Source organism: Camellia sinensis, chromosome 10 (assembly GCF_055761805.1).
Source record: "Camellia sinensis isolate YWXY chromosome 10, ASM5576180v1, whole genome shotgun sequence".
NCBI classification, from domain to species: Eukaryota; Viridiplantae; Streptophyta; class Magnoliopsida; order Ericales; family Theaceae; genus Camellia; species Camellia sinensis.
Genome location: NC_138970.1, coordinates 107,547,759 through 107,619,847, shown reverse-complemented (window position 1 = coordinate 107,619,847; position 72,089 = coordinate 107,547,759). Strand labels below are relative to the sequence as shown.

Here is a 72,089-nt window from a genome sequence, read left to right as displayed (position 1 = left end):
GTTTTGAGATCTATATATACGTGAAAAATCAAATTTTTGCTCCATTTAAAAAAAGGAAATCAAATCTTCGTCTCCGTGATCTCGATTTCTCTTCGTTATGGCGATCTCATTGTGCTGTGTGGTCGATCTCATTGTGCTGTGAGGTGGATCTGGTTGTGCGATTTGAATCTCTGTGTACAGGCGATATCTGCGTACGTTCTCTCTCTCTTTCTCTCTCTCTCTGGTGATAGATATATGTATGTGTATGTATGTATCTGTCGATACATAGATATACATATATATGTATATATATATATATGTCTGTGTGTGTATGTGGTTTGTATTTGTCGATATATATGTATGTATATATAGATAAGCAAATTTGCGTGATATGTGGTTTGTGTTTGGCGAATTTTGTTTGTTTGATTTTGATTTTGTTGATTTTGTTTGTCGTATAGTGTAATGTGTTTTGAAGTTGTATTTTGAAATTGTGAATTCTGGTGTTTTGATACTGATATGTTGTAAGTGTATAATTTTGCAATTTGGAATTGTAAATTGTGCACTGTTGGTATTGATATGTTGTAACTGTATAATTTTGCAGTTTGGAATCTGTGAACAATTGTTTGTTGGTTTGTGATTTTGTAGTATGGAGCGGTGTTTCATGTTAATGTGCAAATACAGTAATTGTTGTGCTGCTATTAAGATTAGTGAGGGATGTAGTTGTGATGAAGTTGTTGAGAAAATATGTACGAAGTTCAAGGAGTTGAGTGTTGGTAACTTTTGTTTGTTTTTCTCTGTTCCTGGATATTCTAATTGTATTGTTGAATGTGATGATGATTTGGGGAATATGCTGTCAATGGTAGGTGGTGGTGGTTGTCATGTTGTTGATGTTATTGTGGGGGATAAGAGAGTTGTGGAGGTTGATGATGGTAATTCTTGTAGGATTGATTCTGTAACTTGTGAGAGTTCTTTTGTGAATGATTGTGATGATGTTGGTGGTTTGTTGCGTAGTTTATATCCAGAACCAGAGAGAGTTTTGTTGTCTGCTAGTTGGAAGGGGATTATACATAGTGTTGGTCAAGAATTTGAAGGTAGAGTGCCGGGGTTCCGCATTGCATTGGCTAAGTATGCAGTTGAGTGTGGTTTTGCAGTGAATTATTTGAAGAACGATGCAACAAGAGTAACCACTGAATGTATGATGAAGTCGTCTACGGGTTGTAAATGGTTTGTGTATGGAAGGGTGTTGATGGATTCTGGTGTTTTTTTTATAATGAAGTTGGATAATGTGCATACTTGTGGGGATGTTGCTCGTAGATCTTGTAGCAAAATGGTTGGTTCTAGACTTGTGTTTGATATTGTGCAAAATGATATTAGTGATAATCCGTTGACTCGTCCTATTGAAGTTAAAAAAAAGTTGAAGAAGCAATATGGTATAGATGTTTCTTATCGGGTTGCATGGTTAGGAGTTGATAAGGCAAGAGGTGGGTTGTTTGGTGATTTTGTAACTTCTTTTGACCAGCTTCAATGGTACCTTGAGACGGCTATGAGAACGAATCTGGGAAGTGTGTTTGAATTAGATGTGGATGAAAGTAGTGGGCGTTTTCGGAGGTTGTTTGTGGCATTTCATGGATGTTTGTATGGCTTTCAATTTTGTCGTCCGTTGTTGTTTGTTGATGGTACATTTTTGAAGGGGCGTTACAAGGGGCATTTGCTTGTAGCAACATCAAAGGATGGTAATCAAGGTATGTATTTATTTGCAGTTAGTATTGGTTTAGTTTGTCAGTGTGTTATTGTATTGTGAGTCTGCTAATTTTTGCAGTTTCATGTGGTTTTGTTTGCAGGTTTGTTTCCTTTGGCTTTTGCGATTGTTGACGCTGAAAATCAAGATAATTGGATGTGGCTCTTAAGTCAGTTGTTGAAGGCTGTTGGTTTAAGCCGAAGATTGACTTTTGTGTCGGACCGTCAACATGGATTGCTAGACGCTCTTTCAATGGTTTTCCCCAATGCACATCATGCTTATTGCTTGAATCATTTGAAGAGAAATTTGATTGACAAATTGGTGGGACTTCGTACTAACTATAAGCTGTGTTTGATGAAAATATTAGTTAAATGTGCTTATGCGCCAACGGTTGCTTCTTTCCAACATTATATGGAGAAATTGAGGCGTATTGCTAGGAATGGTAGAGTTGATAGTATGTTGGATGGTTTGCAAAATGATAAGTGGGCCAATGCATTTTTTAGAGGGAAACGATATGGTGAGATGTCATCTAATGCTGCCGAGTCTTACAATAATTGGATTGGTGGGGCCTGTGAGTTGCCTATTACTTGTATGGTTGATATGATTAGGGTTCAAATCATGACTCAATTGTCTGATAGAAGAGCTAAATCTAGGAGATGGACTACAAAATTGTGTCCAGTTATGGAAAAGAAGTTAGTGGACTCTTTGGAGCTAGCTAAGTCTTGGGATGTGATTGTTGCTAGTGATACTGTGCTTGAGGTTCATTCTTCTATTTCTTTTTATGTTGATATTGGTAGACAGACTTGTTCTTGCCATGAATGGCAATTGAATGGTTTTCCTTGTTGTCATGCTGTGCATGCTTTGCGTAGTAGTGGTAGAGATGTGTATGGTTTCATTGATCCTTTTTTTCATGTAGATTGTTTTAGAGAGTCATACAAGGAATCTGTTTATCCAGTGCCTTCAAGTGAGAGATTTGACTTTGATGGTGCCAGTAGTTCGGTTATCAAACCTCCTATAACGAAGAAGCAGCCTGGGTGGAACAAGAAGAAGAGGATACCTTCTAGGGGTGAGAATGTGAAGCAAATCAAGTGTGGGAGGTGCTTGAAATATGGGAATCACAATAAGAAGACGTGCAAGGCTGCTATTTGAGGCCACAATCTATTCTTTTGGATTTGTATTTGAATTTGAGGAATTATGATAATAAAAAATGTGATACTTGGTATTATGGAAGTAATGAATAAAGTTGGTTGAATTGTTTTTCGTTTGTTGATGTGTTCTTTACTTATTGAAGTTGTTTTGTAACAGTCTGGTTTTGTTTTTTATTTTTATGGAATGCAGAGAAGGTTGTTGAAAATTTCTTATTGAAATAGTATAATATGGAAATGCAGTTCATATTTCATAACGAGAAAACTGTTTAATTTTGCAGTTTTAAGAATTATTAGAAACAACCTGATGAAACCGCATAATTTTGCAGTTTTAAAAATTATTAGAAACAAGCTGATGAAACTGCAAAATTTTGCAGTTTGAAGAATTATTAGAAACAACATTTACTGTATGAAAATATATGCAACCACAAACAAGTAGACAAACAATCAGAAGAAGAACCACAATAATAATAACAAGAAGAAGAGCAACAACAATATCAATCATTTTCACCATAACCATAATAACCAGAAAAAGATCATTCCCAAAAGTATATAAAGTACTTGTCACATGTTAAAAAAGAAAAATAAAAAAAAAAGGTACAAAGATATGTTCCATTGAATATTTGTATTGTCAAGAAGTTTGTTCATTGTTTCTATGGTTTGGTATGTTTTGTCAACATTTGGTAGTGCTCGAGTTTCCAGGATCGGTTCTCATCATTGAGGAATTGATTGATGATTTGTGCTCGAAATTTGACCCACTCAGTTGGACGAAGTTTTTTCTGCACAGGTTGCCAGTTGAGATATTGGTTGATAACATTGCAGACGGCGATTGCACAATCATTCCTGCAGTGTTTGAGATGAAGTTAATTAGTTAGGTGAAACTGCAAAATTTAGCATATTGGAAGATTAGTTTATGGATTTTGTATCTTACGAGTGTGGGGTTTGTTGTGGGCATTCCTCAATTGATGCAATTTCTGTCTCGCACTCTTGAGATGATAACATGTTTCCCTGTTTGCTGAGTAATGATTTATTCCATCTCAGTTGATGTTGTTGCTACAAAATAGTTAGTGGGTGTTTTTGTTAGTTATAGTGATGAGTTGAGATGTTTGTAAAGGAATGGAACTAAGTATGAAATTTTATTTTAACTTACAATTTGCTTTGCAATTTCAAAGTGCTTGTTGTGGCAATCTTTTGCTGGTCTCAAAGAGTCATAGTGTCTCCATATTCCATCAGCATTGTCAAAGACCACAATTGTCCAATGGTTGTCGTGGTTGATTGGGAAATGGATATATCTATTTTTCATTGCTTCTGGAAAATGGCTGTCCATCAGTTTTTCTCTCAGTGCTTGATCTTGGTTTTGTAGTGAAGTCTGTAAGTTATATATATGTTTGAAATATGTTATAAAACTATGTAGTAATACATGTTGAGAAAGTAGAAAATTTTGCAGTTGTAAGGTATGTTAAGTTTTGCTTACATTGATGAGTGTTGAGAAAACGTAAGATCTTCCTGCATATGGATTGCTTGCAAAGACTAGATCGTTTTTCTCAAATTCTTCAATGGTTGGTTGGAGTGCCAATTACTTTTCTGAGAAGACATCAATGACCTGAAACATGTTATATATGTGAATGTGTTAGGTTTGTGGAATAGGCTATTGAATATGTACAGAAGCTGTAAAATTTTGCAGTTGGAGACCTATATTCCCATATAAGGGTTCCCTGTTGGTCAATCTGCATATATCTGAAAAGTATACGCAGTTTTCATCTTTGCTGCCAGACCAGACACAAGCACTTGATTGTGTGTTGTTGATGAGTTGAATTTGGTCTTGGTCTTTTTTGGATAGGTTATGCCAAACCTTGTTTGTTTTGCGGCATGAAATGGCGAGTGGCTTGTTTGGGATTGATTTTTCCTGGAAATCATCATCACTTTCCAATACTTGAAGTTTTGCCTTCTTTTGATTGGCATGCTCTTTTGGGTTTGTTTCAGCAGCAACTGCTTTCTCTTGGCCAATATGTTCTTGCATCTTTTCTTTCTGTTGTTGTTTTGCTTCATGAGCACCCTCTTTTTTGTTGTCATTCTTCTTCTCTTTTTCTTCATCGGTACCCTGTGTTGGTTTGGGTACATCAGCAGCAGTTTGTGTCTTGTTTCTTGCATTTTCTTTGGGTTTGGTCATTGGTTGGTATTCAAAATCTGGGTCATGTGCTTGTTTTCTTGATTTTTGTTTGATTCTCTTGACCATGGATTTTTGTTGGGGACTGCCAGTTTTTTTGGTGGACATTTCCTTCAATTGATCTTCTTTTTTACGGAATTCAGCCATGAATTTTTGTTCCATTTCTTGCATTTGTGCTCTCATGGCTAATATGAGCTTGTCCTTGTCGTCCTCTTTGGTTGATGTTTGTGGTTGGTCATGACCTATAAAAATGTTGGATTGTGTTTTGGTTAGTTTAATGAAATTTTGCAGTATGCTTTAGTATTAGACAATAGTTTACCTTGTGCATGAAATATGTCAGATTTCTCTTGTAGTTCTTCTTGTTGGTTTGTCAGTTCTTGTTCATTGACTTCTTCTTGTTGGTTTGTTTGTTGTTCTTCTTGTTCTTGTTGTTGGTCTTCTTCTTCATCAAGGTCTTCTTGTTGATCACCTTTTGTTTGTTGTCTTTCTTCTGCTTTGTCATTGTCTTGTTGTTCATCAGGTTCTTCTTCTTTTTCTTGTTGTTGTTGTTGTTGTTGTTGTTGTTGTTGTTGTTCTTCTTCTTCTTCTTCTTCTTCTTCTTCAGTTTCAGTTTCTTCTTCTTCTTCAGTTTCTTCTTCATCAGTTTTTTCTTCATCAGTCACTTGATTTTTTTCATCATCACTCTTTTCTTCTTGTTCATCACTTTCTGGTTCTTCTTGTGGTTTTTGCTTTCTTTTCTTTTTTTTTTTGTCGTTCTTCTTGTTCTGATTGTGATTCTGATTCTGAATGTTGTTCTTCTTCGAGAAAGTCATCCTCATCACTGTCTAGAAGTCTTTTTTTTTTTTTTTGTTGCTTTTGTTTTCTTTTTTTGCTTATTGTCCTTTTTGTGGTTTTGTTTCTTTGCTGAAGAGTCTGTTGATGTGCTTTGATTGATATGCAATAACTGTATTTCTTGTTCAGTTGGGGTTAAAGCACTTTGGTTAACCTGCATTGGAACAATGTGGCATATATCAGTAATACTGTAAATTTGGTCAGTTTCATAAGATGAGTTATACGGTGAGTAATGTGGCTTAAGTGTCGAAATATGTTTTTTGAAACTGAAAAATGTTACAGTTTCATAACATGAGTGTTGTTAAAGAAGTGTGTGCTTTGAAACTGAAAATTTTCACAGTTTCATAATATGATTTGTACTACAATGAATATGAAAGGAGTGTTGAATAGATTTGTGCTATGATAGTATAGAAGAGTTTGAATACCTTTTCAAAGTGAGCAAGGCTGATGTGTTTCCACTTGGAGTACATTTTGCCAAGGTTCCATTTCATAAACCTTGGGAAGCCTTCTTTGTTGGATGGTCGGAGGAGTTTACTGTGCTCACAGTACCAGTACTGTAAAAAAAAAAAAAAGTTGAAATATGTTAGATAGTTAGAAATAGGTGGATGTCTGATATTTTTGTGGGAAGTAGTTGAGTAATGTGTTTACCAAGAGTAACATGATGCATCCAGTGACATGCCTTGGGTTGTTGTTTGCATTTGCCATTGAATTCATCAGTGTGTCTTTTATTGCCTCAACCCAATTGTACTTCTTGATGTTGTTGAGATTGTCAACATAGTTGAGGAAACTCCAACTGAGTGTATGGCCTATTGTGGGCATGAGAAGTTTCAAGCACAAGTAAAGGATGATTACCCTTGCAAGATCTTGACGATCTTTGGTTGATTTTCCTTTTTTTGTTTGTTGAAACATTTTGGTCAAAGACTTTCCATCCAATCTCTTGACTGATTTGCATCTTCGTTTGTAAAATGGAAGCTCAAAATCCTTTGGTCTTGTATAGGATTTGGTGGTAATGCTGTCTTCTCCATAGTCGATACCAAAAATGAGCTTGACATCACTGCTTCTGAGTTTCATTTCCTTTTTGCCAAGTACAAATGATCTTTTTCTTTTGTTGTAGAGTGTTGTCATTTCTGCTACAATGGAATTGTAGCATCTGCACCAAGAGGCCTTCAGTTGTGTTGAGGAGAGAGCATTTATAAGGGGCCAAAAAGGGGTTTTTTGCAGCGCTGTCTGTTGGGCTTTTGTGAATTTGACCCCCTTCAACAGTTTGATTACCGTTCCGAGGTTGGAACGATAATTAAATTGTTGGACTCTCTTTGCAGGGACTGCTACTTTTTTTTCTTTTGATGCCTTGGTTTTTGTTTTGGGAGTTGATTGGCTTTCTTAGAGCTTTCTTTTTTTGGTTGGAGGAGCTTCTTGGTTTTTTGTTGGCTTTCTTTTGTTTGTTTTTGTTGTGGTTGGAGGTGTGGTTGGTGTTTGTTGGGTGGGTGGGGTCTGTGGTGTAGTTCTTGGGCTTTTTCTTGTAGGTGGTGTGGTTGTTTTGTGGGTTTTTTGGTGGGGTCTGTTGGGTTTGGTTGTTTTTGGGTGTGGTGGTTTGGTTTTTTGTGGATGGGGAGATGGTGGTGGCATTTTAGTGGATACAGGAGATGGACTTTCAAAAGGGGAGATGGTTAAATCCCTGATTGGATTTGTGGGCATATGGGTTTGTTTCTTCCAATATCTTCCAACAGCTATTTCTGAAAAAATGAAAGTGACAGCAGGGTATGAGTAATATAGTGACAAAACTGTATAATTTTGAAGTTTTATATGCAGTTTAATATGAAGTTATATGTATTTTGTGGGTAACAGTTACGAAACTGTATAATTTGACAGTTTGATTTGCACTTTATAATAAGTTATCTATTTGTTTTGAGTAGTGGTTAAACTGTGTAATTTTACAGTTTCATTTGCAGTTTGAATAAATTTAGATATGTTACTTGTATAGTGATGAAATGAAACACTATGATGTTGTAGTTTTTATAAGGAAACAGTATGAACAATAGGAACAGCCCATTGTATTTTGTAAAAAGCAACAATAACAACAAGAAGATTAAAAATTCAAAAATAAGAATAAGAGAAGCCAATATTGAACAACAAGAATAAGAATAAGGTGTTGAATGTGTAAAAACAGTGATTTATGTGTAAAAACAGTGTTTAGAATGTTGAAAAACAGGGGACTATATATAAAAGAGGGTTTATACATTTGGAAGTATGTAAAATGTGTATATACGAAATATGAAAGAACGATGTACAAATGTGAATGAAAAATAATGAATAGGTGAAGAGAGATGTTACTTTTTTTCACCATTTTTGTGAATCGGAAGTCAGGAACTATGAAATCTCTTCAGAGTGGTGATGGTTCTTCGTGTTGTTGAGAGTCGCCGATTGGAGAATATGAATGGCTTGGTGCTGTGTTGAAGATGAACTGTTTGGTTTTGTGGTTAGGGTAGGGTTTCAGAGGGAATGGAGTCGAACGGAGGAGAGATAGAGGATTGAGAATGCGATTTCGAGCGGCGGAGATGTAACAGTGTACTGATTAGACTGAGATGATTGTGGGTGATGAAGATGAACGGTTACGTTTTCTGGTTAGGGTTAGGGTTTCAAAGGGGATGGAGTTGAACGGAAGGGAGATGGAGGACTGAGGAGTCGATTTCGAGCGGCGGAGACGTGACAGTGTACTGATCGGACTGAGATGATGGGGACGTGGGAGATGGTTGCGCGCGTGTAAATTGGATGATATATTGTGGGTATTTTCGTCTTGTTGTTAATTTGAGGACTTAATGGAGTATTAAATTTGTTTTGGGTCTAAATGGGGTATGATATGTTGGGCTTGGACCTTTGGGTCAGACGCCCAAAAAAGGTCCAAGCCCAACATATCATACCCCATTTAGACCCAAAACAAATTTAATACTCCATTAAGTCCTCAAATTAACAACAAGACGAAAATACCCACAATATATCATCCAATTTACACGCGCGCAACCATCTCTCATGTCCCCATCATCTCAGTCCGATCAGTACACTGTCACGTCTCCGCCGCTCGAAATCGACTCCTTAGTCCTCCATCTCTCTTCCGTTCAACTCCATCCCCTCTGAAACCCTAACCCTAACCAGAAAACGTAACCGTTCATCTTCATCACCCACAATCATCTCAGTCTGATCAGTACACTGTTACATAACCACCGCTCGAAATCGCATTCTCAATCCTCCATCTCTCCTCCGTTCGACTTCATTCCCTCTGAAACCCTACCCTAACCACAAAACCAAACCGTTCATCTTCAACACAACACCAAGCCATTCATATTCTCCAATCGGCGACTCTCAACAACACGAAGAACCACACCACTCTGAAGAGATTTCATAGTTCCTGACTTCCGATTCACAAAAATGGGGAAAAAAAGTAACATCTCTCTTCACCTATTCATTATTTTTCATTCACATTTGTACATCATTCTTTCATATTTCGTGTATACACATTTTACATACTTCCAAATGTATAAACCCTCTTTTATATATAGTCCCCTGTTTTTCAACATTCTAAACACTGTTTTTACACATAAATCCCTATTTTTACACATTCAACACCTTATTCTTATTCTTGTTGTTCAATATTGGCTTCTCTTATTCTTATTTTTGAATTTTTAATCTTCTTGTTGTTATTGTTGCTTTTTACAAAATACAATGGGCTGTTCCTATTGTTCATACTGTTTCCTTATAAAAACTGCAACATCATAGTGTTTCATTTCATCACTATACAAGTAACATATCTAAATTTATTCAAACTGCAAATGAAACTGCAAAATTACACAGTTTAACCACTACTCAAAACAAATAGCTAACTTATTATAAAGTGCAAATCAAACTGTCAAATTATACAGTTTCGTAACTGTTACCCACAAAATACATATAACTTCATATTAAACTGCATATAAAACTTCAAAATTATACAGTTTTGTCACTATATTACTCATACCCTGCTGTCACTTTCATTTTTTCAGAAATAGCTGTTGGAAGATATTGGAAGAAACAAACCCATATGCCAACAAATCCAATCAGGGATTTAACCATCTCCCCTTTTGAAAGTCCATCTCCTGTATCCACTAAAATGCCACCACCATCTCCCCATCCACAAAAAACCAAACCACCACACCCAAAAACAACCAAACCCAATAGACCCCACCAAAAAACCCACAAAACAACCACACCACCTACAAGAAAAAGCCCAAGAACTACACCACAGACCCCACCTACCCAACAAACACCAACCACACCTCCAACCACAACAAAAACAAACAAAAGAAAGCCAACAAAAAACCAAGAAGCTCCTCCAACCAAAAAAAGAAAGCTCCAAGAAAGCCAATCAACTCCCAAAACAAAAACCAAGGCATCAAAAGAAAAAAAAGTAGCAGTCCCTGCAAAGAGAGTCCAATAATTTAATTATCGTTCCAACATCGGAACGGTAATCAAACTGTTGAAGGGGGTCAAATTCACAAAAGCCCAACAGACAGAGCTGCAAAAAACCCCTTTTTGGCCCCTTATAAATGCTCTCTCCTCAACACAACTGAAGGCCTCTTGGTGCAGATGCTACAATTCCATTGTAGCAGAAATGACAACACTCTACAACAAAAGAAAAAAATAATTTGTACTTGGCAAAAAGGAAATGAAACTCAGAAGCAGTGATGTCAAGCTCATTTTTGGTATCGACTGTGGAGAAGACAACATCACCACCAAATCATATGCAAGACCAAAGGACTTTGACATTCCATTTTACAAACGAAGATGCAAATCAGTCAAGAGATTGGATGGCAACTCTTTGACCAAAATGTTTCAACAAACAAAAAAAGAAAAACCAACCAATGATCGTCAAGATCTTGCAAGGGTAATCACCCTTTACTTGTGCTTGAAACTTCTCATGCCCACAACAAGGCATACACTCAGTTGGAGTTTCCTCAACTATGTTGACAATCTCAACAACATCAAGAAGTATAATTGGGTTGAGGCAATAAAAGACACACTGATGAATTCAATGGCAAATGCAAACAACAACCCAAGGCATGTCACTGGATGCGTCATGTTACTCTTGGTAAACACATTACTCAACTACTTCCCACAAAAATATCAGACATCCACCTATTTCTAACTATCTAACATATTTCAACTTTTTTTTTTTTTACAGTACTGGTACTGTGAGCACAGTAAACTCCTCCGACCATCCAACAAAGAAGGCTTCCCAAGGTTTATGAAATGGAACCTTGGCAAAATGTACTCCAAGTGGAAACACATCAGCCTTGCTCACTTTGAAAAGGTATTCAAACTCTTCTATACTATCATAGCACAAATCTATTCAACACTCCTTTCATATTCATTGTAGTACAAATCATATTATGAAACTGTGAAAATTTTCAGTTTCAAAGCACACACTTCTTTAACAACACTCATGTTATGAAACTGTAACATTTTTCAGTTTCAAAAAACATATTTCGACACTTAAGCCACATTACTCACAGTATAACTCATCTTATGAAACTAACCAAATTTACAGTATTACTGATATATGCCACATTGTTCCAATGCAGGTTAACCAAAGTGCTTTAACCCCAACTGAACAAGAAATACAGTTATTGCATATCAATCAAAGCACATCAACAGACTCTTCAGCAAAGAAACAAAACCACAAAAAGGACAATAAGCAAAAAAAGAAAACAAAAGCAAAAAAAAAAAAAAAAAAAGACTTCTAGACAGTGATGAGGATGACTTTCTCGAAGAAGAACAACATTCAGAATCACAATCACAATCAGAACAAGAAGAACGACAAAAAAAAAAAAAAAAAAGAAAGCAAAAACCACAAGAAGAACCAGAAAGTGATGAACAAGAAGAAAAGAGTGATGATGAAAAAAATCAAGTGACTGATGAAGAAAAAACTGATGAAGAAGAAACTGAAGAAGAAGAAGAAGAAGAAGAAGAAGAAGAAGAAGAAGAAGAAGAAGAACAACAACAACAACAACAACAACAACAACAACAACAAGAAAAAGAAGAAGAACCTGATGAACAACAAGACAATGACAAAGTAGAAGAAAGACAACAAACAAAAGGTAATCAACAAGAAGACCTTGATGAAGAAGAAGACCAACAACAAGAACAAGAAGAACAACAAACAAACCAACAAGAAGAAGTCAATGAACAAGAACTGACAAACCAACAAGAAGAACTACAAGAGAAATCTGACATATTTCATGCACAAGGTAAACTATTGTCTTATACTAAAGCATACTGCAAAATTTCATTAAACTAACCAAAACACAATCCAACATTTTTATAGGTCATGACCAACCACAAACACCAACCAAAGAGGACGACAAGGACAAGCTCATATCAGCCATGAGAGCACAAATGCAAGAAATGGAACAAAAATTCATGGCTGAATTGCGTAAAAAAGAAGATCAATTGAAGAAAATGTCCACCAAAAAAACTGGCAGTCCCCAACAAAAATCCATGGTTAAGAGAATCAAACAAAAATCAAGAAAACAAGCACATGACCCAGATTTTGAATACCAACCAATGACCAAACCCAAAGAAGATGCAAGAAACAAGACACAAACTGCTGCTGATGTACCCAAACCAACACAGGGTACCGATGAAGAAAAAGAGAAGAAGAATGACAACAAAAAAGAGGGTGCTCATGAAGCAAAACAACAACAGAAAGAAAAGATGCAAGAACATATTGGCCAAGAGAAAGCAGTTGCTGCTGAAACAAACCCAAAAGAGCATGCCAATCAAAAGAAGGCAAAACTTCAAGTATTGGAAAGTGATGATGATTTCCAGGAAGAATCAATCCCAAACAAGCCACTCGCCATTTCATGCCGCAAAACAAACAAGGTTTGGCATAGCCTATCCAAAAAAGACCAAAACCAAATTCAACTCATCAACAACACACAATCAAGTGCTTGTGTCTGGTCTGGCAGCAAAGATGAAAAGTGCGTATACTTTTCAGATATATGCAGATTGACCAACAGGGAACCCTTATATGGGAATGTAGGTCTCCAACTGCAAAATTTTACAGCTTCTGTACATATTCAATAACCTATTCCACAAACCTAACACATTCTCATATATAACATGTTTCAGGTCATTGATGTCTTCTCAGAAAAGCAATTGGCACTCCAACCAACCATTGAAGAATTTGAGAAAAACGATCTAGTCTTTGCAAGCAATCCATATGCAGGAAGATCTTACGTTTTCTCAACACTCATTAATGTAAGCAAAACTTAACATACCTTACAACTGTAAAATTTTCTACTTTCTCAACATGTATTACTACATAGTTTTATAACATATTTCAAACATATATATAACTTACAGACTCCACTACAAAACCAAGATCAAGCACTGAGAGAAAAACTGATGGACAGCCATTTTCCAGAAGCAATGAAAAACAGATATATCCATTTCCCAATCAACCACGACAACCATTGGACAATTGTGGTCTTTGACAATGCTGATGGAATATGGAGACACTATGACTCTTTGAGACCAGCAAAAGATTGCCACAACAAGCACTTTGAAATTGCAAAGCAAATTGTAAGTTAAAATAAAATTTCATACTTAGTTCCATTCCTTTACAAACATCTCAACTCATCACTATAACTAACAAAAACACCCACTAACTATTTTGTAGCAACAACATCAACTGAAATGGAATAAAGCATTACTCAGCAAACAGGGAAACATGTTATCATCTCAAGAGTGCGAGACAGAAATTGCATCAATTGAGGAATGCCCACAACAAGCCCCACACTCGTAAGATACAAAATCCATAAACTAATCTTCCAATATGCTAAATTTTGCAGTTTCACCTAACTAATTAACTTCATCTCAAACACTGCAGGAATGATTGTGCAATCGCCGTCTGCAATGTTATCAACTAATATCTCAACTGGCAACCTGTGCAGAAAAAACTTCGTCCAACTGAGTGGGTCAAATTTCGAGCACAAATCATCAATCAATTCCTCAATGATGAGAACCGATCCTGGAAACTCGAGCACTACCAAATGTTGACAAAACATACCAAACCATAGAAACAATGAACAAACTTCTTGACAATACAAATATTCAAGGGAACATATCTTTGTACCTTTTTTTTTATTTTTCTTTTTTAACATGTGACAAGTACTTTATTGGGAATGATCTTTTTCTGGTTATTATGGTTATGGTGAAAATGATTGATGTTGTTGTTGCTCTTCTTCTTGTTATTATTATTGTGGTTCTTCTTCTGATTGTTTGTCTACTTGTTTGTGGTTGCATATATTTTCATACAGTAAAGGTTGTTTCTAATAATTCTTCAAACTGCAAAATTTTGCAGTTTCATCAGCTTGTTTCTAATAATTTTTAAAACTGCAAAATTATGCGGTTTCATCAAGTTGTTTCTAATAATTCTTAAAACTGCAAAATTATACAGTTTTCTCGCTATGAAATATGAACTGCATTTCCATATTATACTGTTTCAATAAGAAATTTTCAACAACCTTCTCTGCATTCCATAAAAATAAAAAACAAAACCAGACTGTTACAAAACAACTTCAATAAGTAAAGAACACATCAACAAACAAAAACAATTCAACCAACTTTATTCATTACTTCCATAATACCAAGTATCACATTTTTTATTATCACAATTCCTCAAATTCAAATACAAATCCAAAAGAATAGATTGTGGCCTCAAATAGCAGCCTTGCACGTCTTCTTATTGTGATTCCCATATTTCAAGCACCTCTCACACTTGATTTGCTTCACATTCTCACCCCTAGAAGGTATCCTCTTCTTCTTGTTCCGCCCGGGCTGCTTCTTCGTTATAGGAGGTTTGATAACCGAACTACTGGCACCATCAAAGTCAAATCTCTCACTTGAAGGCACTGGATAAACAGATTCCTTGTATGACTCTCTAAAACAATCTACATGAAAAAAAGGATCAATGAAACCATACACATCTCTACCACTACTACGCAAAGCATGCACAGCATGACAACAAGGAAAACCATTCAATTGCCATTCATGGCAAGAACAAGTCTGTCTACCAATATCAACATAAAAAGAAATAGAAGAATGAACCTCAAGCACAGTATCACTAGCAACAATCACATCCCAAGACTTAGCTAGCTCCAAAGAGTCCACCAACTTCTTTTCCATAACTGGACACAATTTCGTAGTCCATCTTCTAGATTCAGCTCTTCTATCCGACAATTGAGTCATGATTTGAACCCTAATCATATCAACTATACAAGTAATAGGCAACTCACGGGCCCCACCATTCCAATTATTGTAAGACTCGGCAGCATTAGATGACATCTCACCATATCGTTTCCCTCTAAAAAATGCATTGGCCCACTTATCATTTTGCAAACCATCCAACATACTATCAACTCTACCATTCCCAGCAATACGCCTCAATTTCTCCATATAATGTTGGAAAGAAGCAACCGTTGGCGCATAAGCACATTTAACTAATATTTTCATCAAACACAGCTTATAGTTAGTACGAAGTCCCACCAATTTGTCAATCAAATTTCTCTTCAAATGATTCAAGCAATAAGCATGATGTGCATTGGGGAAAACCACTGAAAGAGCGTCTAGCAATCCATGTTGACGGTCCGACACAAAATTCAATCTCCGACCTGAACCAACAGCCTTCAACAACTGACTTAAGAACCACATCCAATTATCTTGATTTTCAGCGTCAACAATCACAAAAGCCAAAGGAAACAAACCTGCAAACAAAACCACATGAAACTGCAAAAATTAGCAGACTCACAATACAATAACACACTAACAAACTAAACCAATACTAACTGCAAATAAATACATACCTTGATTACCATCCTTTGATGTTGCTGCAAGCAAATGCCCCTTGTAACGCCCCTTAAAAAATGTACCATCAACAAACAACAACGAACGACAAAATTGAAAGCCATACAAACATCCATGAAATGCCACAAACAACCTCCGAAAACACCCACTACTTTCATCCACATCTAATTCAAACACACTTCCCGGATTCGTTCTCACAGCCGTCTCAAGGTACCATCGAAGCTGGTCAAAAGAAGTTGCAAAATCACCAAACAACCCCACCTCTTGCCTTATCAACTCCTAACCATCCAACCCGATAAGAAACAACTATCCCATATTGCTTCTTCAACTTTTTTTTAACTTCAATAGGACGAGTTATAGCGACCCCGGTCTTTTCCCTCTAGATTATTGTATCCGGACTTAGGTTCCGTGGATCCTGTCATTACATATTGGTTGTTGTTGTCGTCCTTTAATCTCTTTGTATTTGAGTTATAGGATGTGTTGGGCAGGTCTGTTACAGGTCGGTTGAGTTTAGATGCGAAAACTAGTTGCCCGGATTTTAACCTGTCCACTCGAGCGGGAGTTTGACGCTCGAGCGGGGATTCTTTTGTTGCTTGTCCGCTCGAGCAGGGGTTTTGGTGCTCGAGCGGGATTATCACTCATCCAGTATTTCCTGTGTAGTGTTGGACGCTCGAGCGTGGGATTGGACGCTCGAGCGGAAATGTGTGAGTGCTGCTCGAGCGGGGAGTTGGTCGCTCGAGCGGGGACCTGGTTCTGCAAAAGTACTAGGAGTGCGTATTCGACGCTCGAGCGGGAGTTTGGACGCTCGAGCGGGGAGCCGACTACATCAGTCCGAGATTTCACTTTTTGGATCACTTTTTGACCTACTTTTCTTTCTTAACTTTTAAAAACCGCCCCTTGAGAGTCTCTCTCTCTCTCTCTCTCTCTCTCTCTCTCTCTAAACCTGTCTTCTCTCTAAGAATTGATCTACCTAGGGTGAGTATCTAACCTTAGTCCTTTATTAAAAAGATAGAGTGAGTCAAGGGCTTCCATTTAATCTGAACGTTTGGTGGTTTGGAGCACTTTGGAATTTGGGTCTTCATCTTCGTCTTCTCCATTCAGGTTATTTTCTTCGAGGTAGGGATTTCCTACTCCATCTTATAAGTTTTGTTCTAAGTTTTGGTATTTTGATATGTTGGGAGTACTTTGGTAATTTTGGGAAAAACCCTAGTTGTATTAATAAATTAATTTGTATAATTAATTTAAGGAAATTGGGGAATTTTGTTAAATTCATGAAATTGAGGAATTCATTGATTAAATGGTGTAGTTGGATAATTTAAATCACTCGCCTATTGAATTGTTGATATATTTATTTCCAGTCTAGAAATAACTATTTTGGGCTATCGGTGGAGGATAGTCGTGTTTGTTGTAGACATTGCATGTGGATTAGGGAAAATTGAAACTAATCAATTTGTTTAAGTCATAAATTTAGACTATTGAATTAATACAGAAAATACATGTAATGATTGAGCATTGCATATGCATATTGTTTGGGAGGAGATAGGGGATGTACTCCACGGTTTAGGGGAAGATAGGGGATGGACCTCTAAACCGGATTTTGTTTGGGAGGAGATAGGGGATGGACTCCATTAGCATCACTATTATGTGTGCTTATTATATTGAAGTGTTTTTACATGTTATTGATACAACACTACAATGTGTATCAAACGGGAAGTATGAAGTGTTTTGATATGAGCCTGAGTCTCATCTGTGTTGTTGACATTGGAAGTAATGTGATATTGGAAGTAATGTGAATATGATATATAGGTCACTGTTGTAAGTTTGGCCAGGTTCTGAGCCATATTGATAATAATGGGAATTGAAACATGTCATAGACATTAATGTCATGAGACTGTATTAAGTTATAATTGATTATCTTGGTTAACCATCTATTGAATGCTATAGCTTTATTCAATGCTTATATTTGGTTTAGTTTTTTTCTACTGGGCTGTGGCTCACCCTTTACGGGAACATCATTTTCAGGTTCAGGTGATAAGTTACCTCCAAGGACTTAGCTTGGGAGGATTTGGCTTTTGGAGTTTGAAGACTATCTTTAGTTAATTGTTTTTATTTGTTAGTACATGTAAACATTCAAGCCTAGGGCTTTACTTGTATTTGAGTTAGAACTCATATTTTTGTGTCCAAGTGTTGGCTTGGAATGATGTTAGCCCGTAGGGCATTGAATTTGATGTTACATGGAATGCTTTTATTTATTAATACTCAGATGAATGAATTAATGAATTGTTTTCTTTAAATATTGCATGTCAATGATATTTATATAATGGGTTTATTTTGAGGGCGTGACAACTTGGTATCAGAGCGTACCGGGTTTGAATACTTTGGGTACGTGGGAAGTGATTAGTATCACAATGGGTTCGTCTTGTTTGATAGAGACTTAGTGAAATGTTATATGCTTATATGATAACATGTTTATGTGATTATGTGGGTATGGAACGTAGTTTCTAAGATGTTAATTGGACCCTTGAGTTTCTAGTAGTCTTGTTGGAAAGGCACTTGATCAATGCCGCTTCCAACCGGAACTATAGTAACGCTTCGGGACTATTATCATCCAGGAATGAAATTCGTTGGTGCTTATGTGATTATGTGCTTACGTGGAATGAATTATTGTTGTCCAATGCATTAGGACGCAAGTGTTTAGCTTCGGCACATTTATTAATGTGCTAACGTCTTTGTTTCCTTTATTAGGATGTCAGGACGAGGACGAGGACGCGATAGGCGTGGTAGGCCGGGTAGGCAAGAGGTGCCTGTGCCAGAGGAGATTCCGGCAGTTCAGGAGGGAATTGGCCAGGCCAATGTGGCCGAGCCAGTAGGCCAGCAGGCTATGGCCGCTCTAGCCCGAGAGATAGCAGGGGCATTCAGGGAGTCAGTAGGCATTCTTAGAGCTGAGAATCAAGCGCGGGTTGTTGTTGCGGATGCAGGACCATCCTTTCTGAAGAGGGAGTTCTTCCGGTCGAACCCGGATGAATTTGTGGGTGATCCTAAAGAGCCACTTAAGGCAGATGAATGGCTCGAACAGACAACGAAGACGTTTGAGATGCTTGGCATCGAAGACGAGGGGTTGAAAGTGACCTTGGCATCTTTCTAGCTGAAGGGAGATGCGGGTCAGTGGTGGAAGTTCACTAAGGGTCGTATAGGAGGTACATGGGAGGCTTTTGTGAATGCTTTCCAGGAGAGGTTCTTATCCCCAGCAGTTAGGGAGAAGCTGAGAGACCAGTTCTGCCAGCTTAAGCAGTCGAGTTCTTCAGTGGCCGAGTTTGAGGCTGCGTTTACTAGCTTGTCCAGGTTTGCACCTGAGTTGGTGGCGTCTGAGGAACGCTGTTGTATCGAGTTTGAGAAGAAGTTGAGGCGTGGCCTCAAGCTGCGAGTTGGGGGAACTATGATTTGGGATTATGGGCGTATGGTTGATGCTGCAGCCCACATGGAAATCATGATGCAGGAGGAGGAGGAAGGACAGAAAGGCTCCAAGAGGAGTCTGGATGGTCAGAGTGATGGTAGGAGACAGAAGGGTTTTAATTCTCAGCAGTCTCAGCGTAGCTTTTCTAGATCGACTTTTCCTGTGCCGAGTGCTAGTTTCGGGAAAGGCAGTCAGGGAGACATTACCTGTTTCAAGTGTGGCCAGCTGGGCCACAAGTCTCCAGTTTGTCCTCAGAGGGGAGGAGTGCAGAGAGCAGCATCATCTTCGGCTCGATCTCAGAGCCAGAGTCAGGGTAGAGGCCAACCACTCTCGTGTTATCAGTGTGGTCAGCCAGGGCATATGAAGAGGTATTGCCCACAGTTGGGTAGCACACCTGGTGCATTTGGTTTGAGGCAGATTCAGGGTCAGCAGCCAGCTCAGTCGGATCAGGCCTCGAGGGCCAATCAGGGGGCTTCATCGTCCCAGTCGGTGCAGCAGTCTTATGCTCCTAGGGGTGAGCAAGTTGATCAGAGGTCTTCTGGGCGCGTGTATGCTGTTACCGTGCAGGATCTTGTGCCGGTACCATCGGTTGTGAGAGGTACCTTCTTGTTTTGTAACTCGGTTGCTAGTGTTTTGATTGATACGGGTGCATCTCATTCCTTTGTGTCTGCTGCATTTGCATCTGTTTTGGAGTTGGAGTTAGCATAGTTAGCATCCCCTATTTGTGTAGTGTCACCTCGTGGGGGTGAATTAATCTTGAAACAAGGTGTCAGGGGTTGTGATATAGAGGTCGCCGATCATAGACTTCCGTTTCCTTTTGTAGTTATGCCCATGAAGGGCTATGATGTTATTTTGGGTATGGACTGGTTATCGTCATACCGGGCAGTAATTGATTGCTACCGCCAGAGGGTCACTTGTTGTACCGTGAACGGGGAGTGTTTTCATTTTCTGGGGGACCGGGTTGGTAGTGTTTTGCCACCAGGGTATGATCTACGAGGGTGGAGTGAGCTTAGTGGTCTACTTGCTAGCTTTGAAAGTGGTGAGTGTAATGAGACCCAGACTGTGTTGCCAAGAGTGGTTTGTGAGTACTCGGACGTCTTTCCTGAGGACCTTGTTGGTTTGCCACCTCACAGAGAGATTGAGTTCTCTATTGACTTAGTACCCGGCACGGTGCCGATTTCTATGGCACCTTATCGTTTTGCCCCAGCTGAGTTAGTTGAGTTGAAGATCCAACTCCAGGAGTTACTAGATAAGGGCTATATACGTCCTAGTGTTTTGCCATGGGGAGCACCGGCCCTCTTTGTTAAAAAGAAAGGTGGTGCTTTGAGACTTTGTATAGATTACCGGAAATTGAATCGAGCTACGGTTAAGAATAAGTACCCTATGCCTCGTATAGATGATCTGTTCGATCAGTTGAAGGGTTCCCGTTGTTTCTCAAAGATAGACTTGAGATCGAGTTATCATCAGTTGAGAGTCAGGGAGGAGGATATTCTGAAGACGGCATTCCGTACGCGGTATGGCCACTATGAGTTTTTGGTGATGCCATTTGGACTCACCAATGCACCGGCAGTATTTATGGATTTGATGAACCGGATATTCCGGGAATTTTTAGATCGTTTTGTAGTCGTCTTCGTGGGCGACATCCTTATCTATTCACCCTCTGAGGAGAAGCACAAGGAACACTTGAGAGTGGTGCTTGAGTTACTTAGAGCCCATAAGCTTTATGCTAAGTTTGGGAAGTGTGAATTCTGGCTAGAAGAGGTCAAGTTCTTAGGCCATGTAGTCTCTGGGGAAGGAGTGTCTGTTGATACATCCAAGACTGAGGCAGTGCAAGATTGGGCACAGCCTAAGAGTGTGTTTGAGATCCGCAGTTTTCTGGGGTTAGCTGGGTATTATCGCCGGTTTGTGAAGGATTTCTCTAGGTTAGCTTCACCTTTGACTAGTTTGACTCGGAAGGGAGTCAAGTTTGTATGGAGTGAGACTTGTGAAAAGTCGTTCCAGGAGTTGAAAGTTAGACTGACCACCGCTCCAGTCTTGATTATTCCGGAGAGGGGGTTGGGTTATGCAGTCTATTGTGACGCCTCACGAGAGGGTCTGGGTTGTGTGTTGATGCAAGAAGGGAAAGTAGTTGCCTATGGCTCACGTCAGTTGAAAATTCACGAGAAGAATTACCCTACGCATGATTTAGAATTAGCAGCTGTGATATTTGCCTTGAAGATTTGGAGGCATTATCTTTATGGTGAGAGGTTCGAGGTATTCTCGGATCATAAGAGTCTGAAATATCTGTTTACACAGAAAGACTTGAACTTGTGGCAGAGGAGGTGGATGGAGTTTATTGAGGATTATGACTTCGAGTTGCATTATCATCCAGGGAAGGCCAATGTGGTGGCCGATGCCCTTAGCATGAAATCTGTTGGTGACATAGCTAGTATAGCCATCCGGGAATGGGAGATGTTGGGTGCACTTGGGGAGTTTGATTTACTTCTGGGCGAATCCGTTGAGGCTGCGGCCTTGTTTTCTGTTGTTGCACAGCCTACACTTGTGACTCGAGTGTTAGAGGCTCAGAGGGGTGACCTAGAGGTAGAATCCCTCTGTGAGAAGATTTCCGATGGGAAGGTTGAGAAGGGTTTGACGGTGTATCCCGACCTGAGTGTGAGATACCGAGACCGTCTATTTGTGTCGGAGCCTTGTCGAGAGGAGGTACTCCGAGAGGTTCATTATTCACGCCTTGCGGTGCATCCGGGAGGCACTAAGATGTATCGGGATTTGGGTCGCCAGTTTTAGTGGCGGGGTATGAAGAGAGATGTGGCGGCTTTCGTGTCTAAGTGCCTTACTTGTCAGCAAGTGAAGGCCGAGCATCAGAGGCCTGCGGGTTTGTTACAACCCTTGCCTAGTGCCGAATGGAAGTGGGAGCATGTCACTATAGACTTCGTTGTAAGCCTTCCGAGGACTCAGCGGGGTAGTGACGCCATTTGGGTGGTTGTAGACCGGTTGACTAAGTCGGCGCACTTCGTTCCTATGCGCGTGAGAGATTCGGTAGACCATCTTGCCGACTTGTATATTCGGGACATAGTGAGATTGCACGGGGTCCCAGTGACGATCGTCTCAGATAGAGATCCTCGTTTTACTGCTAGGTTGTGGCAGAGTTTGCAGAGTGCTTTGGGCACTAAGTTAACTTTTAGTACGGCTTATCATCCGCAGACTGACGGGCAGTCCGAGTGTACTATTCAGATCCTTGAGGATATGCTTCGGGGTTGTGTCCTTGACTTTAGTGGGACGTGGGAGAGGCACTTACCATTGGTGGAGTTTGCCTACAACAACAGCTTTCAGTCTAGTATCGGTATGGCACCGTTTGAGGCCTTGTATGGCCGACCGTGTAGGTCTCCAGTTTGTTGGGCCGAGGTGGGTGATGCACCTTTGTTGGGTCCGGAGTTGGTTAGGGAGACGACGGAGAAGGTTGAGCTTATCCGTAGGAGGCTTGTTACAGCCCAGAGTCGCCAAAAGAGTTATGCCGACCGTAGGAGGAGGCCTTTGGCGTTTGAGGTAGGTGATCATGTCTTTTTGAAGATATCACCTAGGCGAGGCTTGATGAGGTTTGGGAAGAGTGGGAAGTTATCCCCTCGGTTTATTGGTCCTTTTGAGATCCTTGAGAGGATTGGCGAGGTTGCTTATCGGTTAGCTTTACCGCCGCAGTTGTCCGGAGTTCATGACGTGTTTCATGTGAGTATGCTTCGGAAGTATGAGCCAGATCCATCACATGTATTGGATTGGACCGATTTAGAGGTAGATGAGGATGCCTCGTATGAGGAGAGACCGGTCCGGGTCTTGGATAGGCGGGATCAGGTCCTGCGTGGTAAGACCATTCCTTTGGTGAAAGTCTTGTGGAAACATCACGGAGTGGTGGAAGCCACGTGGGAACGTGAGTTGGAAGTCCGTGAGAAATATCCGGACTTGTTTGTTGATGTGTAATCTTGTATTTAGATTTTGAACTATCGTTGAACTTTAGAGCTTTATATATGTCTTAAGCTGTAAAACATTGAGAATGTTTTGGTTAATGGAAATATTTTGGAACTTGTCTCGAAATGGAAGTTTAATGGAACATTGCATATGTTGAATATATTGAAAATTGTTGAAATTGAAAGAAAATTGCATAGTGTTAATGCAGGTGGAAATATATGTTATTTTACATATTGTGAAATGCCTCTTGATAAGAGATGAAATGGCCGGTGTTGGGTCAAGGAGGAAAACTTGTTTTCAAAACCTTATGCTTAATTTCGGGGACGAAATTCTTTTAAGGAGGGGAGGTTATAGTGACCCCGGTCTTTTCCCTCTAGATTATTGTATCCGGACTTAGGTTCCGTGGATCCTGTCATTATATATTGGTTGTTGTCGTCCTTTAATCTCTTTGTATTTGAGTTATAGGATGTGTTGGGCAGGTCTGTTACAGGTCGGTTGAGTTTAGATGCCAAAACTAGTTGCCCGGATTTTAACCTGTCCGCTCGAGCGAGAGTTTGACGCTCGAGCGGGGATTCTTTTGTTGCTTGTCCGCTCGAGCGGGGGTTTTGGTGCTCGAGCGGGATTATCACTCATCCAGTATTTCCTGTGCAGTGTTGGACGCTCGAGCGTGGGATTGGACGCTCGAGCGGAAATGTGTGAGTGCTGCTCGAGCGGGGAGTTGGTCGCTCGAGCGGGGACCTGGTTCAGCAAAAGTACTGGGAGTGCGTATTCGACGCTCGAGCGGGAGTTTGGACGCTCGAGCAGGGAGTCGACTACATCAGTCCGAGATTTCGCTTTTTGGATCACTTTTTGACCTACTTTTCTTTCTTAACTTTTAAAAACCGCCCCTTGAGAGTCTCTCTCTCTCTCTCTCTCTCTAAACCTGTCTTCTCTCTAAGAATTGATCTACCTAGGGTGAGTATCTAACCTTAGTCCTTTATTAAAAAGATAGAGTGAGTCAAGGGCTTCCATTTAATTTGAACGTTTGGTGGTTTGGAGCACTTTGGAATTTGGGTCTTCATCTTCGTCTTCTCCATTCGGGTTATTTTCTTCGAGGTAGGGATTTCCTACTCCATCTTATAAGTTTTGTTCTAAGTTTTGGTATTTTGATATGTTGGGAGTACTTTGGTAATTTTGGGAAAAACCCTAGTTGTATTAATAAATTAATTTGTATAATTAATTTAAGGAAATTGGGGAATTTGGTTAAATTCATGAAATTGAGGAATTCATTGATTAAATGGTGTAGTTGGATAATTTAAATCACTCGCCTATTGAATTGTTGATATATTTATTTCCAGTCTAGAAATAACTGTTTTGGGCTATCGGTGGAGGATAGTCGTGTTTGTTGTAGACATTGCATGTGGATTAGGGAAAATTGAAACTAATCAATTTGTTTAAGTCATAAATTTAGACTATTGAATTAATACAGAAAATACATGTAATGATTGAGCATTGCATATGCATATTGTTTGGGAGGAGATAGGGGATGTACTCCACGGTTTAGGGGAAGATAGGGGATGGACCTCTAAACCGGATTTTGTTTGGGAGGAGATAGGGGATGGACTCCATTAGCATCACTATTATGTGTGCTTATTATATTGAAGTGTTTTTACATGTTATTAATACAGCACTACAATGTGTATCAAACGGGAAGTATGAAGTGTTTTGATATGAGCCTGAGTCTCATCTGTGTTGTTGACATTGGAAGTAATGTGATATTGGAAGTAATGTGAATATGATATATAGTTCACTGTTGTAAGTTTGGCCAGGTTCTGAGCCATATTGATAATAATGGGAATTGAAACATGTCATAGACATTAATGTCATGAGACTGTATTAAGTTATAATTGATTATCTTGGTTAACCATCTATTGAATGCTATAGCTTTATTCAATGCTTATATTTGGTTTAGTTTTTTTCTACTGGGTTGTGGCTCACCTTTTACGGGAACATCATTTTCAGGTTCAGGTGATAAGTTACCTCCAAGGACTTAGCTTGGGAGGATTTGGCTTTTGGAGTTTGAAGACTATCTTTAGTTAATTGTTTTTATTTGTTAGTACATGTAAACATTCAAGCCTAGGGCTTTACTTGTATTTGAGTTAGAACTCATATTTTTGTGTCCAAGTGTTGGCTTGGAATGATGTTAGCCCGTAGGGCATTGAATTTGATGTTACATGGAATGCTTTTATTTAGTAATGCTCAGATGAATGAATTAATGAATTGTTTTCTTTAAATATTGCATGTCAATGATATTTATATAATGGGTTTATTTTGAGGGCGTGACACGAGTCAACGGATTATCACTAATATCATTTTGCACAATATCAGACACAAGTCTAGAACCAACCATTTTGCTACAAGATCTACGAGCAACAACCCCACAAGTATGCACATTATCCAACTTCATTATAAAAGAACACCAAAATCCATCAACACCCTTCCATACACAAACCATTTACAACCTGTAGACGACTTCATCATACATTCATCGGTTACTCTTGTTGCATCGTTCTTCAAATAATTCACTGCAAAACCATACTCAATTGCATACTTAGCCAATGCAATGCGGAACCCCGGCACTCCACCTTCAAATTCTTGACCAACACTATGTATAATCCCCTTTCAACTAGCAGACAACAAAACTCTCTCTGGTTCTGGATAAAAACTACGCAACAAACCACCAACATCATCACAATCATTCACAAAAGAGCTCTCACAAGTTACAGAATCAATCCTACAAGAATTACCATCATCAACCTCCACAACTCTCTTATCCCCCACAATAACATCAACAACATGACAACCACTACCACCTACCATTGACAGCATATTCCCTAAATCATCATCACATTCAACAATACAATTAGAATATCCAGGAACAGAGAAAAACAAACAAAAGTTACCAACACTCAACTCCTTGAACTTCGCACATATTTTCTCAACAACTTCATCTTAACTACATCCCTCACTAATCTTAATAGCAGCACAACAATTACTGTATTTGCACATTAACATGAAACACCGCTCCATACTACAAAATCACAAACCAACAAATAATTGTTCACAGATTCCAAACTGCAAAATTATACAGTTACAACATATCAATACCAACAGTGCACAATTTACAATTCCAAATTGCAAAATTATACACTTACAACATATCAGTATCAAAACACCAGAATTCACAATTCCAAAATACAACTTCAAAACACATTACACTATACGACAAGCAAAATCAACAAAATCAAAATCAAACAAACAAAATTCGCCAAACACAAACCACATATCACGCAAATTTGCTTATCTATATATACATACATATATATCGACAAATACAAACCACATACACACACAGACATATATATATATATACATATATATGTATATCTATGTATCGACAGATACATACACACACATACATATATCTATCACCAGAGAGAGAGAGAGAGAGAGACAATGTACGCAGATATCGCCTGTACACAGAGATTCAAATCGCACAACCAAATCCACCTCACAGCACAATGAGATCGACCACACAGCATAATGAGATCGCCACAACGAAGAGAAATCGAGATCGCGGAGACGAAGATTTGATTTCCTTTTTTTAAACGGAGAAAAAATTTGATTTTTCACGTATATATAGATCTCAAAACAAAGGGTAATACAGTCATTTAAAAATACGAAAATAAAAAACAGGACCTCTGGGTATAAAACTTAAAAAACTGTGGTCCTATTGATCTATTAAAAATAAATTGGGATTAGAAGGGAAATAGATCCCCTACATAGGACTACATGGTAATTTTCCCTTCTTTTTTTTTTATCAGATGAAAAAGCCCACCAACACTATTCACTTCAAATTTTATGGAACGGTGAAATTTTCTGGGTATTGGTCAATGTGAATTGGAGTGGGCCGTCCGTGGACCACCTATTTTCATTCGGCTGAATTTTTTAGTGGGCCACGGTTTTATGATGGATTTCAATACATATATATTTCGTGGGCCCCTAGCTTTCGCAACCTGGTGGACTTTTGTTGGTCTGTACTGCAGACAATTCACTTGGGTGAGTAGACTTATTTTGTAATTGGGCTCATTTTGGAATATTATTTTTGTTTAGTCACTTTGCAGCGGTTCATTTATAGTTGATTATTTCATGATGATTAATCGTGTGATCCTCATGTGGCTTGATATGAGGTTGGTTTTGAGTCATCTCCGCCAAAAGTGTTTGGGGAGTCACTGCTATGGGGAATAGTGGTTCGATAACTAGCCAAGTTAGAGACTGGGAGATGAGCGGGAGGATAGCTACCGGTTTTTTGGTTGCTTCTTATCTTCATGTGACCCATCCTAATTGATCGTATTGCCACGCCTGACATGGAGTGAAGGGCACACTGCTGTGGGGTTTGAGGCTTGTGATTTACTAAGGAAGGGACTGGGGGATATGATGATTGCTCTCATGTTTTTGTTGGCTATATATTGGTTTGCTGCTGGGGGGCCATTTGTTTTCACTACAACTCCCTAGTACGTGGCTTATGGTTTTTGATCGTGCAAGCTTCATGTGACTTTGTTGGGATTTCTCGTGGGATGGATTTTTTCCTCTGTTACGGCTTTGGTTAAGTGGCTTGGATGTCACGGCTGTGAGGAGTGAGACGCTTATTGGATTCCACGTGGTTATCTGCAGCAGAGACTGGGGGACATGTGGGGTTGGTTATCATCTTGGTTTCGGCTTGAGGGTTGTTGTCTTGTTGTTTTGTGTTTGTGATTTTTGTGTTTATAAGCTTGTGGTGTCTTTGTATCTTTGCCCATATATTCTCCTCTAGTTTCCGTCTATTATCTCTAATGGTAGGGGTTACTTGAGGGCAAATAGGAAATATGGGCAGAGTTGGGTTTTCTTTTGTATTTTCTATTGTTCTGGTGTACCCTTTCTTAGTGGTGTGTAGTGGTAGTTTAAGTTGGTTATTTCATTTTTTCCTTGTCGTTGGGTGTGCCTGGGGTATACCCCTTGTAAACTTGTATAATTTCATTGTCTTTATTTTATAACTTACTTACCCAAAAAAAAAAAAAAGATTTGGCTTCTTTTTTTTAAGTTATTCAATTTGAGAGAGCGTTTGGATTTAGTAGGTCTATTTTAGAATCGATTCCGATGATTTGAATAGTTCATTTTTTAAAACTCATTAATTAAAATATTCATATAAAAAGTTTAGATAATTGAATATCAGTAGCTATATATTTGAAGCATATTTGTTTCAAAAAAGTAGACGACAAATATAATTTTAAAAATAATGATCTATTTTTTATAATATAAATTTGATTTAAATATATAACAATTAATATCTAATCATCATAATTTTTTATATAAATATTTTACCGAATAAGTCTCAAAATAAGAACGGAAATTAGATTTAAATTATGGAAATCAGATTCAAATTGGTAAAATGACTCCACGGATCACTCCTCCCTCTATATTGTACCAAAGCAAGCCTTTATAGTTTCGTTGCCTTTTGCTGCCTTTCCACACAGTCTCCCTCTCTCTTTGTCTCTCTCTCTCTCCCTCTCAAACATGGCCAAGTCACAGAATTCCAAGTTCAAGTGTTTCTCCGGCATCCTCTGCTGCCTCCTCTGCATCGGCAGCCTCGCAACCTAACCATCCGACCCCACCACCCACATCCCTACCACCACCACCACCTTCGAAAACCCAAAAAAGAATTTCAAAACCCAAGTCAAGACCCCAGGAGTAGTCGCAAGACTCATGGGCCTAGACTCACTCCCAGACCCTAGGAAGGTTTTTAGGAGAAAGGAAGATCAGAAGGAAAAAAGTGGAGTTTCTGTGTTTTATTTGTTTCTGTGTTTCTGTGTTTACATATCTAAGCATAGTTTCTGTGTTTACATAGCTAAGTGTATGTATGCAACAGTACACGTTGATGGACGGCCACCGAATGTTATTACCAGATTGTTGGGTCTTGATGGGCTGCCTCCTCAGTAGCCTCTTCATAGACAACAAAAAGGGTTCTCGGAAACTTATCGACAATAGACTGCACCAGTATCATCGCAAAGGGATGGAAAACCATATGAACACCGATCAAATAGGAAAGACTCAATGGCGCAGCAAGAATGTAAGGATGAGTATGAAGTTTTGGAAACATCAAAGGTTGAGAGGAGTAGTTTCCCAGCAAAAAGGACTATAAACTCAAACCTGTCTGAGGCAGAGATGGCGTTCATTCAACAGAAGTTCATGGCTGACCATGGTTGGCTTCTTGCTCAACTAATTTTTTTAGTTGTATGATATTTGGACTGCCCAGTTCTGTTAACTTATGAGCAGTTTTCATGGATTAAATTGGCTGTCTGATTTTTGTTTTTTGTGTTTTTTTCTGTTGAAAAAGATGGTTTTTCTTTCAAAGGATGCTACAAGTTTATCCCAATTGTGTTCGGGCCCAATGCAAACTGGCTGGTCCAGTCTGCTTTTAAAAGATCCAAAAGAACACACCATGTAATTAAGAAGTGGTTTCCAAAATGCCCTCAAACATTTTTTCTAAAAGTTGTGAAAATTTTGAGGACTCATGTTTTTTATTTTTTTGGGTGTTTGTGTTCATAATACTATTCCTGACTGGAAACCACAAAATAGAGAGCAGAAAATAGTATTATGGTGCTTCCTAGAAAATGGTTCTCTAACTCATTTCTAAAAAACGTTTTTGAAAATAACAAAAAAATTGATTTTCGGTTTAGATATGTCATATTATTTGTGGATCCATGTTCGCAGTTTTTTCTTTGATTTGTAATCTGTTCACCAATAACATATTTTATTTACTTGTACTTGCAAACAGGATTCTGAGTAAAATGGGTGAAGGTTAGTTTTTCATTCAGCTTCTTTCCTTCTCCCTTTATATGTTCCTTTCCTTCTTTTTTTTATTTATTATTTATTTTTGTTGTTAATATGAGTCTTCTAGACATTGGTATTAATATGAAACACTCACTTTTTGGGTTCCATAAACTTTCAAATTGACATTCCATAATCCAATCGTTGTTAATTCATTCGATGAATTAAACCCATAGGGTAATATAATTGCAGGGACTTTTGGGCAAGTCTTCGAATGTTTAGACACTGAGAACTTGGAACATCTAGCTATGATGGAGAGGTCGTTAGGGCCACTACCACAGCATATGATTATTCGTGCAGAGTAAGATTTGTTGTTTTTGTTTGTTTATTTCATACTATTTATCTGCTTCATCCAATGTATAAAGCTCTTTTTCGTATTTTTTCAGCCTTCGTGCTGAGAAATATTTCAAGAGGAGTGCACACTTGGATTGGCTAGAGCGTGCAAGCTCCAAAGAAAGTACAACGGCAGTTTGGAAATTACCCCGCCTACAGGTAATTGGTAGATTTGTTTATTCTGAATTGTTATCAGAATCGTATGTAGCGGGTACTAATTTATCATCATTTCCTTTGTTCTCACTAGCCATTTTTCTAAGTGTTTTGTTTCAAATATTCCTTTATTATAACATATAGTATAGATAAATTAAAATTGTTGTATTAACAATTAATAATTAAATTATGCCTTGTTATAAAAAAAAAATGACATCGTTATAATATTTCACTATTTTAGAATAAAAATATATGAATTTTAAAAATTTGTCATATTGATTTTTGAAAGGGAAATAATTAAATAAATTTGAAAAACTTAATGAGTAAGAAATAATCATCGTAAAAAATAAAATTTCTAAATGCTCTACCATATAATAATAAAATTGGTTGATTTATTTATTGAAATATACTGTTGACATCAATAATAGTTGTGAATAAATGATTTATTGGTAAAATGACCATTTATTATGAAGTAAAAAACTTGAAGGGACATGATATAATTTTTAAAATAACATGAAATAATTCATATTTTAAATAAATTTTGGATGTGTATTTATAATTTATCCATTTATTGAACTACCTAAAAAAAGTAACTCAACATGTTTTATCTATAACTTTTTTTTTGTTTTTTTTTTTTGGGTGTACATATAATTAACACATAAGCCATGTCATGGTATCAGAAAGGATTTGGCTTCTTTTTTTTAAGTTGTTATTTAATTTGAGAGAGCGTTTAGATTTAGTAGGTCTATTTTAGAATCGATTCAGATGATTTGAACTGTTCATTTTTTAAAACTCTTTAATTAAAATATTCATATAAATAGTTAAGATAATTGAATATCAGTAGCTATATATTTGAAGCATATTTGTTTCAAAAAAAATAGATGGCAAATATAATTTCAAAAATAATGATCTATTTTCTATACTATAAATTTGATTTAAATATATAACAATTAATATCTAATCATCTTAATTTTTTATATAAATATTTTACCTAATAAGTCTTAAAATAAGAACAGAAATTAGATTCAAATTGTGGAAATTAGATTCAAATTGGTAAAATGACTCCACGGATCACTCCTCCCTCTATATTGTACCAAACCAAGCCTTTATAGTTTTGTTGCCTTTTGCCACCTTTCCACACAGTCTCTCTCTCTCTCTCTTTCTCTCTATCTCCGTCTCTCTTTCTCCCACTCAAACATGGCCAAGTCACAGAATTCCAAGTTCAAGTGTTTCTCCGGCATCCTCCGCTGCCTCCTCTGCATCGGCAGCCTCCCAACCCAACCATATGACCCCACCACTGACATCCCTACCACCACCACCACCTTCGAAAACCCAAAAAAGAATTTCAAAACCCAAGTCAAGACCCCAGGAGTGGTCGCAAGATTCATGGGACTAGACTCGCTCCCAGACCCCATAATGGTTTTTGGGAGAAAAGAAGATCATAAGGAACAAAGTTGAGTTTCTGTGTTTTAATTTGTTTCTGTGTTTCTCTGTGTACATATCTAAGTGTAGTTTCTGTGTTTACATAGCTAAGTGTATGTTTGTAACAGTGCACGTTAATGGACGGCCACCGGATGTTATTGCCAGATTGATGGGTCTTGATGGGTTACCTTCTCAGCAGCCTCTTCATAGACAACATAAAGGGTTCTCGAAAACTTATCGACAATGGACTGCATCATTATCATCGCAAAGGGATGGTAAACCATATGAACACCGATCAAATAGGAAAGATTCAATGGCGCTGCAAGAATGTAAGGATGAGCATGAAGTTTTGGAAATATCAAAGGTTGAGAGGAGTAGTTACCCAGCGAAAAGGACTATAAACTCAAAGCTTTCTGAGGCAGAGATGGCGTTCATTCAACAGAAGTTCATGGCTGACCATGGTTGGCCTCTTGCACAACTAATTTTTTTAGTTATGCGATGTTTGGACTGCCCAATGCTGTTGACTTATGAGCAGTTTTCATGGATTAAATTGGTTGTCTGATTTTTGTTTTTTGAGTTTTTTCTTTTTGTTGAAAAAGGTGGTTTTTCTTTCAAAAGGATGCTACAAGTTTATCCCAACTATGTTCAGGTTCAATGCAAACTGGCTGGTCCAGTCAGCTTTTAAAAGATTGAAAATGATACATCATGTAATTAAGAAGTGGTTTCCAAAATGCCCTCAAAATTTTTTCCTGAAAGTTGTGAAAATTTTGAGGACTCATGTTTTTTTTTTTGGGTGTGTGTATTCATAATACTATTCTTGACTGGAAACCACAAAACAGAGAACAGAAAATAGTGTTATGGTGCTTCCTAGAAAATGGTTCTCTAACTCATTTCTAAAAACAGTTTTTTAAAATAACAAACTAATTGATCTTGGGTTTAGATATGTCCTATTATTTGTGGATCCATGTTCTCAATTTTTTCTTTGATTTGTAATCTGTTCACCAATAATATATTTTATTTACTTGTACTTGATGACAGTATTCTGTGTAAAATGGGTGAAGGTTAGTTTTTCCTTCAACTTCTTTCCGTCTCCCTTTATCTGTTCCTTTCCTTCTTTTTTCTATTTATTTTTTATTTTTGTTATTAAAATGAGTCTTCTAGACATTGGTATTAATATGAAACACTCACTTTTTGGGTTCCATAAACTTTCAAATTGACATTCCATAATCCCATCATTGTTAATTCATTCGATGAATTAAATCCATGGGGTAATTTAATTGCAGGGTGTAGACACCCCATTTTTGACCGCCCTTAAGACTTGGGCACTACTGATGGTTTGCTCGGTGTTGAGAGATGTGCAGGGCAAAGAATCAATTTCTTCGGCTAGAAGAGAGGCAAATCTTTCAAAACACTTTGTTTAGGGTTTTGGAGTTGAAGAAAAGAGGAGAAGAGGGGAGAAGCCAAGTTGGAGAAGAAGATAGGCAAGAATTGCTAGAAGCGAGTCGAGCAGCCCTCGCTGAATCGGGCTTATCTATCTGTACACTTGGATTTTAGCTATGGGGCCATCACCGTCGGAGAGCTTACTTCCGGGGTTTCATTTTGCACTCAAGAATCTCTTAAAGCCAAGTCCGGGTGGGGGAGATATGATTGGTTGAAGTCGGGCATCTTCCCGGTTGGGTCGAATCTGCGCGGCTTCACGACAAAGGGCATAACTTTTTGCACAGGAGGAATTTTGATGCAAGGTTTGCGCCATTGGAAAGTTAACTTCCGAGGCTTCAATTTGGACACCAACTGGATATTTTTTGACCTTACTGGCCATCCACCGGCACTATATTTATCCGGCCGGCAATTTATTGTGCCGACCGGCACTTTATTGTGCTGACCGGCAATTTTTGTTAGCCGACGACCTTCCGGAGCATTCTGCAGATTGAGTGGATTCCAGCTGTGCCAGCTGGAATGCACAGAATCGATCCCCCACGCACATGTGTGTTTGTTTTGCACCTTGTGAGCCTTTGAACCCCTTAACCTTCTAGAAGCTTGAACCCTTTGGCCAAGCTTCTTGGAGAAGCTTGGCCAGCTGTTTTAGCTTCCTCTAGAAGCCTTGCACCCCCCTTGAACCCCTTGGCCCCTTTGAAGCTTGTCTTAGAAGCTTAGCATTGCTTATATAAGCACCCCTCCTCCTCCTTTGTTGAGGTTAGAGATTTGAGGCAAAAAAACCAGAGATATACCACATATATCTGATATACATACATACAAACCTCCATCTCTCTCCATATCTCTCTCATTCAACCATCAAACACCTTTGTTCTTGGGCCATTTCTTCATCAATTCATAGCACAAGGCATCCAATGCCCATTCCAGCAGCTTGAGGCTGTCCTCCAGAGGTTAAAAGCTCCTAAACTTGGTCCAAGAGGTGTTGGTTTGCTGGTCTTCAAGGGTGAGTCCTCATCTTCCCTTTTCTAGCCTTTTCTTGCTTCATATCTAAGCCATAGTTTCTTGCACTTTTGGGCTCCGACCCAAACTTCAAATCATCATATTTTGAGGTCCTCTTCATGTTTGATTGAGGACCTCTTGCTGTTTGAGGACAGTAGCTAGCACTTCCTTCTTTATCTCTCCTTTAGGCCCTAATCTTGCATGTTATTTTTGGCCTATGTGTAATCTGTTTTGGGGCATGTAGTAAACTGTAGATAGGCTTATTTTGAGCCCTTCTTCAACATTGAAGAAGGGCTCAACACTGTTTCGGACCTCCATGTTATACTTGCCTTTATATTCTCTTTTTGGTCCCATTTTTGCATGCCTTGGCAGCCCCTGATGTTGCTGTTTTTGGACTTTGGTCCGAACTAAAAACAGCCATATTTTGACCCCCTTGTCATGTTTTATTAAGGGTCTTTGGCTGTTTGATGAATGTTTTGCATACTTGCTTCTTTGGCCACCTTTTGGCCCATTTCTTGCATAAGAGCTTAGCCCTACCCATGTTTGTTTTTGGGGCTTTTACAGTTCTGTAAATGTGCATATTTTGGGTCCCTCTTCAATGTTGTTGAAGGGCCCTAACCTATTTGGAGTTAGCAACTGTGAGTTGCTTCATAATCGCATGTTTAGGGCCGTTTTTGTATGCCATTTTAGCCCTATCTTTGCTTGCTGTTTGGCCATGTCATAAACTGTAAAAATTCTTGTCTCAGAGCTGTCTTGCTTCTGTCTTCATGCTCCATGTCCATATTGTGCATGCTTTGTATAGCTGTAAGCCATTTCATGTGCCTAATCTTGCACTTCGGGATTCATTCTATGCGTTGAGTGTCGTTTCGTTATGTTTCGGGGCTGTTTTGCATCACCTATCGTCTCTGAAATTTGCATGCAAATTGTCCATGTTTGTGCCTTTCAAATGCGTCGAAAAGTTGCTTCATTACGCTTAAGTCTTGGACCATGTATCTATGCATGTTTGCATGTCATTTGCCTCCATGCACTTAGCATTATGGCCACTGTTTTAGGCCTTATGAGAGCTGCCTAATTCATGTATAAGACCACCTTAGCATTAGTTTGCATTGCCATATGTATGCTTGTATGCTTGCATAAGCTTGTCACCATGCCATGTTGCATCCTTAGCTTGCATGCTTAGGTTGCATTGCATCTTGCATGCATGCCTTGTTCCTTGACTTGATGATAGGAATTGGGCCTTGTTTGGTTTGATTTGGTTTGCATGCATTTGAAATCAAAGTTGCATACTTGGTTCTTTGGGCCATCATGCATGGAAATGCGTGATTGGTGGTCCGAGAACCGAGGCACATGTCCCTTTGAGTCATTACAATGATAAGAGACATGGTTGGTGCATATATGCCTTGAAATGTGCTGCCATGCTTTGCCTTGTCCTCTGTTGCTGTGGGTTGCAGGTTCTGCAGGAATACTCTGCCGACCGGCAGTGTAAGGTGCCGGTCGGCAACAACTTTTCTGCCGACAACTTCATTTGGTGCCGATGATCATACAACACTGCCGGTGGAAATTCATCTAGCCGGTGGTGATCCCCTCTGTCCAAGGATGCAGTCCTGAGGTTTTGACAGCCTCCAGAGGAGTGAAGGAAGGAAAACAGAGGCAGCCTATGCATGGCGGCGCGTTTCCCGAGGCGTTTACTGCTTTTCTTAGTCTATTTTAATTTGTTAATTAAATTAGGCAATTTGTAACATTTAATTAGCTTGCGTAGTTAATTAATTTGTAATATTTATTCGGTCCCTCCGAGTGAGGGCAAATCTGTAATAAGTGTGTGTGGGTGGTGTGTATGTTTTCCAATCCCCACTTCTTTCTTCCCTTTTATTTACCTGCTTATGATGGTAGATTAGGGCACATTTATTTTAGCATACCTTATGCTATGCATGCGTGCATTCATGCATTTGTTGGCATGCATCAGGCTCGGTACATCACGCTAACTGCATTTGTACTTCAATTTACAAATCGAATATGTGATAATTGATCGCATTACATATGCCATGCTTAGGTTAACCGAGCCTATCTAAATTGCATCCTGTATGTGTTGCATTAGGCAATTTAACATGAACTAGGACACGCACATTTTACTAACTAGTTTACTGTTTTGGCACGGAGTACTAGGTAAGCTTTTATGCTTTAGCATATCGCATGCGTGTGAATGTTGCCATGATAGCATGATTACCATGAGGCTAGTTGCTTATGTGATATAACTGCTTGAATGCCTGTGGATGGAGGTTGAATTACCTAAATTGGAATAATGCATTAAAACTGTGAGTTTTAAGCCCACTAGATAGTGGCAAAATCATCTTTTCTAAAAGCCCACTTAAGGGTAGCAAAATCTGCATTTTAGCCTACTTGCGAGTAGCAAACCATTTTCAAAACAAACATGAAATGTTTTGTTCCAATTTGGGCGATTTGGTCTATACTTGTTTGCTGCGCGCATAACATAGTAATTCTAGGTTAACAATTGGTTTAAGAACACATAAAGTTTTCAAAAAACGGATATCACGGTTAGTAGAGGCCGGTCTTCGGACCGGGCGAAAGGGGGTGCTCATAGCTGACCTTCCCCGATCGTACCCAAGCTCCCGAGCCGGGACAACTCCGGTGATGACGGACATGTGGCCTTAGGCACCGAGTCAGGGTTTCCTAAATTCCCCCATTTTAAAATATTTAGGTGGCGACTCTGTATCTGGCAAAGCAGTCCATGTTTGGCACTACTTTTTCAAAAATCTGTTTCTCAAAACGATTTGCCAGATTTGGACTCTTTGGTTCAGATTAAGAACCGTGACACAAATCGAGTCCGAACTGTAGCGTGAGGCCCACGCGGGCGCGTCTACACAGGGACTTTTGGACAAGTCTTGGAATGTTTAGACAATGAGAACTTGAAACATCTAGCTATGATGGAGAGGTTGTTAAGGCCAACTACCACCGCATATGATTATTAGTGCAGAGTAAGATTTGTTGTTTTTGTTTGTCTATTTCATACTATTTATCTGCTTCATCCCATGTATAAAGCTCTTATTTTTATTTTTTCAGCCTTCGTGCTGAGAAATATTTCAAGAGGAGCGCACGCTTGGATTGGCTAGATGGTGCAAGCTCCAAAGAAAGTACGAGGGCAATTTGGAAATTACTCCGCCCACAGGTAATTGGTTGATTTGTTTATTCTGAACTGTTAATAGAATCGTATGCAGTGGGTACTAATTTAACATCATTTCCTTTGTTCTCACTAGCCATTTTTCTAAGTGTGTTGTTTCAAATATTCCTTTATTATAACATATAGTATAGATAAATTAAAATTGTCGTGTTAACAATTAATAATTAATTTATGCTTTGTTATAAAAAAAATGACATAGTTATAATATTTCACTATTTTAGAATAAAAATATATGAATTTTAAAAATTTGTCATATTGACTTTTGAAAGGGAAATAATTAAATAAATTTGAAAAACTTAATGAGTGACAAATAATCAGCGTAAAAAATAAAATTTCTAAATGCTCTACCATATAATAATAAAATTGGTTGAATTATTTATTGAAATATAATGTTGACATCAATAATAGCTGTGACTAAATGATTTATTAGTAAAATGACCATTTATTATGAAGGAAAAAACTTCAAGGGACATGATATAATTTTTAAAATCACATGAAATAATTCATATTTTAAATAAATTTCGGATGTGTATTTATAATTTATCCATTTATTTAACTACCTAAAAAAAATAACTCAACATGTTTTATTTATAACTTTTTTTTTTTTTTGGGTGTACATATAATTAACACATAAGCCATGTCATGGTATCAGAAAGGATTTGGCTTCTTTTTTTTTTTTTAAGCTGTTATTTAATTTGAGAGAGCGTTTGGATTTAGTAGGTCTATTTTAGAATCGATTCTGATGATTTGAACTGTTCATTTTTTAAAACTCTTTCATTAAAATATTCATTTAAAAAGTTAAGATAATTGAATATCAGTAGCTATATATTTGAAGCATATTTGTTTCAAAAAAATAGACGACAAATATGATTCTAAAAATAATTATCTATTTTTTATAACATAAATTTAATTTAAATATATAACAATTAATTTCTAATCGTCTTAATTTTTTATAAAAATATTTTACCGAATAAGTCTTAAAATAAGAACGGAAATCAGATTCAAATTATGGAAATTAGATTCAAATTGGTAAAATGACTACACGGATCACTCCTCCCTATATATTGTACCAAAGCAAGCCTTTATAGTTTCGTTGCCTTTTGCTGCCTTTCCACAGAGTCTTTCTCTCTCTCTCTCTCTCTCTCCCTCTCAAACATGGCCAAGTCATAGAATTCCAAGTTCAAGTGTTTCTCCGGTATCCTCTTTTGCCTCCTCCGCATAGGTAGCCTCCCAACCCAACCATCCGACCCCACCTCCGACATCCCTACCACCACCACCACCACCTTCGAAAACCCAAAAAAGAATTTCAAAATTGAAGTCAAGACCCCAGTAGTAGTCGCAAGACTCATGGGTCTAGACTCCCAGACCGTAGGAAGGTTTTTAGGAGAAAGGAAGATCAGAAGGAAAAAAGTGGAGTTTATGTGTTTCTGTGTTTACATATCTTAGCTTAGTTTCTATGCTTACATAGCTAAGTGTATGTTTGTAACAGTACACATTGATGGATGGCCACCGAATGTTATTGCCAGATTGACAGGTCTTGATGGGATGCCTCCTCAGCAGCCTCTTCATAGACAACATAAAGGGTTCTCGGAAACTGATCGACAATGGACTGCATCAGTATCATCGCAAAGGGAAGGAAAACCACATGAACACCGATCAAATAGGAAAGACTCAATGGCGCAGCAAGAATGTAAGGATGAGTATGATGCTTTGGAAACATCAGAGGTTGAGAGGAGTAGTTACCAGTAAAAAAGACTATATACTCAAAGCTGTCTGAGGCACAGATGGCGTTCAGTCAACAGAAGTTCATGGCTGACCGTGGTTGGCTTCTTGCTCAACTAATTTTTTTAGTTGTATGATATATGGACTACCCAGTTTTGTTGACTTACAAGCAGTTTTCATGGATCAAATTGGCTGTCTGACTTTTGTTTTTTGTGTTTTTTTTTTTTTGTTGAAAAAGGCGATTTTTCTTTCAAAAGGATGCTACAAGTTTATCCCAACTGTGTTCGGGCCCAATGCAAACTGGCTGGTCCAGTTTGCTTTAAAAGATTCAAAAGGACACATCATGTAACTAAGAAGTGGTTTCCAAAATGCTCTCAAACATTTTTTCTAAAAGTTGTGAAGATTTTGAGGACTCGTTTTTTTTTTTTTTTTTTTTGGGTGTGTGTGTTCATAATACAATTCCTAACTGGAAACCACAAAACAGAGAACAGAAAATAGTGTTATGGTGCTTCCTATAAAATGGTTCTCTAACTCATTTCTAAAAACAGTTTTGAAAATAACAAACTAATTGATCTTCGGTTTAGATATGTCCTATTATTTGTGGATCCATGTTCGCAGTTTTTTCTTTGATTTGTAATCAGTTCACCAATAACATATTTTATTTACTTGTATTTGCAGACAGGATTCTGAGTAAAATGGGTGAAGGTTAGTTTTTCATTCAGCTTCTTTCCTTCTCCCTTTATCTGTTCCTTTCCTTCTTTTTTTTATTTATTATTTATTTTTGTTATTAATATGAGTCTTCTAGACATTGGTATTAATATGAAACACTTACTTTTTGGGTTCCATAAACTTTCAAATTGACATTACATAATCCCATCATTGTTAATTAATTCGATGAATTAAATCCATAGGGTAATATAATTGCAGGGCCTTTTGGGCAAGTCTGGGAATGTTTTGACAATGAGAACTTGGAACATCTAGCTATGATGGAGAGGTTGTTAGGGCCACTGCCACAGCATATGATTATTAGTGCAGAGTAAGATCTGTTGTTTTTGTTCGTATATTTCATACTATTTATCTGCTTCATCCCATGTATAAAGCTCTTATTTGTATTTTTTCAGCCTTCGTGCTGAGAAATATTTCAAGAGGAGTGCACGCTTGGATTGGCTAGAGGTTGCATGCTCCAAAGAAAGTACGAGGGCAGTTTGGAAATTACCCCGCCAACAGGTAATTGGTAGATTTGTTTATTCTGAACTGTTAATAGAATCGTATGCAGCGGGTACTAATTTAAATAAATTTGAAAAACTTCATGAGTAAGAAATAATCATCGTAAAAAATAAAATTTCCGAATGCTCTACCATATAATAATAAAATTGGTTTAATTATTTATTGAAATATACTGTTGACATCAATAATCGCTGTGACTAAATGATTTATTGGTAAAATGACCATTTATTATGAAGTAAAAGACTTCAAGGGACATGATATAATTTTTAAAATCACATGAAATAATTCATATTTTAAATATATTTCGGATGTGTATTTATAATTTATCCATTTATTGAATTACCTAAAAAAAATAACTCAACATGTTTTATCTATAATTTTTTTTTTTTTGGGTGTATATATAATTAACATATAAGCCATGTCACGGTATCAGAAAGGATTTGGCTTCTTTTTTTTTTAAGTTGTTATTAATTTGAGAGAACGTTTGGATTTAGTGGGTCTATTTTAGAATCGATTCCGATGATTTGAACTGTTCATTTTTTAAAACTCTTTAATTAAAATATTCATACAAAAAGTTAAGATAATTAAATATTAGTAGCTATATATTTGAAGCGTATTTGTTTCAAAAAAAATAGACGACAAATATAATTTTAAAAATAATGATCTATTTTTTATAATATAAATTTGATTTAAATATACAACAATTAATATCTAATCTTCTTAATTTTTTATATAAATATTTTACCTAATAAGTCTTAAAATAAGAATGGAAATTAGATTCAAATTATGGAAATTAGATTCAAATTGGTAAAATGACTCCACGGATCACTTCTCCCTCTATATTGTACTAAAGCAAGCCTTTATAGTTTCGTTGCCTTTTGCTGCCTTTCCACACAATCTCTCTCTCTCCCTCTCCAACATGGCCAAGTCACAGAATTGCAAATTCAAGTGTTTTTCCGGCATCCTCTGCTGCCTCCTCTGCATTGGTAGTCTCCTAACCCAACCATCCGTCCCCACCACCGACATCCCTACCACCACCACCACCACCTTCGAAAACCCAAAAAATAATTTCGAAACCTAAGTCAAGACCCCAGAGTACTCACAAGACTCATAGGTCTACACTCACTCCCAGACCCTAGGAAGGTTTTTTGGAGAAAGGAAGATCATAAGGAAACAAGTGGAGTTTCTATGTTTCACTGTTTTAATTTGTTTCTGTGTTTCTATGTTTACATATCTAAGCGCAGTTTCTGTGTTTACATAGCTAAGTGTATGTTTGTAATAGTACACGTTGATGGACGGCCACCGAATGTTATTGCCAGATTGATGGGTCTTGATTGGTTGCCTTCTCAGCAGCCTCTTCATAGACAACATAAAGGGTTCTTGAAAACTTATCGACAATGGACTGCATCAGTATCATCGCAAAGGGATGGAAAACCATATGAACTCCGATCAAATAGGAAAGACTTAATGGCGCAGCAAGAATGTAAGGATGAGTATGAAATTTTGGAAACATCAAAGGTTGAGAGGAGTAGTTACCCAGCAAAAAGGACAATAAACTTAAAGTTGTATGAGGCAGAGATGGCATTCATTCAATAGAAGTTCATGGCTGACCATGGTTGGCTTCTTGCTCAACTAATTTTTTTAGTTGTATGATATTTGGACGGTCCAGTTCTGTTGACTTATGAGCAGTTTTCATGGATTAAATTGGCTGTCTGATTTTTGTTTTTTGTGTTTTTTTTCTTTCTGTTAAAAAAAGTGCTTTTTCTTTAAAAACGATGCTACAAGTTTATCCCAGCTACGTTCGGGCCCAATGCAAATAGCCTGGTCCAGTCTTCTTTTAAAAGATTCAAAAGGACACATCATGTAATTAAAAAGTGGTTTCCAAAATGCACTCAAACATTTTTTTTGAAAGTTGTGAAAATTTTGAGGACACATGTTTTTTTTTTTTTTGGGGGGGTGTGTGTGTTCATAATACTATTCCTGACTGGAAACCAGAAAACAGAGAGCAGAAAATAATGTTATGGTGCTTCCTTGAAAATGGTTATCTAACTCATTTCTAAAAACAATTTTCAAAAATAACAAACTAATTCATCTTCGGTTTAGATATGTCCTATTATTTGTGGATCCATGTCCTCAGTTTTTTCTTTGATTTGTAATATGTTCACCAATAACATATTTTATTTACTTGTACTTGAAGACAGGATTCTGAGTAAAATGGGTGAATGTTAGTTTTTCATTCATCTTCTTTCCTTCTCCCTTTATCTGTTCCTTTCCTTCTTTTTTATTTATTTATTATTTATTTTTGTTATTAATATGAGTCTTCTAGACATTGGTATTAATATGAAACACTCACTTCTTGGGTTCCATAAACTTTCAAATTGACATTCCATAATCGCATCGTGGTTAATTCATTCGATGAATTAAATCCATAGGGTAATATAATTGCAGGGACTTTTGGGCAAGTCTTGGAATGTTTAGACAATGAGAACTTGGAACATCTAGCTATGATGGAGAGGTTGTTAGGGCCACTACCACAGCATATGATTTGTAACGCCCTCAAAATAACAACATTAAACCCATCAATAAAGATATGCATTGATATGTAAAAGTTCCACATTCTTTCATTTATCAGAGTTTCATTACAAAAAGTATTACATGTTAACAACAAAAGCAAATGCCCTATGGGCTTACAGCTTTCCAAGTTAACACTTGGTTACAACAAAAGAGTACTAACTCATTTACACATTAAGCCCTTGGCTTGAATTTACATGTAATACATCAAAAATAAAACGACAAAAGTATGTCCGCCTCTAGCCTCCCAAGCTATGTCCTTGGAGGTGGCATGCTACCTGTACCTGAAAATGATATTCCCATATAGGGTGAGCCACAGCCCAGTAGAAATACACTAAACCAACCATGAACAATGACTAAAAGATTAGCAATTGATAGATGGCCAACACTGATACATTCACCTAAATCACATATTTATGTCATACGACTTATGAGTCCAAGTTACTTTTTATTTTCCCTTTTTCAACAGATAAGCATGTTAGCTCTATCATTATTTCAACAGATATGTATAAAAACTATATCCCACATTCACAGATAAGCATATAAGCTATATCCACATTCTCAACAGATATGTATAACGACAATATCCCACATTCACAGATAAGCATATAAGCTGTATCCATACTTCACAAAGATAAGCATATGAGCTCTATCTTCACTTCTCTAGACAAGCATATGAGCTGTATCTACGGAGTTCATCCCCTATCTTCTCCCAACACTATCCGGTTTAGAGGTACATCCCCCATCTTCCCCTAAACCGCGGAGTACATCCCTCATCTCCTCCTCTACACATAACGTATACAAACACATTGGTTCTATATACAATCACTCAATACATACAGTTAATGTATTCTATCAACCGTCAAATTCCATGACACGTTCCATTGATTAGTTTCCGTTTGCCTAATCATCATGCATTGTCTACAACAATCACGACTATCCTCCACCGATAGCCCAAAGCAATTATTTCTAAACAGAAAATAAATGCACAAATGGATATTTAATCAACATTTCATTCCGGTGAGTGATAAATAATTCAACTACACCCTTTAACCCTTTGCATTCCCAATCTCAACAATCTCATTTCATTTCCTCATTTCTTACAATTAATTATTCCAATTAATCAAACAATGTAATTAGGTCATTTTCCATAATTAACATTTCAACCCTTAGGTCCCATTTTCATCAATGATTCAACATTTATTCCATTTCTCTATGCCAAACATGCATCTAGGTTTATTATGAATAAAACCCCAACTTTTGTAAAATAACGCAAAAGCCCCAAACTTTCACCTAATTACCAAACCAACCCCAACATCTCAAAATACTAAAATTTAAAGACAAAATCCATAGAGAGGAGTAGGATATCCCTACCTCGAAGTTTGAGCCAAAAAGGAGATGAAGACTCGAAGATCAACGTGCTCTAAATCCAAACTTTTTCAGATTAAGTCGAAGCTCTCAACGCCCTCTATCCTTTTAACAAAAGCCCTAGGCTAGATTCACACTCTAGGGAGATCAAATCTTAGAGAGAGTGTAGGTTTAGAGAGAGAGAGTCTCGGATCTAGAGTTTGAAAGAAAAGGAAGTGAAAAACTGATGTTCAAAAACGCTACTGTCCGCTGATATAAAACACGCTCGCTCGAGCGAAGCCTTTGTCGCTCGAGCGACCAGACATAGAAAACTCTCGCTCGAGCCAAGAAGTTCTCGCTCGAGCCGAAAAGCTAGAAGTGCGCTCGAGCGAAAGAATGCTCGCTCGAGCTAACAACTCAAACCCTCAGGTCTGCAACCAGAAGCACGCTCGAGCGACAAACTTCTCGCTCGAGCGAAGAACAAACCAAACCGCTCGAGCGAAGAAAACTCGCTTGAGCCAAGAAATGCAGCTCTCAGGTCCAGAACCAGACGCAATCGCTCGCTCGAACGAAGCCACTCTGACTCGATCCACCAGACACGAACTCAACTCTCGCTCGAGCAAAGTGTATGTTTGTAACAGTACACGTTGATGGACGGCCACCGAATGTTATTGGCAGATTGATGGGTTGTCACGACCCCATTCCGCCCCTAGTAGAATGGTGCCGTGATGGCCAGTAATCCGAGATTACCGAAGGCCAACTTTCAAAATTCACACACAATCAGAGTATTACATATGGGACTTACAAATGCAGAAGCAATAAATTCAAAGCTAAGTAGTCCATAAGAGCAGTGCATAAGTTAAATGGGATGGCATACAACTTTACATAATTTTACAACTCGAATACAACTAAGACGAAGTACAAATACATATTACATCTTGATCAAAAGGCTTCTCAAGCTGACATGTGCAAATTACAAGTATTATAAGCCGAAAAGCATAATTTTCAAGACTGCCGACGTGAATTCAAGTCAAGCTGACATAACAAAAACCCAAAACAAGCTCGCGAATCACACCTAGGCATCACCGTCTTCCTGCACATCACCTACATATATATAGAGAGGGTGAGCTTGGATACTCAGTGAATGGTATAAATAATAAAGGGGTTTGCATGACTGGTATTCAAGATCTTTATCAAACGATACATAACACAATTAGTGCAAGTCAAAGGATGAACCAACTCCATCTAGCAAATCTGTCAAGTTTCAAGGATGCTTATTAGCATCATTATAATACAAGTGATGACATCTCGGCAAACAAACCCACGCGGTAAACAGTCAGTGGCAAACAAGGCAAGACAAGGCAAGACAAGGGAGATATCTCAATTCAATGGTGCAGTTACATTATAGTCCCCTGGCACTAAGGACTTGTGCTACCAATGCTTAGAGTCCCCTAGCACGTACAGACTTCCAAACTTTGTGCTGCAAATGCTTAGAGTCCTCCAGCACGTAAGGACTTCCAAGATTGTGCTGCAAATGCTTAGAGTCCTCCAGCACGTAAGGACTTCCAAGATCGTGTTGCAAATGCTTAGAGTCCTCCAGCACGTAAGGACTTTCAAAGGTTGTGCTACAAATGCTTATAGTCGCCTAGCATGTACGGACTTTCGAAGAATGTCATCAAAACAAGATAGTACATATTTTCCAACTAGGAATAACCATTCATGCTTACAAATACTTTTCAAAACAAAGCAAAACAAGACTTTTATCAAAGCATTATAACATAGCTTTATTAAAAATACCACTCACTTAGTTCTTCAAACGTCGGGGTCAAGGCAAGTCCAAGTCCTACAAACACATGGCAAAGTCTGTTGAATGCATTTTCAAACAAGTTTCACATGCATGCAGATGATCTCGGCATTCCTCAAAACTAAGTCAAATCAAAACAAAACACAGTTTCTTATCTCGGTGAAAACATGCTGGGCAACTACCAGGTCTAGGCCGAGGTCCCACACCTCCTTGCCGAGGTGTGGCCTCGATGGCCACATTCAAGGAAATGAAGTCGGGAAAGTCTGGGTTTCCCTCTCTTGAAGAACATGAAGAACATGGACATGAGGAAGATGAATGCAAGGATCATGATTTGCTATTACAAAAATCTGAGATTTCATGATATGAATTCAAAACATGGACCTGGGTACCCATATTCAAGGATCTTATGAGAACAAACACAAAAACATGAATCTTAATGCGAACTTTCTGATCAAACAAGACTTTTTCTTCAAAAACACATGAACACTATTTTCTCAACTTTAAATCAATGCATGACGTGCAAAACAGGTTCAATCGTGCAATGCAGCTAGATGATCAATAAGAACAGCAAGAGTGAATCAAGAATCTAACCTCAATACACGAATCTAACGGTTTGATCTCTAGAAATCAAGCTTGAAAGCCTACTCTCTCACTCTAAGACTTCTTCTTCTTCCTAGAGCCTCTCTCTCTACAAGGCAAAGATGTAATACAAAAATGTATATTTTCTGGGTCTGTCGGCTGACTTAACCCTCAGCAGGGGCACGTGACAGCGGCTGGTTGGTTCTACTCAAAAGTGACTAAGTGAAAAGACAAGACTATGACAAAGTGTGTTCTACAAGTAAGATGGCATAGGCACCCTGGCAGGTAATGATCTCGGCTAATAACAAAGCATCGGCAAGCAAGGGAATAATGATCTCGGCTAGGGAGGACAACACGTGACTAAGCTGTGACACACCTTGGCCTAGATGTGCCACACCTCGGTCTAGGTCATACCACTCCAGGACAAGATTACTTAGGTGTAAAGGTAACATCTCGGCCTAGATAACACAAATCTCGGCCTCGGTGATGAACACCTCGGCCTTGATAATGACATCTCGGCCAATATGTTAGGGCGAAGGTAGAGGCCAAACAAGGTAACTTCCAAGATGGTCTTAGATGCAAGAAGTTCAAGACTAGCCTAGGCTCAGGGTGACCTCGGCTAAACCCACACCGAGCAAGGTACAAAGCATGCTGTAACACTTAAACGAACAAGGACAAGACTTGAAATGCAAGCTTAACAAGACAGAATCACATGAATGCATATGAGTATGGTTAGGATAGTGTGAGGGTTATTACATCCTACCCCCCTTAAAGAAGTTTGGTCCCCAAACTTAAGTTACCTTGAATCGAGAATAATTCCGGGTATCGGACTTTCATTTCTTCTTTCATTTCCCATGTAGCATCCCTGCCGTAATGCTCTTTCCATTCAATTTTCACCAGCGGTATTGCCTTGTTTCTCAATTGCCTCACTTGTCTATCGATAATACGCATCGCTTCTCTTCATAGCTTAAGCCTTCATCAACCACAATCCCAAAATGATCAATCACGTGCAGTGGATCCCGTATATACTTCCTCAACATTGAGATATGAAACACATTATGAACTTGACTTAATCTCGGTGTTAAAGCAAGTCTGTAGGCAACCGGGTTAACCTTCTCAAGAATTTCAAACGGCCCAATGTAACGGGGTGCCAATTTACCCTTCTTCCCAAATCTTGAAACTCCTTTCATCGGCGAGATCTTCAGAAATACATGATCCCCAACTTCAAACTCTAACTCCTTCCTTCTCTGGTCAGCGTAACTCTTTTGTCGACTCTGAGCGGTCCTGATTCTCTGTTGGATGAGCTTGATCTTTTTGGTTGTCCTTTGTACTAGATCGGGGCCGATTAAAGCTCTATCTCCTACCTCGGTCCAACTTATCGGCGATCTGCACTTCCTTCCGTACAAGGCTTCATACGGCGCCATGCCAATGCTAGCTTGGTAACTGTTGTTGTAAGCGAATTCTACTAATGGCAAATGCACGTCCCAGCTTCCTTTGAAGTCCAATACACATAGTCTAAGCATATCTTCAAGTGTTTGAATTGTCCTTTCTGTTTGGCCATCGGTCTGGGGATGAAAAGTTGTACTAAACCTCAATTCGGTCCCCAAAGCCCTTTGTAAACTCTGCCAAAATCTAGAAACAAACTTTGGATCTCGGCCTGACACAATGATCATCGGCACACCATGAAGTCTAACGATCTCATTCATATACAACACAATAAGTCGATCAGCATTAAACAAAGTCCTAACCGGCAAGAAATGTGCTGACTTAGTTAACCTGTCGATTATAACCCAGATCGAATCCATTCCTTTCTGTGTCTTCGGCAAACCAATCACAAAGTCCATGGAGATGTCTTCCCATTTCCACTCAGGAATCGGCAAAGGTTGGAGAAGTCCTGCCGGCCTCTGATGTTCCGCTTTCACTTGTTGACAGTACAAACACTGAGACACGAACTCGGCTATCTCTCTTTTCATATTCGGCCACCAAAAAGTCTGTTTTACATCTTGATACATCCTGGTGTTCCCTGGATGAACTGCAAATCTGGATCCATGAGAGTCTTGCAAAATCTTTTCTTTCAACTCTGGGACGTCGGCCATGCACAATCTTCCTTCAAACTTAAGCACTCCATTCTCAAGGGTGTAACCTAACCTCGGCCTGGTGATAATCTCGTTGGCTACCTTCTTCAGGAATTCATCTTCCATTTGCCTTGCCTTTACTTCCCTAATAGTAGTCGGCTCCACTGAAATCATGGCTAGGCATGCCAAACTTCCCACTGACTTTCTACTCAATGCGTCGGCTACCGAGTTTGCTTTACCTGGGTGATACTGAATCTGCATGTCGTAATCCTTCAATAATTCAAGCCATCTTCTCTGCCTCAAATTTAGTTCCTTTTGAGTGAACAAGTACTTCAAGCTCTTGTGATATGTAAAAACTTGGCAAGAGGCTCCATACAAGTAGTGACGCCAAATCTTCAAGGCAAACACCACGGCTGCTAGCTCTAGATCATTGGTTGGACAGTTCTTTTCATGAAGTTTCAACTGACGAGATGCATATGCTATGACTTTACCCCCTTGCATTAATACACAACCCAAACCCTTATGTGAAGCATCACTGAAAATCTGAAATTCCTCATTACCTGATGGGAGTACAAGAACTGGTGCCGTAACTAACCTCGTCTTCAACTCTTGGATGGCTAATTCTCTATCAACGGTCCATTCATATGCTACTCCCTTCTTAGTTAGCTGTGTCAATGGTACTGCAATCCTTGAGAAGTCCTTCACAAACTTTCTGTAATAACCTGCCAAGCCCAGAACACTACGAACCCCGGACACGTTGGTCGGCGTCGTCCAATTCACAATGGCTTCAATCTTACTGGGATCAACTGATATACCCTCTTCATTAATCACATGCCCTAAAAATGAAATGCTGAAAAGCCAAAACTCGCACTTACTCAACTTGGCGTACAGCTTCTTGTCTCTCAAGATTTGCAGGGCAAGTCTCAGATGATTCTCGTGCTCAATTGTACTCTTGGAATAGATCAATATGTCATCAATAAAAACAACTACGAACTCATCTAGATACGGCTTAAAGACTTTGTTCATCAAGTCCATGAATGCTGCAGGAGCATTGGTCACTTCGAAAGGCATTACAAAAAATTCGTAGTGGCCATACCTTGTCCGAAAAGCAGTCTTCTCAATGTCCTCGGCTTTAACTTTCAGCTGGTGGTAGCCCGACCTAAGGTCAATCTTGGAAAAGACTCATGCTCCTTGTAGTTGATCAAGCAAATCATCAATCCTAGGCAATGGCTACTTGTTCTTAATGGTTACCTTATTAAGTTCTCTGTAATCAATGCAAAGGCGAAGTGTGCCATCCTTTTTCTTAACAAATAGAACGGGTGCTAAGTGCCCGGCCTAATGAATCCCTTATCTAACAATTCTTGTAATTGCAGTTTCAGTTCCCTAAGTTCAGCTGGGGCCATCCTATAGGGTGCTTTGGAGATAGGTTGCGTTCCCGACATGAGGTCCACAGTAAACTCTATTTCTCTATTGACTAAGTGGCCAGGCAACTCATTTGGAAAGACGTCGGGGAATTCCTTAACAACTGGTATGTCGGCTAACTTAACACTTCCACTCGAATCACTTAGTATACTGCACAAATAACCCTGACACCCTTTTTGGATCAACTTATAGGCTTTCATGGATGAGATTAAGTAAGGTGGGGGTACTACTCCCTTACCCTGGAAAAAGACCTCGGCTTGGTTTGGGGTCTTCAATGTGACGCTCTTAGTAACACAATTAATGGATGCATGATTCACTACTAACCAATCCATTCCCAATATGACATCGAAGTGAGTCATGCTTAATGGCATCAAATCAACTAATAATTCTACATCCTCAATCAGCACAACACATGCCCTATATATGGGTGCAACAATTATAGTTCTCCCAGATGGAGTAGATACAGATAGCATATAATCAAGGGGTTCTAACGATCTGTTCAACTTCTCGGCAAATTTAACAGATACAAATGAATGTGTAGAGCCCGAATCAATCAAGATGTATGCAACTTGAGAGCAAATTGAGAGTGTACTTGACACTACCGTTTCAGCATTCTGGGTGTCTCCTGGCGCTAGAGCAAAAACTCTGCCCTGTCTCATCTGTGTCCTTCTGACGTTGCTTCCGTGTGTAGAGCCCGAGGTGCTCCCATTTTTCTTACCATCATCAGCCCTTGCCCTCGGACAGTCTTTCACGCGGTGGCCTATCTTGCCACATTCGAAGCAGGCTCCTGTCGCCCAGCGACAAACCCCGAGGTGCGGCTTTCCACAACTCGCACACATCGGCTTAGTATTACCATCCCGATTTGAGTTGTTGGAACTGTCCACGTTCGCCTTCTTTTTGGCATTAAACGGCATTTGACGACTTTCATAGTTCTGTCTCTTTCTCTGACTCTCTCCTGAATTTTGATATCGGTTTAAGTTAGCTTCCGTCAGAATGGCCTTGTCTAACACCTCAGCGTAAGTTGGCATATTGAGCATGTTGACTTGATCCTGTATCGGTCCACGCAGTCCACTTTCAAACTTCCTGGCTTTCCTATATTCATCACTGACCATATGAGGCACGTATCTCGCCAATTCGGTAAAAGCACGGTCGTACTCTGCCACTGTCCTGTTGCCTTGTGTCAGAGCCTGGAACTCTGTGGTCTTGCAATCTCGAACGCTAAGGGAAAAATTCTTGTTGTAAAACAGTTCCAAAAATCTGGCCCAAGTTAAACCAGGATTAGCTTCCCGAATCATCATCCACCACCTTCAAGCGTCGTCGTCTAATGTGAATGTTGCCAATGTCACCTTCTGAGTGTCGGTGCTGGGAAAGATCTCGAACAGCTTCTCCATTTCCAAAACCTACGCCTCAGCCTTCATCGGCTTTATGCCCCCTGAGAATCTCGGTGGGTTTATCTTCTTGAACTCTTTAATCAAAGTCATCGTCCCTTCCCCATACAAGCCTGGCTGTGGAGGCACTTGGGGCACTGAAGGAGATGGAGCTGCATGTCGGCCATCCGTCTGTTCGGCCTGGGTAGATGTAGCACTAGCATTCTGTTGCCTCATTTGCCACAACTCACGGGCTAAACCTTCAACCAGTCTTTCTAGTCTGTCCAGTCTATCCTCTGGTTGATCTCGGCCAACTGGTGGTCTACCTCTCCTCATGATGCTATGAGTATGCAAAATGCAACTTTAAAACAAACTGGACCAAGAATCATGTATGCAAATAACAAATGGTCATGCCGAGATGATGCACACCTTGTCAAATAGCAAGCAATATGATGCGATCCTAACATTTTTCTAAGGGAAATCCTATGCTCTTTAGGACTCAAGTGTGTGAATAGCGCACTATAAGAAACTTGTGCTCTGATACCAATCTGTCATGACCCCATTCCGCCCCTAGTAGAATGGTGCCGTGATGGCCAGTAATCCGAGATTACCGAAGGCCAACTTTCAAAATTCACACACAATCAGAGTATTACATATGGGGCTTACAAATGCGGAAGCAATAAATTCAAAGCTAAGTAGTCCATAAGAGCAATGCATAAGTTAAATGCGATGGCATACAACTTTACATAATTTTACAACTCGAATACAAATAAGACGAAGTACAAATACATATTACATCTTGATCAAAAGGCTTCTTAAGCCGACATGTGCAAATTACAAGTATTATAAGCCGAGAAGCATAATTTTCAAGACTGCCAACGTGAATACAAGTCAAGCCGAATAAAAACCCAAAACAAGCTCGCGAATCACACCTAGGCGTCACCGCCTTCCTGCTCATCACCTACATATACATAGAGAGGGTGAGCTTGGATACTCCGTGAATGGTATAAATAATAAAGGGGTTTGCATGACTGGTATTCAAGATCTTTATCAAACGATACATAACATAATCAGTGCAAGTCAAAGGATGAACCAAGTCCATCTAGCAAATCTGTCAAGTTTCAAGAATGCTTATTAGCATCATTATAATACTAGTGATAACATCTCGGCAAACAAACCCACGCGGTAAACCGTCAGTGGCAAACAAGGCAAGACAAGGCAAGACAAGGGAGATACCTCAATTCAATGGTGCAGTTGCATTATAGTCCCCTGGCACTAAGGACTTGTGCTACCAATGCTTAGAGTCCCCTAGCACGTACGGACTTCCAAACTTTGTGCTGCAAATGCTTAGAGTCCTCCAGCACGTAAGGACTTCCAAGATTGTGCTGCAAATGCTTAGAGTCCTCTAGCACGTAAGGACTTCCAAGATCGTGCTGCAAATGCTTAGAGTCCTCCAGCATGTAAGGACTTTCAAAGGTTGTGCTACAAATGCTTATAGTCGCCTAGCACGTATGGACTTTCCAAGAATGTCATCAAAACAAGATAGTACATATTTTCCAACTAGGAATAACCATTCATGCTTACAAATACTTTTCAAAACAAAGCAAAACAAGACTTTTATCAAAGCATTATAACATAGCTTTATTAAAAATACCACTCACTTAGTTCTTCAAACGTTGGGGTCAAGGCAAGTCCAAGTCCTACAAACACATGGCAAAGTCTGTTGAATGCATTTTCAAACAAGTTTCACATGCATGCAGATGATCTCGGCATTCCTCAAAACTAAGTCAAATCAAAACAAAACACAGTTTCTTATCTCGGTGAAAACATGCTGGGCAACTACCAGGTCTAGGCCGAGGTCCCACACCTCCTTGCCGAGGTGTGGCCTTGATGGCCACATTCAAGGAAATGAAGTCGGGAAAGTCTGGGTTTCCCTCTCTTAAAGAACATGACGAACATGAAGAACATGGACATGAGGAAGATGAATGCAAGGATCATGATTTGCTATTACAAAAATCTGAGATTTCATGATATGAATTCAAAACATGGACCTGGGTACCCATATTCAAGGATCTTATGAGAACAAACACAAAAACATGAATCTTAATGCGAACTTTCTGATCAAACAAGACTTTTTCTTCAAAAACACATGAACACTATTTTCTCAACTTTAAATCAATGCATGACATGCAAAACAGGTTCAATCGTGCAATGCAGCTGGATGATCAATAAGAACGGCAAGAGTGAATCAAGAATCTAACCTCAATACACGAATCTAACGGTTTGATCTCTAGAAATCAAGCTCGAAAGCCTACTCTCTCACTCTAAGACTTCTTCTTCTTCCTAGAGCCTCTCTCTCTACAAGGCAAAGATGTAATACAAAAATGTATATTTTCTGGGTCTGTCGGCTGACTTAACCCTCAGCAGGGGCACGTGGCAGCGGCTGGTTGGTTCTACTCAAAAGTGACTAAGTGAAAAGACAAGACTATGACAAAGTGTGTTCTACAAGTAAGATGGCATAGGTACCCCGGCAGGTAATGATCTCGGCTAATAACAAAGCATCGGCAAGCAAGGGAATAATGATCTCGGCTAGGGAGGACAACACGTGACTAAGCTGTGACACACCTTGGCCTAGATGTGCCACACCTCGATCTAGATCATACCACTCCAGGACAAGATCACTTAGGTGTAAAGGTAACATCTCGGCCTAGATAACACAAATCTCGGCCTCGGTGATGAACACCTCGGCCTTGATAATGACATCTCGGCCAATATGTCAGGGCGAAGGTGGAGGCCAAACAAGGTAACTTCCAAGATGGTCTTAGATGCAAGAAGTTCAAGACTAGCCTAGGCTCAGGGTGACCTCGGCTAAACCCACACCGAGCAAGGTACAAAGCATGCTGTAACACTTAAACGAACAAGGACAAGACTTGAAATGCAAGCTTAACAAGACAGAATCTCATGAATGCATATGAGTATGGTTACGATAGTGTGAGGGTTATTACATGGGCCTTGATGGGTTGCCTTCTCAGCAGGCTCTTCATAGACAACATAAAGGGTTCTCGAAAACTTATCGACAATGGACTGCATCAGTATCATCGCAAAGGGATGGAAAGCCATATGAACTCCGATCAAAATGGAAAGACTCAATGGCGCAGCAAGAATGTAAGGATGAGTATGAAGTTTTGGAAACATCAAAGGTTGAGAGGAGTAGTTACCCAGCAAAAAGGACAATAAACTCAAAGTTGTCTGAGGCAGAGATGGCGTTCATTCAACAGAAGTTCATGGTTGACCAAGGTTGGCTTCCTGCTCAACTAATTTTTTTAGTTGTATGATATTTGGAATGCCCAGTTCTGTTGACTTATGAGCAGTTTTCGTGGATTAAATTGGCTGTTTGATTTTTGTTTTTTGTGTTTTTTTCTGTTGAAAAAGGTGGTTTTTCTTTCAAAAGGATGCTACAAGTTTATCCCAACTGTGTTCGGGCCCAATGCAAACTGGCTGGTCCTGTCTGCTTTTAAAAGATTTAAAAGGACACATCATGTAATTAAGAAGTGGTTTCAAAAATGCCCTCAAACATTTTTTCTGAAAGTTGTGAAAATTTTGAGGACCCATGTTTGTTTTTTTTTTGGGTGTGTGTGTTCATAATACTATTCCTGACTGGAAACCACAATACAGAGAGCAGAAAATAGTGTTATGGTTATCTAACTCATTTCTAAAAACAGTTTTTGAAACTAACAAACTAATTCATCTTCGGTTTAGATATGTCCTATTATTTGTGGATCCATGTTCTCAATTTTTTCTTTTATTTGTAATCTGTTCACCAATAACATATTTTATTTACTTGTACTTGAAGATAGGATTCTGAGTAAAATGGGTGAAGGTTAGTTTTTCATTCAGCTTTTTTCCTTCTCCCTTTACCTGTTCCTTTCCTTCTTTTTTTTATTTATTATTTATTTTTGTTATTAATATAAGTCTTCTAGACATTGGTATTAATATGAAACACTCACTTTTTGGGTTCCATAAACTTTCAAATTGACATTCCATAATCCCATCGTTGTTAATTCATTCGATGAATTAAATCCATAGGGTAATATAATTGCAGGGACTTTTGGGCAAGTCTTGGAGTGTTTAGACAAGGAGAACTTGGAACATCTTGCTATGATGGAGAGGTTGTTAGGGCCACTACCACAGCATATGATTATTAGTGCAGAGTAAGATCTGTTGTTTTTGTTTGTTTATTTCATACTATTTATCTGCTTCATCCCATGTATAAAGCTCTTATTCGTATTTTTTCAGCCTTCGTGCTGAGCAATATTTCAAGAGGAGTGCACGCTTAGATTGGCTAGAGGGTGCAAGCTCCAAAGAAAGTACGAGGGCAGTTTCGAAATTACCCCGCCTATAGGTAATTGGTAGATTTGTTTATTCTGAACTGTTATCAAAATCGTATGCAGCAGGTACTAATTTAACATTATTTCCTTTGTTCTCACTTGCCATTTTTCTAAGTATTTTGTTTCAAATATTCCTTTATTATAACATATAGTATAGATAAATTAAAATTGTTGTATTAACAATTAATAATTAAATTATGCCTTGTTATAAAAAAAAAATGACATAGTTATAATATTTCACTATTTTTGAATAAAAATATGTGAATTTTAAAAAAATTTCATATTGATTTATGAAAGCGAAATAATTAAATAAATTTGAAAAACTTAATGAGTAAGAAATAATCATCGTAAAATAAAAATTCTAAATGCTCTACCATATAATAATAAAATTGGTTGATTTATTTATTGAAATATACTATTGACATCAATAAGAGCTGTGACTAAATGATTTATTGGTAAAATGACCATTTATTATGAATTAAAAAACTTCAAGGGACATGATATAATTTTTAAAATCATATGAAATAATTCATATTTTAAATAAATTTTGGATGCGTATTTATAATTTATCCACTTACTTAACTACCTAAAAAAAAAATAAGTCAACATGTTTCATCTATAACTTTTTTTTTTTTTTGGGTGTACATATAATTAACACGTAAAGCATGTCATGGTATCAGAAAGGATTTGGCTTCTCTTTTTTTTTTAAGTTATTTAATTTGAGAGAGCGTTTGGATCTAGTAGGTCAATTTTAGAATCGATTCCGATGATTTGAACTGTTCATTTTTTAAAACTCTTTAATTAAAATATTCATATAAAAAGTTAAGATAATTGAATATCAATAGCTATATATTTGAAGCATATTTGTTTCACAAAAATTGACGACAAATATAATTTAAAAAATAATGATCTATTTTTTATAATATAAATTTGATTTAAATATATAACAATTAATATCTAATCATCTTAATTTTTTATATAAATATTTTACCTAATAAGTCTTAAAATAAGAATGGAAATTAGATTCAAATTATGGAAATTAGATTCAAATTGGTAAAATGACTCCACGGATCACTCCTCCCTCTATATTGTACCAAAGCAAGCCTTTATAGTTTCGTTGTCTTTTGCTGCCTTTCCACACAGTTTCTCTCTCTCTCTCTGTCTCTCTCTCTCCCTCTCCAACATGGCCAAGTCACAGAATTGCAAGTTCAAGTGTTTCTCCGGCATCCTCTGTTGCCTCCTCCGCATCGGCAGCCATCTAACCCAACCATCCATCCCCACTACCGACATCCCTACCACCACCACCACCACCACCACCACCTTCGAAAAGCCAAAAAATAATTTCAAAACGTAAGTCAAGACCCCGGGAGTAGTCGCAAGACTCATGGGTCTAGACTCACTCCCAGACCCTAGGACGGTTTTTAGGAGAAAGCAAGATCAGAAGGAATAAAGTGGAGTTTCTGTGTTTCACTGTTTTAATTTGTTTCTGTGTTTCTGTGTTTACATATCTAAGCGTAGTTTTTGTGTTTACATTGCTAAGTGTATGTTTGTAACAGTACACATTGATGGACGGCCACCGAATGTTATTGCCAGATTGATGGGTCTTGATGGTTTGCCTTCTCAGCAGCCTCTTCATAGACAACATAAAGGGTTCTCGAAAACTTATCGACAATGGACTGCATCAGTATCATCGCAAAGGGATAGAAAATCATATGAACTACGATCAAAATGGAAAGACTCAATGGCGTAGCAAGAATGTAAGGATGAGTATGAAGTTTTGGAAACATCAAAGGTTGAGAGGAGTAGTTACCCAGCGAAAAGGACAATAAACTCAAAGTTGTCTGAGGCAGAGATGGCATTCATTCAACAGAAATTCATGGTTGACCATGGTTGGCTTCTTGCTCAACTAATTTTTTTAGTTGTATGATATTTGGACTTGCCAGTTCTGTTGCTTATGAGCAGTTTTCATAGATTAAATTGGTTGTCTGATTTTTGTTTTTTTGTGTTTTTTTCTATTGAAAAAGGTGGTTTTTCTTTCAAAAGGATGCTACAAGTTTATCCCAATTGTGTTCGGGCCCAATGCAAACTGGCTGGTCCTGTCTGCTTTTAAAAGATTCAAAAGGACACATCATGTAATTAAGAAGTGGTTTCCAAAATGCCCTCAAAAATTTTTTCTGAAAGTTGTGAAAATTTTGAGGACCCATGTTTGTTTTTTTTTTGGGTGTGTGTGTTCATAATACTATTCCTGACTGGAAACCACAAAACAGAGAGCAAGAAATAGTGTTATGGTGCTTCTTAGAAAATGGTTATCTAACTCATTTCTAAAAGCAGTTTTTGAAAATAACAAACTAATTCATCTTCGGTTTAGATATGTCCTAATATTTGTGGATCCATGTTCTCAGTTTTTTCTTTGATTTGTAATCTGTTCACCAATAACATAATTTATTTACTTGTACTTGAAGACAGGATTCTGAGTAAAATGGGTGAAGGTTAGTTTTTCATTCAGCTTCTTTCCTTCTCCCTTTATCTGTTCCTTTCCTTCTTTTATTTATTTGTTATTTATTTTTGTTATTAATATGAGTCTTCTAGACATTGGTATTAATATGAAACACTCACTTTTTGGGTTCCATAAACTTTCAAATTGACATTCCATAATCCCATCGTTGTTAATTCATTCGATGAATTAAATCCATAGGGTAATATAATTGCAGGGACTTTTGGGCAAGTCTTGGAATGTTTAGACAATGAGAAGTTGGAACATCTAGCTATGATGGAGAGGTGGTTAGGGCCACTACCACAGCATATGATTATTAGTGCAGAGTAAGATCTGTTGGTTTTGTTTGTTTATTTCATACTACTTTATCTTCTTCATCCCATGAATAAAGCTCTTGTTTGTATTTTTTCAGCCTTCGTGCTGAGAAATATTTCAAGAGGAGTGCACACTTGGATTGGCTAAAGGGTGCAAGCTCCAAAGGAAGTATGGGGGCAGTTTTGAATTTACCACGCCTACAGGTAATTGGTAGATTTGTTTATTCTAAATTGTTATTAGAATCGTATGCAGCGAGTACTAATTTAACAACATTTCCTTTGTTCTCACTTGCCATTTTTCTAAGTGTTTTGTTTCAAATATTACTTTATTATAACATATAGTATAGAGAAATTAAAATTGTTGTATTAACAATTAATATTCAAATTACGCCTTGTTATAAAAAAAAAATGACATACTTATAATATTTCACTATTTTAGAATAAAAATATATGAATTTTAAACAAATTTCATATTGATTTATGCAAGCGAAATAATTAAATAAATTTAAAAACTTAATGAGTTAGAAATAATCATCGTAAAAAATAAAATTTCTAAATGCTCTACCATATAATAATAAAATTGGTTGATTTATCTATTGAAATATACTATTGACATTAATAATAGCTGTGATATTATATATTGGTAAAATGAAGTTTATCTATTGGTAAACTTCATGTGGTAGAGCATTTATCTGTATTTATCTATCTATTGAAATATACTATTGGTAAAATGACCATTTATTATGCAGTAATAAACTTCAAGGGACATTATATAATTTTTAAAATCACATGAAATAATTCATATTTTAAATAAATTTCAGATGTGTATTTATAATTTATCCATTTATTTAACTACCTAAAAAAAATAACTCAACATGTTTTATCTATAACTGTTTTTTTCTTTTGGGTGTACATATAATTAACACGTAAGCCATGTCATGGTATCAGAAAGGATTTGGCTTCTTTTCTTTTAAGTTATTTAATTTGAGAGAGCATTTGGATTTAGTGGGTCTATTTTAGAATCGATTCCGACGATTTGAACTGTTCATTTTTTAAAACTTTTTAATTAAAATATTCATATAAAAAGTTAAGATAATTGAATATCAGTAGCTATATTTTCGAAGCATATTTGTTTCAAAAAAATAGACGACAAATATAATTTTAAAAATAATGATCTATTTTTTATAATATAAATTTGATTTAAATATATAACAATTAATATCTAATCATCTTAATTTTTTATATAAATAGTTTACCTAATAAGTCTTAAAATAAGAACGGAAATTTGATTCAAATTATGGAAATTAGATTCAAATTGGTAAAATGACTCCACGGATCACTCCTCCCTCTATATTGTACCAAAGCAAGCCTTTATAGTTTCGTTGCCTTTTGCTGCCTTTCCACACAGTCTCTCTGTCTCTCTCTCTCCCTCTCCAACATGGCCAAGTCACAGAATTGCAAGTTCAAGTGTTTCTCCGGCATCCTCTGCTGCCTCCTCCGCATCGGCAGCCTCCTAACCCAACCATCCGTCCCCACCACCGACATCCCTACCACCACCACCACCACCTTCGAAAACCCAGAGAAGAATTTCAAAACCTAAGTCAAGACCCCGGGAGTAGTCGCAACTCTCATGGGTCTAGACTCACTCCCAGACCGTAGGAAGGTTTTTAGGAGAAAGCAAGATCAGAAGGAAAAAAATGCAGTTTCTGTGTTTCACTATTTTAATTTGTTTCTGTGTTTCTGTGTTTACATAGCTAAGTGTATGTTTGCAACAGTACACGTTGAAGGACGGCCACCGAATGTTATTACCAGATTGATGGGTCTTGATAGACTGCCTCCTCAGCAGCCTCTTCGTAGACAACATAAAGGGTTCTCGGAAACTTATCGACAATGGACTGCACTAGTATCATCGCAAAGGGATGGAAAACCATATGAACACCGATCAAATAGGAAAGACTTAATGGTATAGCAAGAATGTAAGGATGAGTATGAAGTTTTGGAAACATCAAAGGTTGAGAGGAGTAGTTACCCAGCAAAAAGGACTATAAACTCAAACCTGTCTGAGGCAGAGATGGCGTTCATTCAACAAAAGTTCATGGCTGACCATGGTTGGCTTCTTGCTCAACTAATTTTTTTAGTTTTATGATATTTGGACTGCCCAATTCTGTTGACTTATGAGCAGTTTTCCTGGATTAAATTAGCTGTCTGATTTTTGTTTTTTGTGTTTTTTTTTTTTTTTTGTTGAAAAAGGTGGTTTTTCTTTCAAAAGGATGCTACAAGTTTGTCCCAACTGTGTTCGGGCCCAATGCAAACTGGCTGGTCCAGTCTGCTTTTAAAAGATTCAAAAGGACACACCATGTAATTAAGAAGTGGTTTCCAAAATGCCCTCAAACATTTTTTTTTGAAAGTTGTGAAAATTTTGAGGACTCGTGTTTTTTTTTTGGGTGTTTGTGTTCATAATACTATTCCAGACTGGAAACCACAAAACAGAGAGCAGAAAATAGTGTTATGGTGCTTCCTAGAAAATGGTTCTGTAACTCATTTGTAAAAACAATTTTTGAAAATAACAAACTAATTGATTTTCGGTTTCGATATGTCATATTATTTGGGGATCCATGTTCTCAGTTTTTTCTTTGATTTGTAATCTGTTCACCAATGACATATTTTATTTACTTGTACTTGTAGACAGGATTCTGAGTAAAATGGGTGAAGGTTAGTTTTTCATTCAGCTTCTTTCCTTCTCCCTTTACCTGTTCCTTTCCTTCTTTTTTTTATTTATTATTTATTTTTGTTGTTAATATGAGTCTTCTAGACATTGGTATTAATATGAAACACTCACTTTTTGGGTTCCATAAACTTTCAAATTGACATTCTATAATCCCATCGTTGTTAATTCATTCGATGAATTAAATCCATAGGGTAATGTAATTGCAGGGACTTTTGGGCATGTCTTCGAATGTTTAGACAATGAGAACTTGGAACATCTAGCTATGATGGAGAGGTTGTTAGGGCCACTACCATAGCATATGATTATTAGTGCAAAGTAAGATCTGTTGTTTTTGTTTGTTTATTTCATACTATTTATCTGCTTCATCCCATGTATAAAGCTCTTATTCGTATTTTTTCAGCCTTCGTGCTGAGCAATATTTCAAGAGGAGTGCACGCTTGGATTGGCTAGAGGGTGCAAGCTCCAAAGAAAGTACGAGGGCAGTTTTGAAATTACCCCGCCTACAAGTAATTGGTAGATTTGTTTATTCTGAACCGTTATCAGAATCGTATGCAGCGGGTACTAATTTATCATCATTTCCTTTGTTCTCACTAGCCATTTTTCTAAGTGTTTTGTTTCAAATATTCCTTTATTATAACATGTAGTATAGATAAATTAAAATTATTGTATTAACAATTAATAATTAAATTATGCCTTGTTATAAAAGAAAATGACATCGTTATAATATTTCACTATTTTAGAATAAAAATATATGAATTTTAAAAATTTGTCATATTGATTTTTGAAAGGGAAATAGTTAAATAAATTTGAAAAACTTAATGAGTAAGAAATAATCATCGTAAAAAATAAATTTTTTAAATGCTCTACCATATAATAATTAAATTGGTTGATTTATTTGTTGAAATATACTGTTGACATCAATAATAGCTGTGACTAAATGATTTATTGGTAAAATGACCATTTATTATGAAGTAAAAATCTTCAAGGGACATGATGTAATTTTTAAAGTCACATGAAATAATTCATATTTTAAATAAATTTCGGCTGTGTATTTATAATTTATCCATTTATTTAACTACCTAAAAAAAATAACTCAACATGTTTTATCTGTAATTTTTTTTTTTTTGGATATACAGATAATTAACACATAAGCCATGTCATGGTATCAGAAAGGATTTGGCTTCTTTTTTTTAAGTTGTTATTTAATTTGAGAGAGCGTTTGGATTTAGTAGGTCTATTTTAGAATCGATTCTGATGATTTGAACTGTTCATTTTTTAAAACTCTTTAATTAAAATATTCATATAAAAGGTTAAGATAATTGAATATCAGTAGCTATATATTTGAAGCATATTTGTTTCAAAAAAATAGACGACAAATATAATTTCAAAAATAATGATCTATTTTTTATACTATAAATTTGATTTAAATATATTACAATTAATATCTAATCATCTTAATTTTTTATATAAATATTTTACCTAATAAGTCTTAAAATAAGAACAGAAATTAGATTCAAATTATGGAAATTAGATTCAAATTGGTAAAATGACTCCACGGATCACTCCTCCCTCTATATTGTACCAAACCAAGCATTTATAGTTTTGTTGCCATTTGCTGCCTTTCCACACAGTCTCTCTCTCTCTCTCTCTCTCTCTCTCTCTCTCTCTCTCTCTCTTTCTCCCACTCAACCATGGCCAAGTCACAGAATTCCAAGTTCAAGTGTTTCTCCAGCATCCTCCACTACCTCCTTTGCATCGGCAGCCTCCCAACCCAATCATATGACCCCACCACCAACATCCCTACCATCACCACCACCTTCGAAAACCTAAAAAAGAATTTTAAAACCCAAGTCAAGACCCCAGGAGTAGTTGCAAGATTCATGGGACTAGACTCGCTCCCAGACCGCAGAATGGTTTTTAGGAGAAAGGAAGATCAGAAGGAAAAAAGTGGAGTTTCTGTGTTTTAATTTGTTTCTGTGTTTCTGTGTTTACATATCTAAGTGTAGTTTCTGTGTTTACATAGCTAAGTGTATGTTTGTAACAGTGCACGTTAATGGATGGCCATCGAATGTTATTGCCAGATTGATGGGTCTTGATGGGTTGCCTTCTCAACTGCCTCTTCATAGACAATATAGCGATCCCGGTTTTCCCTTTCTGTATCTGTTGTTTTCCTGACTTTGGTTCCATGATGTTGGTGCTTGTATACCTTGTTGTCATCCTTTAATTCCACTTGATTGAGTTTTTGTATGTTTTGGACAGAGTTGTTACAGGTTGGTTAGACTTTGGTTCGAATTCCTTGTTGCCCAGTTTTTAGGAGGTCCGTTCGAGCGGGTCTTCTTGCGCTCGAGCGGAGATTGCACACTCCCAGTGTTTTGGTGCTCTGCGAAACTTCTGCAAGCATGTTTTTCATGCTCGAGCAGGTTTCTTTACGCTCGAGCGGTCGCACTCGAGCGGGTATTTTGGAGCTCGAGCGGGTAGTACTTTTTTGGTGTAAGTTCTGGGAGGGGGAAATCTACGCTCGAGCGGACTGGTTTTCGCGCTCGAGCGGATGTGCTTTATTCTTGTGTCTTGGCGCTCGAGTGGGTTTTATTGCGCTCGAGCGGACCTAGTTTTTTGTTCTTGACGCTCAAGCGTTGTGTTTTCTGCTCGAGTGAGAATGTCGTATAACAGAGGGCAGCTGGGCATTTTTGAATCATTTTCTACAGTTCCTCTCTCCCTCTTACTTTTTCAAAACGCCATTTGAGAGCTTCTCTCTCTAGAAACTCCCTTCTCTCTAGGGTTTGATCTAGTTAGAGTGCTTCCCTCCCCTTTGGCCTTTGTAAAAGTTGTGTTGATCGTCGAGGGCTTCGTTTTGATCCGTGGATCTTGGAGTTTGGAGCATTTTGGTTTTCTTCATCCTCTTCTCTTGGGCTCCGAATTTGAGGTAGGGATTCCTATTCACCCTTATGGTCTTTGACTTAGATTTTTGGTTGTTTTGATAAAGTGTTAAAGTTGGGAAATTTTGAGACCTAGGGTTTCAAAATGTTAAAAGGGAGTGTTGCTACTTTGGTTCTAAAATGTGTATCTTGGGTTTCCAAATAACGAAATTGATGTTGGTTGTTGATTTATAGACCATTGGGTCAATATTGGGAAATGTGGTAGAAAACCCTAATTGGTTGTATAAATTAATTGGAATAATTAATTTGGGAAAATTGTGATTATATGGAATTGAGTTGGGAATAATGAAATTGGCTCATTATATAGTAGAATAGTGGAGTTGGATTTATGAATCGCTCACTTTTGAAAACATTGATATTTTATCTGTTGGAGCTTTTATTATCTGTTTAGAAATAATTGCTTGGGCTACCGGTGGAGGGTAGTTTTGATTGTTGTAGACAATGCATGATGATTAGACAAACTAAAGCTAATCAATTGGATATGTCATAGAGTATGATTGTTGATAGAATACATTAACGTTATGTATTGATTGATTGTGTATATGACCTATGTGTATATACGTTGTGTGTGTGGGAGGAGATAGGGGATGTACTCCGCGGTTTAGGGGAAGATAGGCGATGGACCTCTAAACCGGATGTTGTTTGGGAGGAGATAGGGGATGGACTCCACTGATACAGCTCATATGCTTGTCAGTTAACGTGTTGATATAGCTTATATGCTTATCTATGGAAGTGTTGATACAGCTCATATGCTTATCTTTGGAAGTGTTGATATAGCTAATATGCATATCTGTTGAAATGTGGATACAACTTGTACGCTTATCTGTTGAGATGTTGATACAACTAGTATGTTTATTTATTGTAAAATGGGAAACGTTTAATATGAGTCACTGTCTCATATAAGTGGTCGGCTAGGTTCTGAGCCGTTGATGTAAATTGTGAAATTGATAAGAAATGGAAATGGGTTATGAATTGATTTATGGGAATTGAACATTTATCAATTGCTAATGTCTTAGTTATTGCTCATACTGTGTTTAGCATATTTCTACTAGGCGTTGGCTCACCCTATATGGGACATTATTTTCAGGTACAGGTAGTATGCCACCTCCAAGAACATAGCTTGGATGATGATGAGAGTTGAAGACTCTTTTTGTTTATTTTGTTTGTATTACATGTATACCAAGCCAAGGGCTTATTTTGTATAGAGTTAGCACTCTTCTTTTGTGTAACCAGGTGTTAACTTGGAAAGCTGTAAGCCCATAGGGCATTTGCTTTTGTTGTTAACATGTAATACAGTTGTAAGAATTACTCTGATGAATATAAGTGGTTGGTTTCTTTTATATCAATGAATGTCTAAAGTGATGGGTTTTATGTATTATTTTGAGGGCGTTACAACTTGGTATCAGAGCGTGCCGGGTTCGAATACTTTGGGTACGTGGAAAGTGATTAGTATCAGAATGGGTTTGTCTCGCTTGATAGAGACTTAGATGTAGTGTGATATGCTATGTGTTTAATTGATTACATGCTTATGTGACTATGTGGGTATGGAATGTAATTTCTAGGATGTTGATTGGATCCTTGGGTTTCTGGGAGTCTTGTTGGAAAGGCACTTGATCAATGCTGTTTCTAACCGGAACTCTAGTAACGCCTCGGGACTGTCATTATCCGGAAATGAAATTCGTAATTGCTTATGTGATTATGTGCTTACGTGGAGTGAATTACAGTTGTCCATGTTTTAGGACATGAGTGTTATAGCTTCGGCACATTTGTGAATGTGCTAATGGTCTTGGTTACCTTTATTAGGATGTCAGGACGAGGACATGGTAGGCGTGGCAGGTAGGAGATGCCTTTACTGGATGATATTCCGGCACAGCAGGAGGGAGTTAGTAAGGCCAATGTTGCCGAGCCAGCGGGTCAGCAGGCTATGAGTGCCTTGGCCCTAGCAATAGCAGGAGCTTTGGGTATTCTCAGCGCAGGGAATCAGGAACAAGCCCACGCAGCTGAGACAAGGCCTTCCTTCTTGAAGAGGGAATTTTTCTAGTCCAATCTGGACAAGTTTGTTGGGGATCCAAAGGAGCCACTTAAGGCTGACGAGTGGTTGGAACAGATGGAGAAGACGTTCGAGATGCTTGGCATCGAGGACGGGGCTTTAAAGGTGACCTTGGCATCCTTCCAACTGAAGGGAGATGCGGGTCAATGGTGAAAGTACAAGAAGGGCAGTGTTGGTGGTGCATGGGAGGCGTTTGTGAATACTTTTCAGGAGAAGTTTTTATCTTCAGCTGCTAGGGAGAAGCTGAGGGAGCAGTTTTGCCAGCTTAAACAGCAGGGCTTGTCAGTGGCCGAGTTTGAGGCTACTTTTACTAGTCTGTCCAGGTTTGGACCTGAACTTGTGGCGTCTGAGGAACGCCGTTGCTTTGAGTTTGAGCGGAAGTTGAGGCGTGGACTCAAGCTGAGAGTTGGAGGGCCCTTTATCCGAGAGTACAGACGTTTGGTCGATGCTGCAGATCATATGGAGATTATGATGCGGGAGGAGGAAGAAGGGCAGAGAGGCTTCAAGAGGAGCCAAGAAGGTCAGGGTGACGGCAGGAGACAGAGGGGTTCTAACCCTCAGCAGTCTTAGGGTGGTTTGGCTAGATAGACCTTTCTAGTGCCGAGTGCGGGCTCTGGGAGAGGTAGTCAGGGAGGCTTGACTTGTTTTGCGTGTGGCCAGCTGGGTCACAAGTATTCGGTTTTCCCGCAGAAGAGAGGGGGTCAGCGAGCTGCTTCTTCTTCAGCTAGACCTCAGGGCCAGAGTCAAGGCAGGGGCCAGCCTTTGTCTTGCTATCAGTGTGGTCAGCCTGGGCACCTGAAAAGGTATTGCCTACAGTTGAGTGCCACTTCAGGAGCGTCTGGTTCTAGGCAGACGCAGAGTTATCAGCCAGCTCAGTCTGTGCAGGCCCCGAGGGCTAATCTGGGAGCTTCGTCATCCCAGTCTGTGCAACAGTCTTTTGCTCCTGGAGGTGAGCAGGTGGATCAGGGGCCTACAGGGCGCATGTATCTGTTACCACGCAGGACCTAGTACCGGCTCCATCAGTAGTGAGAGGTACCTTTCTGTTTTGTAACTCGGTTGCTAGTGTATTGATTAATACGGGTGCATCTCATTCTTTTGTATCTGTTGCATTCGCATCTGTGTTGGAGTTAGAGTTGGCACAGTTAGCATCTCCTATTTGTGCTGTATCACCTATTGGGGGTGAATTGATTTTTGAAACACGGATGTAGAGGTTGTGATATAGAGGTCGCCGACCATAGGCTTCCTTTTCCTTTCGTTGTCAAGCCCATGAAGGGTTTTGATGTTATTTTGGGTATGGACTGGCTATCGTCATACCGGGCTGTTATTGATTGCTACCGCCAGAGGGTCACAGTTTGTACCTTGAGCGGGGAGTGTTTCCATTTCTTGGGAGATCAGGTTGGTAGTGTTTTGCCACCAGGGTATGATCCGCGAGGGCGGAGTGAGCTTAGTGGTCTACTTGCTAGCTTTATGAGTGGTGAGTGTGATGAGACCCAGATTGTATTACCGAGGGTGGTTTCTGAGTATTTGGATGTTTTTCCCGAGGATCTCGTTAGTTTGCCACCTCACCAAGAGATAGAGTTCTCTATTGATTTAGTGCCCGGCACAGCGCCGATTTCTATGGCACCTTATCGTTTTGCCCCAGCCAAGTTGAGTGAGTTGAAGATTCAACTCCAGGAATTGCTAGATAAGGGCTTTGTTCGCCCTAGTGTCTCGCCGTGGGGAGCACCGGCCCTCTTTGTTAAAAAGAAAGATGGTGCCTTGAGATTGTGTATCGACTATCAAAAGTTAAATCGGGCTACGGTTAAGAATAAGTACCCTATGCCCCGTATAGATGATTTGTTTGACTAGTTGAAGGGCTCCCGTTGTTTCTCTAAGATAGACTTGAGATCGGGTTACCACCAGTTGAGGGTCAGCGAGGAGGATATTCCTAAGACGACATTCCGTACGTGGTATGGCCATTATGAGTTTTTGGTAATGCCATTCGGGCTTACCAATGCACCAGCAGTCTTTATGGACTTGATGAACCGGATCTTCTGGGAATTCCTAGATCACTTTGTGGTCGTTTTCGTGGACGACATTCTTATCTATGCGCCTTCTGAGGAGGAGCAAGAGGAACACTTGAAAGTGGTGCTTGAATTACTTAGAGCCCATAGGTTGTATGCCAAGTTTGGAAAGTGTGAGTTCTGGCTAGGAGAGGTCAAATTCTTAGGCCACATGGTATCCGGGAAAGGGGTGTCTGTTGATATATCCAAGGTAGAGGCAGTGCAAGATTGGGCACAGCCTAAGAGTGTGTTTGAGATCCGCAGTTTTCTGGGATTAGCTGGGTATTACCGTCGGTTTGTGAAAGATTTCTCCAGACTAGCTTCGCCGTTGAGTAGATTGACGCGAAAGGGGTTAAGTTTGTGTGGAGTGAGACTTGCGAAAAGTCATTCCAGGAGTTGAAAGTTAGATTGACCACCGCTCCGGTTTTGATTATTCCGGAGAGAGGGGTGGGCTATGCGGTTTATTGTGATGCCTCACGAGAGGGTTTGGGTTGTGTGTTGATGCAAGAGGGAAATGTGGTAGCTTATGGCTCACATCAGTTGAAATTACACGAGAGGAGTTACCCTACACACGACCTAGAGTTAGCAGCAGTGATCTTCGCCTTGAAGATTTGGAGGCACTACCTTTATGGTGAGAGGTTCGAGGTGTTCTCGGACCACAAGAGTTTGAAGTATCTGTTTACACAGAGAGACTTAAATTTGAGGCAGAGAAGGTGGATGGAGTTCATTGAGGACTATGATTTTGAGTTGCACTATCACCCGGGAAAGGCCAATGTTGTGGCCAATGCCCTTAGTAGGAAACCCATTAGTGATGTAGCTTGTATAGCCATCCAGGAATGGGAGATGTTGGGTGCACTTCGTGAGTTTGATTTGCTTCTGGACGAATCTGTTGAGGTTGCGGCCTTGTTTTCTGTTGTTGCGCAGTCTACACTTGTGACCCGAGTGTTAGAGGCACAGAGAGGTGACCTTGAGGTAGAATCCCTCCGAGAGAAGATCTCCAATGGGAAGGTTGAGAAGGGTTTGGCAGTGTATCCCGACCAGAGTGTGAGATACCGAGACCGTTTGTTTGTGCCGGAGTCTTGCCGAGAGGCCGAGAGTTTCATCATTCATGCCTGGCGGTCCATCCGGGAGGCACTAAGATGTATCGGGATTTGAGTTGCCAGTTTTGGTGGCAGGGTATGAAGAGAGATGTGGCTGTTTTCGTATCGAAGTGCCTTATTTGTCAGCAAGTGAAGGCCGAGCATCAGAGGCTAGCGGGTTTGTTGCAACCCTTGCCTATTGCCGAGTGGAAGTGGGAGCATATCACTATGGACTTCGTTGTAGGTCTTCCGAAGACTCAGCGGGGTAGTGATGCCATTTGGGTGGTTGTAGATCGGTTGACTAAGTCGGCGCACTTCATTCCTATGCGCGTGAGAGATTCGGTAGATCACCTCGCCGACTTGTATATTCGAGACATAGTGAGATTACACGGGGTCCCAGTGACGATCGTCTCAGATAGAGATCCTCGTTTTACTGCTAGGTTGTGGCAGAGTTTGCAGAGTGCCTTGGGCACTAAGTTGACCTTTAGTACGGCTTATCATCCTCAAATTGACGGGCAGTCCGAGCGTACTATTCAGATCCTTGAGGATAGGCTTCGAGGTTGTGTCCTTGACTTTAGTGGGACGTGGGAGAGGCACTTGCCCTTGGTGAAGTTTGCCTACAATAACAGTTTTCAGTCTAGCATCGATATGGCACCGTTTGAGGCCTTGTATGGCCGACCGTGTAGGTCTCCAGTGTGTTGGGTCGAGGTGGGTGACGCACCTTTGTTGGGTCTGGAGTTGGTTAGGGAGACAACGGAGAAAGTTGAGCTTATCCGTAGGAGGCTTGTTACAGCCCAGAGTCGCCAAAAGAGTTATGCTGACCGTAGGAAGAGGCCTTTGGCGTTTGAGGTAGGTGATCATGTTTTCTTGAAAATATCACCTAGGCGAGGTTTGATGAGGTTTGGGAAGAGTGGGAAGTTATCCCCTCGGTTTATCGGTCCCTTCGAGACCCTTGAGAGGATTGGGGAGGTTGCTTATCGTTTAGCTTTACCACCGCAGTTGTCCGGAGTGCATGACGTGTTTTATGTGAGCATGCTTCGGAAGTATGAGCCGGATTCGTCCCATGTGTTAGATTGGACCGACCTAGAGGTAGATGAGGATGCCTCATATGAAGAGAAACCGGTTTGGGTCTTGGATAGGCGGGATCAAGTCCTGCGTGGCAAGACCATTCCTTTGGTAAAGGTTTTGTGGAAACATCATGGAGTCGAGGAAGCCACTTAGGAACGTGAGTTGGAATTCCGCAAGAAATATCCGGACTTGTGTGTTGATGTGTAACCATGCATTGGTAATTTTGTAATATCGTTGAACTTTAAGTGCATTATATATGTCTTAAGTTATAAAACATTGTGAATGTTTTGGTTAATGGAAATTTGTTATAACATTGCATATGTTCAATGTATTGTAGAAATGGAGATATATCTTGAATGTTGAATATGATATAAAAATTGTGAAACATGTATGTAGAAATTATTGAATTTCGGGAAAAGCATGTTGTTGATACATATTGAGATATGTGGTGAATTGCCTCTTGAATAGAGATGGAATGACCGGTAATGGGTCGAGTTGTTGAAATTTCGCATTGTAATAATGTTTGGAATTGAGAAAATCTTGTTTCTGAAAAACCTGTATTTAATTTCGGGGACGAAATTCTTTAAGGGGGGAAGGTTATAGCGATCCCGATTTTCCCTTTTTGTATCTGTTGTTTTCCGGACTTTTGTTCCGTGATGTTGGTGGTTGTATACCTTGTTGTCATCCTTTAATTCCGCTTGATTGAGTTTTCGGATGTTTTGGGTAGAGTTGTTACAGGTTGGTTAGACTTTGGTTTCAATTCCTTGTTGCCCAGTTTTTAGGAGGTCCGCTCGAGCGGGTCTTCTTGCGCTCGAGCGGAGATTGCACACTCCCAGTGTTTTGGTGCTCTGCGAAACTTCTGCAAGCATGTTTTTCACGCTCGAGCGGGTTTCTTTACGCTCGAGCAATTGCGCTCGAGCAGGTACTCTGGAGCTCGAGTGGGTAGTACTTTTTTGGAGTAAGTTCTACGAGGGGGAAATCTACGCTCGAGCGGACTGGTTTTCACGCTCGAGTGGATGTGCTTTATTCTTGTGTCTTGGCGCTCGAGCAGGCTTTATTGCGCTCGAGCGGACCTAGTTTTTTTGTTCTTGATGCTCGAGCTTTGTGTTTTCCGCTCGAGCGGGAATGTCGTATAACAGAGGGCAGCTGGGCATTTTTGAATCATTTTTTACACTTCCTCTCTCTCTCTCACTTTTCCAAAACGCCATTTGAGAGCTTCTCTCTCTAGAAACTCCCTTCTCTCTAGGGTTTGATCTAGTTAGAGT

At 38.7% G+C, this 72,089-nt stretch overlaps 1 protein-coding gene across 1 annotated transcript; it reads right to left on the bottom strand.

The window, feature by feature from the left end:
• Positions 1 to 14,611: 14,611 nt before the first annotated feature.
• On the bottom strand, positions 14,612 to 29,247 carry LOC145800614 (uncharacterized). Its single transcript, XM_082890325.1, has 10 exons — positions 29,147 to 29,247; positions 28,774 to 28,869; positions 26,168 to 26,238; positions 25,886 to 26,041; positions 25,704 to 25,792; positions 25,555 to 25,608; positions 15,757 to 16,036; positions 15,546 to 15,657; positions 15,002 to 15,257; positions 14,612 to 14,959 (listed from the first exon to the last, which is right to left on the bottom strand). Exons 1-10 carry the CDS (start codon positions 29,245 to 29,247, stop codon positions 14,612 to 14,614), a joined length of 1,563 nt encoding a protein of 520 aa, XP_082746451.1.
• Positions 29,248 to 72,089: the final 42,842 nt, after the last annotated feature.

Bases quoted from the DNA above. Each gene is read 5' to 3' on its own strand.
- LOC145800614 (XM_082890325.1), bottom strand. From the start codon at position 29,247: ATGATACTGGTGCAGTCTATTGTCGATAAGTTTCCGAGAACCCTTTTT. The intron at 28,870-29,146 runs GTAATAACATTC...TGGTGGTGGTAG, and splicing joins CATCAAGACCCAACAATCTG to GGATGTGGGTGGTGGGGTCG. The intron at 15,658-15,756 runs GTATGTATTTAT...TTTTGTTTGCAG, and splicing joins ATCAAAGGATGGTAATCAAG to GTTTGTTTCCTTTGGCTTTT.